Raw genomic sequence first — 72,089 nt, 5'->3', positions numbered from 1 at the left:
CTTATGCTGACTGACTAGAGCCTCGCTAAAACACTTCATGGTGTATTTCTTGACAGGCCAGTGGCTGGAGGACCCAGCCGGAGTGGCCACAGCCCCTTCAGATTCAGCAGGATAGGCCAAGGTCACAGTGCTCAGGTCTCTGGTGGAGAGGGGGCAGATGAGAGTGGTGAAGGGGACCCAGAGTGGCTGCAGAGAGCCTGTGCCACAGAGGAGCAGCTGGGCCAGGTGAGGCAGGAGGGCTGCCGGGGGTCCGGGAGGGCTGTGTGAGAGGGGGAGAAGCCCCTTCACCATTGATGTAAATTCTACACGAATTTCAAGTTCACACCACTGTGTCCATTATACAGTCAGTTCAATGACTCAGTTGTGTCCGACTCTTTGTGACCCCATGGACTGCAGCACATCAGGCCTCCCTGTCCATCACCAACTCCCGGAGTTTACCCAAACTCATGTCCATTGAGTCAGTGATGCCATCCAACCATCTCATCCTCTGTCATCCCTTTCTCCTCCTGCCTTCAATCTTTCCCAACATCAGGGTCTTTTCCAATGAGGCAGCTCTTCACATCAGGTGACCTAAGTATTGGAGCTTCAGCTTCAGCATCAGTCCTTTCAATGAATATTCAGGACTGATTTCCTTTAGGATGGACTGGTTGGATATTGCTGTTCAAGGGACTCTCAAGAGTCTTCTCTAACACCACAGTTCAAAAGCATCAGTTCTTTAATGCTCAGCTTTCTTTATGGTCCAACTCTCACATTCATATGACTACTGGAAAAACCATAGCCTTGACTAGATAGACCTTTGTCAGCAAAGTGGTGTCTCTGCTTTTTAATATGCTGTCTAGGTTTGTCATAGCTTTTCTTCCAAGAAGCAAGGGTCTTTTAATATCATGGCTGCAGTCACCATCTGCAGTGATTTTGCAGCCCAAGAAAATAAAGTCTGTCACTATTTTCATTGTTTCCCCATATATTTACCATGAAGTGATGGGACTGGATGCCATGATCTTAGTTTTCTGAATGTTGAGTTTTATGCCAACTTTTCCACTCTCCTCTTTCACTTGCATCAAGAGGCTTTTTAGCTCTTCCTCACTTTCTGCCATAAGGGTGGTGTCATCTGTGTACAAGCATTAAGTAATATTATTCATAAATCTGACCTTTGAGAGGGCTGGCAATCATTTAGTCCTGCAAACAAGCTCATCAAATACTACAGGAAGAAACACAGAAGCATCTGTGCTGAAGATGGGGGCAGGCACAGCCGCATCACAAGATCAAGAACTCCTGTAACTCCCTGTTGTGCCCTGGAGACCGGCTCCATACCCTCCTACCAACACACCCCGGAAGAAAGCCTGGGAGGCTGGAGGGAGCTGGGACGATCTGAGGGTTATTTTATCCCTCCTAAATGCTTGTTTTGCAGTGAACTACAAAACTGGAACAAGAATCTGTAATTAGACCTTCAGCAATGTCAGGATTTGGATCTGGCTTTTATGTGTGTTCAAAGGTGATAGGCAAGAAGGAAGGTAAAGAAGCACACTTAATGTAAGAGTTTTAAAAGAATAGTTCTAGAATTCTTGTGTATGGAAGGCGGGAAAGACTGCCTCTTTTTTTTAGAGCTGGGAGGCGCCTTGGTGAGAGCAAGCCTCCTTCTTGCACAGGTTTGGGGACAGAGAGGCCGAGAAACTTTCTAATGTCACACAACCTGTGTCAAAGCAGGGGCCAGCAGCCAGGCCAGAATTTTCTCCATTGAACTGCACTGGTTTAGACATCTGCTTTTTAAAAATGACAGTTTGAAAGCAGCCCCCACACCCATTCCAACAAGTTCACTAATGTCCCTTCTCTGAGTGCCTCTTCTCATAAAGTGCTCGACCAGCAGCACATTTCTCCTTGGATGTCCTCGGGAACCAGGCCTAGGGACAAACTGTGTGGAGTTCATCCTCAGCCACCCGCTGGCTGGGATGTATGTGCTGCGCTCACGTCCGCTAACGGGGAGGCCACCAGGGCTCCCAGCCCTCAGGGCCGCGAGCCACGCATGACCACACCACCGATAGCAGACGGGCCACATTCGCACATAAAGACCTCAGAGCACTTGCAGAGGGTCACCTGTCCAGCCAGGGATGCTGGCATCCCCGGCCTGTTGTACAGAAAGATGATGCAAAGTGAAGGCTCCAGGGAGCTGGGCACGGGCCACTGCTCCTGTGGGTTTATGATAAATTTTCTCTCTTTAAGGGACTTCCTTACAGAGTATCTTTAAGGCACTTCCAGTCAGACCATCATCTCTGAGGGACTGGGTTCAATTCCAATTTTCTTACTAATTTCTTTCTTTAAGAGTTACGGGGATTCTGACATGCAGTGACTTGAGGGAATCCAGAGTAAAAGATTTGTGCTCCCAGGCCTTTCAATGCTCCCTGGAGTCCTGGAGGTGCCGCCGGCTACCCAGACACCATCTGATGGTCTGTGTATCTGGATGGAACAAGGACGGAGCCACACAGGCACGCACTTGCCCAGGGCCACGTCAGACAATTGCAAACACTCTTGTTTCTCCTGTATTTAATCCCCAAAGAGCCTCTGAAATTTGAATCTATACTACAAATCCTTTCATGAGAATACAGACACCAGCTAAATTCTCAAAGGGCTTGCAGTTAATCAGGGAGGATAAATAGCAAACTCAGGACCTGGGGTCTGGGGAAAGCCTTCTAGAAGAGCCAGCATTAAGCTGAGACCCAAGCGATGATAGGGACTTAGACAAGATTGTTGCAGACAGCAGCAGGACCCTGCTGCAGCCTGGAGGAGGAGGGGGCATCTGAGAGCTGGAAGCAGCCGTGATGCTGGGACGTGGCTGAGGGGGAGAAGGCAGGAGGGGCCTGGGGACAGGACCAAGAATGTGGACTCTGTGCAGGGAAATAGGGGCCCTGGGCAAGGGGAACCAGATGGGACCATGCAGCCGTCCCGGCGAGAAGACGGTGCTGTCAGGGCTGGGAAGAAACAGCCAGGTGAGAGTAGCATCCCAGGTTGCACGCAGCGGAATGGGTGACGAACTGCAATTCTGGGACCAGCGAGTGGGCTCTGTCACTGAAGTAGGGTCAGGAAAGAGGCCGGGCAGCACTGCCTGAGGCGGCGCTTCTCCGAGGGTCCTGCATTCCTGACGTCCGGAACCCTGGGGATGCTCGTGAAGATGCTGATTTTTCTGCTCTAAAGCGGGAAGAGGTGACAGTGGAGACCCAGAGTCCTGGTCAGGCAAGTGGTGAGCACACCAGCAGTGTGTGGGCTGTGGAAGCTGCCAGGAGTTCATTCACCCCGGAGACCGAGCTGTGTGCACTGGATTTGCCAGCATGAAACCGTCCTCCACGTCCCTGGCAAGGTCGGACTCAAAGGAGGGGTACAAACACAGGCCAGGCCGACCGGTCCGGGAGGTGCATTCAAGATGCCGTAATGCAGACCGAGTCTGGAGGATGTTTTCATGACCCTTGGCGGGAGTATCAGCAGCTGGAGGAGACGCGAGGCCTGAGCAACATCAGGGTCTGGGTTTCTGTTTGTTTTTAGGGTGAGAGAAACTTGAATCGTGGTGGGAAGGAGCTCGTAGAGAAACAGAGGTTGCAGCTGGTTGGCCAAGTAAGTCCTTTAGAAGGACAGGGTCCCCCCGCACAGGGCGAGAACAGTTTCATACAGCAGAGGAATCAGAATTGCTCAGTGCTCATCCAGGTTCCTCTTGAACACTTCTGTGCCAAGAAAGACCTGATGCCTTTCAACCAAAGGTGACCCTTTTGATAGTTCTGAGTGAGCCAAAATTCCTTCTTGAATTTTCTCTTACCGGTCCTAATTTAACCCTGGGGCCTCTAGAATAGACACAGTCCTCCTTCTGCATTGTGGAAATTCAAATACTGTATTTCCCCGCGCCTTCCCTTTAATGCCCTAAATCCCTTTACTGCTGGCCGTTCTGTGCCCTCACTGGGCACCCAGAGCTCAACGTCCCGCTGAGTCTCACTGGCTTCTTCACGACAAAGCTAACACTCCTGACCTCTCCCTGGAGAGCAGCGTTGTCTCTGCTTCTGCATGTGTAACTCCAAACGTCAGTTTAATATTTGATTACTATAAAACAGTGAGCAAAAGCAAGGAAAATCAGGGCCTCCGCTCCAAAATTTGAATGGTATAAAGAGAATTCAGTGACTCTGGACTCACTCAGATTAAATTTTCCAAGCTTGTTTACTTAGTTTTTCAGAATGTAAGTGAATGTAAGTGATATTAAGATTAAACTATATACTATGATTTGGCAGCAAAGCATTGTTGATAGAAAAAGCTTTATTCTAAGTATGTGTTTTAAAAGACATCAAAAGGGGCTACAAGTGAACTTTAACAGTCCACCTCTCAGTTTTTGCATATTTCCAGATGTTGATCCCAGAAGAGAAGATTAATTAATTTGGCCCCAAGAAAGTATGGTTAGTTTGGTGTAAATCTATTTTACAGATGGGCCAGGGTAGAAAAACCAGAGGCTGGAAGGGACAGGAGACTGGGGAGGCTTGTGATTTGGCTTCTCCCTCTACTTGCAGTCTACAGGAAACCATGAAGAACAAGTATCTCCCTCTTCTCTGAAATCTCCAACGCCCTCCGGACCTTAAGCACGTGGCTCTTTGTCTGATGCCTGAGCTGACACCACTGGTAACTGTATTCGCCACAGGGACCACTTTTCCTGTTGTGGGCATTCTCTTATTTTTGACTGTCCAGCATTCATCCCTTTCGAGGGTGTCAGACCCTGACTGTCTTTGGGAAAACATCTATTCTCTGCATTTTCCAGGACTGAGGGGACCCAGCCCTTGCCATTCAAGAGTTGCATCCCCCTGGCTGGGGGCACGTGGTGCTGGGGGACCCTGGAGACCTCCCTTCTGGCTCTGCACCGGCCCACAGGCCAGGGGACACTCCTAGTTTCTGGCACAGGTGTTCAGAGAGCGTCTGTGAGCCTGAGCTGAGGGCGGAGCTAAGACAGCAGAAGAGAACGGGGGACAGACAGACTGAGTCTTGATTTCGTCGTCACCCACAATCTCTCACGCTGCCAGACTTCTCAGCTCTGTGCATCTCAATCTCAGCTCTGGTCAACTGGATTTAGCTTGATCGCTATCATCTGCTGCAGAAGCGTCTGGACTGAGCATTCTGCTCTGCGTTCGTGCCGTGGGTCTGGGCTCCAAGCTCCCCCACGTACACGTCCCCCGGCCCCTGGATGTCATGGCAGGCGATGCTCTTCTGATGTCAACCTTGGCTACTCCTCAGCCTACAGCTTGTATCCCTGTTGGCCTCCGTCTAATTCTGGCTGCTCTGGGTAACAATCAACACGATCCAAGTTTAGCTGGTGTTACTGCTCTGTTGCCCGGGGAACTACAGGCAGACAGAGAAAGTTCACAGCTGCCTTGAGCAAAGTATTCTCATGTCTCTCAGAACCAACAGAAATTCCTTCTAATTTCTTAACTAAAATAATCATGGATGGAGACATGCAAACGTCAGTTAAAGGCAGCTATTCTGAACAAGTGTTTTCTACAGGCTGACCACGTTCTCGTTGTGCATTAGCCTCTCTTAGATCCGGCCTCTGTATTCGCCATCCCAGGCCCTCGGCTCCAGTCTAGTTAAGTCAGGGGTCAGTGCCGCATCGTTGAGAAATCAAGAATTATTCTATCTGCATGCCACACTCCTGCTCAAGAGCTCTGAATGTGCCCAGTAAGGGCCAAGTTGACCTGAGGTCTGCTGGGTTAGGAGGTTATGCTTGGGTTCACAGCTTCTGCCTGAGTTCAGGGGTCCTGCTGGACTTGAAGGTCCTTCACACCTGCCTCTATCCTCAGTTTCCACCTTTCCTCTATCCCCAGCTTTTGTTAGATGGTCTCCCCCACTATTTTCACCTCTCACCCCCCAACCATACCCTTGAAAACTGGATAAAATTGGTTTCTTCCCATTTCCTCAAATGCAGCTGGAACCGACATGCGCCTTGAAGAATAGACCCTAAAATCCTTGTGCTGAACATGACTGCCTAGTTTTAGGAATTAGAACTAGGGGTGCAGAAAGGAGAGGCAGTGACTCCAGATGGTGGGCCTGGAGACCCCCTGCCTCGGGAAGACTGAGGGGACTCTCCAGGAGCCAGTGGATTTACCTGTCCAGAGGGAGCCAGGTGGCAGTGACAGGACTTGGGCCACACTTCGTGGGGCCTTGAATGGACAGGGTGCAGGCAAGAAGTGGTTTCAACACAGGATTTGTATCAGTGTGTGTGAGGAAAGTGTCATCTTTTGGTGACGTAATTACTATCTGCACGGGCGTGTGCAATGTGGGGCTCAGATCCACCACGAGATAATATTTAATATACAACTTAAATTGCCATTTTTGTCCCCAGGAGTCTGTTTTCAATCTAAAGATTAGGTTGATCTTGAGATACTTTCTTGAACCAGTTAACGGAAAGCGAGAAAGATGAAGTATGGCCGTCAAGTATGGCTTTGAAGTGTGACTTTTCTTCTCTGTATTCCTTATCTTTGCTTCAAAGGAAGCTGAGTGTAACTACCAATGGTTATGACATTAACAATCTTTTTCAAACATTTAAAAGATGGGATTCTCCTTGGATTTAGTCGTCCTTAGTCAGTTAGACCTGGGTACACAACTCAGGAGCAATGATTGCATAAGAACTCAGAAGTGTTTTCTATTATTAATACTAAGTTGATGTATGTCTGAGGATAGGCTCAATTCAAAGTCAGTCTAGACTCAAAAAGCTAATAGCTGGCATCTTTGGAGGAAATTCTTACCCTTGAACTGGCCAAGGGTAGAATTATTCTCTCTGAAGAACAAAAAAGGAAAACTATCATCCCTGCATCGTGACTAATTTTAAGTGGGGAGTTGGCTTTTTGCAGAACTATTACCCACGGAGAGTTGAAGGTGCGTGGAAATGAAAGACCTAAATGTAACATCATGGGGTCTCCAGGTGTCACACTGGTCTTTTCATCTTTGAAGTGAGCAGGGATGAAATGCAGGCTGCATTTTCCAAGCCTGCAAGCCTGTACTTTCCGAGGAGCGGTTCCTGTCTGCGTGTGTCCCTGGTCCGAAACGCAAAGGTGGGAGTGGGCCCATTGTTTGCAGGAGTCTAACTGTTGCTGGAGGAAGTCTCTGTCACTCAAGGTGGTATCAGGCCCGTGTTATTCCGGAAGCCCCAAATTGGTTTGGGCTGTTGCTATTGGAATAATCCTGTTCTGGGGGGACAAGTTGGCTTCTTTAGTCATGGATAGCTGTGCATGGACCCTTGGCCTGTCCCTGATTCACCCTTCTTTGGAGAAGATGAGGACACAAAAGCCCATAGACGTCTGCATCCTATTTTCTATTTAATTATCAAGACATTCCTGGAGATCCATGGTTTTAAACCTTAGAATAAGTTCATGATCTGTGGTCCATTTGAAGTCACTCTGCCAGGCATCTGATACTGCTGGTGGCTGACAGCACTGGGAAACCTGCTGATTGTTCTGGAGGGGCCACAAGCAAGCCGTTGTCTGCACTCTCAGGAGGCTGATTGGGGGCCCGCGGGCCCTCACAGAGTGTGTACTCCACGCACCCAACCCCATCGCCTGGGGGTTGGGAAAGCCTGGGAAGTGGGGGCCCCTCTGGGGTGAACATGTGTTTCAGGGGGTTGGGGCTCTAGCTTCTATGACCAGCACAAGGGCCTCTGTCTCTGATTCCACCTCCAGGGTGAAAATAATCTCCTGGAAGTCTTCAGAGAGGTGCATTTTCCACGGTCATCTGTCAGCTGTAGGAGTTTTAAATCGGCTCTTTCTCTTCACCTCCAGTCCCAACAAAACTGACCCCTCTTTCTGCAGACACAGAGGTGCTGGCTGGGCCCAGCACTTGGGAGACTGCGGGGTGCTGTGCCCCGTGACTTCTCGATGAGAAAATCACTTTTTACATCACTTTACCCTCTTACAGCCCAGTGAAGAGGGTAATTCATGTCATATTCTCGGATGGAGGGTAAAGGAAACCGCACTAAAGTCGGAGGATGAGAGGCTGGTGACACACTAGTGCTGGTGCCACGTCACACTCTGAAGCCGCCAGACTCCTGACAGACGGTGCTTTCAGTTTTCACGTTTTCCCCACACAAATCCTGTTTTTTTAAATGCAGCTCTAGCTATGATATCTCAAACAAACAAGGCTAGTACACGTTTCTCTCAGGAGGTGCTGCTCCCCACACCTCTGGCGCCGGCTGCAGACGGGCCCTGGGCAGTGTGCCGTCCACGCCTGGCTCGCATCCCGGGACTCACTCTTACAACCTGAGTGATGAGGCTCAGCGTGGGGAGGGCTGTTCATCCAGTTGATAGCTTCTTTGTTTTCCTCCTTCTTCAGGACTCCTGTTTTTGCTACTTTTCTACAAGTTTAGTGGTCCTAACTACACACATTGTAGTAGGTAACCACTTTTCACTAGGTAAGTATGCATTATTTTAAAATTTACATGTGTGGATTAAACAATGCTCCCAGAATGGTGGAGTAAAGGCCTTGAAAATCTGTTCTTCCATAAAAACAATGAGAACACTGGCAAAATTGTCAAAATAAACTTTTTCAACAGTTTAGAAATTAACCAGAGCCTTACAACAACTCAAGGAAATTTAAAAAATTAATTAATTTATTTTAATTGGAGGCTAATTAATTTACAGTATTGTAGTGGTTTTTGCCATACGTTGGCATGAGTCAGCCATGGGTGTCCACGTGTTCCCCATCCTGAACCCCCCTCCCACCTCCCTCCCCATCCCATCCTTCAGGGTCATCCCAGTGCACCAACAGGGAATTTTTATTCAAGAAAAATGGCTGTGTCTTGGTGGGATCTTTGTGGCGCTGTAACTTTCCCCGTTCCAGCCCTTCTGCCCCAGCTTGGCCGTGACGTTGAAACCTACAGCCTCACAGTGAGGGCAGCTGTGTAGCTACCAGAGGGCCCAGAAGTCTTTGAAGCTCCCCAGACCCTGTGCCCAGATCAGCACACTATTTGGCAAGCCTGGCAGTTCTCTGGAAACCTCCACTCAAGGACTTGTCTTTATTTGACCTGACTCAGAGCTTACTCAGTGTAAACAGTCCTTCCCTGGGGTGTTTGTTGGAAAAAGTCAGTGGCAATTATTTAATATAATAGCCACATAGAGCAGCAATAGCATTTGGGCAAACAAGAGAATGACCAAAACAACAGAAGGAAAGTCTAAGGAATAATGTGTCCACAGGGGCTTTGGAAAGCTCCAACACATCCTGGGAATAGAGCATGTCACCCACACAATGCCCAGGAAAGGCCTGGGAAGGCCCAGTTCTCTCACTTCATGGCCACCTCCTCCACAGGCAGGAGGTGATGGGTGAGCCCGTGTTGTAATCTGCCTGCCAGAGCATCAGCACAGCACACACAAGGCCCACAGCAAAGGCCGGGAGACCTACTGCTCGAGGCTGTCCGGGAAACTTCAGCTCTGTCATTAGCAGCAACCAAGGCAAGTGACCAGAGACGTCAGTGCCCACCTGTAACACAGAATGCACTCACGTAATGAATTTGCAAGTGGAAGTTGCTGGGGCATGTCTGACTCTTTGCGACCCCATGGACTGTAGCCTGCCAGGCTTCTTTGTCCAGGGAATTCTCCAGGCCAGAATACTGGAAAGGGTACCTGTTCCCTTCACCAGGGGATCTTCCCAACTCAGGGATCGAACCCAGGTCTCCCACATTGCAGGCGGATTCTTTACCAGCTGAGCCACAAGGGAAGCCCACATGATGACTTTAGGAAAGTCAAAAACAACAGTAACAACAAGCAAAACAAGGACTCCCTTGGAGCAGAGGAGTGGTCTCACTTCCCGAACTGCCATATTTTATGTTAGAAAAAAACAACAGAAATAGTTTTCAACAAAAATTTTGGGATGTCCAAAAACAGGAAAGCTTGGCCCAAAACAGAAAAGAATTGCCAGTATAAATTCTCCCTGAGTAATCTGAGACATTGAATTCAACAGGCAAAGACATTAAATTAGTTGCAGTGACTATGTCTAGGAACCAATATTATCCTGGCTTGGAGTCTAAAGAACTAAAGAAGAGCGTAAGAGTGAGGTTACACCAAACAGATGATATTAATAACAGATCATAGTTATACAACAGTACCAGAGAGGACTTCTAAAGTTGAGAAATAGGACTAAAATGGAAAAATTCAATGCAGGCGCTCAACAACAGTTTGGGCTGGCAGAGGAAAGAGACAGAGAACTTGAAGATAAGTCAAGTGAGACGATCTAGTCTCACGTACTCAAGTGAGAAAAACAAGGAAACAGAAAGAAAGAAAAATAAACCCCAAAATATACATGATAGAAGCCTCAAGGAGAGGCGAGACAGGAAGGGGTAGAGAGAAAATTTAAGGAAGTAATGTCCCAAACGTCCCAAATTTGATGAAAAACATTAGTCTACACATCTATAGAGCACAAATAAATTCCAAGAAAGAAAAATTTGAGGTGATTTACACCTAAAAAGGTAAAACTACCAAAAGTCACAGAGAATATTGGAGGCAGCAGGACAGAAGGGACTCATTGTGAACCATGTATCCACAATAACAGTAAAGCTGATTTTTCATCAGAAACCATATCGGCCACAAAACAGTGGGACGACATATTCGAAGCACTGAAAGCCTCTTCAGGGGAAGAGCCAAAAGCAGGAATTCAAGCAAGGGTTTGTGTTCCTTACAGCTCTGTGTGTGCTCAGGTGCTTCCATGTCCAACTCTTCCCAACATCATGGACTGTAGCCCACCAGGCTCCTCCACCCATGGAATTTTCCAGGCAAGAGTACCAGAGTGGGTTGCCATTTCCCACTCCAGGGAATCTTCCCCACCCAGGGATTGAACCCATGTCTCTTCCATCTCCTGTGTGAGCAGGCAGGTTCTTTACCACAGGTGCCACATGGGAAGCCTCATAGCTCTGTAAGTGGAAGTGGAAGTTGCTCAGTCGCGTCCGACTCTTTGGGACCCCATGGACTGGAATTCTCCAGGCCAGAATACCGGAGTGGGCAGCCTTTCCCTTCTCCAGGGGATCTTACACAACTGCCAAAATGTAAAAACAGCTCAAACGTCCATCAAGAGATGGATGGATAGACAAAATGCCGTCTATTCATATAATGGAATTTTTATACGGCTAGACAAAAGAAGGGAGTCCTGACACACTACACAGATGAACCGTGAAAACTTTATGCTGAGAAGTCAGACACAAAGGACCACATATTCCGTGATTCCATTTTCCTCGTCCAGAAAAGGCAGATCCACAGAGACAGAAAGCACAAGAGTGGTTCCAGGAGCTGGAGGTGGGGGAGGGAGTGCGGAGTGTGTGCTGAGGCTTAGGAATTTCTCTGGGGGCGGTGATGAAAACCTGCCTAATTAGAAGTGCTAATGGTTGCAAAACCATGCAAATATACTAAAGCTGACTGAACTGTACACTTTAAAATTGTGAATTTTAGATTTTAAGAATGGAATTAAGTCTGGAAAGTATATCTGACCTGAGATTCTATAATTCAAAGGAAATACAAATATTGTCTTTCTCTACAAACTGTAGAAAACCAAGAACAATTTATCTAAGTTCTTGACCAAAACCTCAACTATACAGAACACAGCCGAGAAAAAAGACCCAACTGCAGCATTTGGTGCTCACTCAGGCTCACAGACTCGGCTCATCAGGGTGCTCTCAGTCCTCACTCTACTCTGCATCACAGTTAACAAGTCTGGGGATCTAGTCTTCCAGCAATAAGAAATTTTAGGATAATAAATAAAATAGTAGATGTTATATGATAATTACATCTCAGTAAACAAGAACGTTGCAAGTTAATCTTCCATGCTGTTGCTGTTCAGTCGCTCAGTTGTGTCTGACTCTTTGCAACCCCACAGACTGCAGCACACCAGGCCTCTCTGTCCTTAACTATCCCCTGGAGTTTGCTCAAACTCATGTCCATCGAGTTGGTGATGCCATCCAACCACCTCATCCTCTGTCGTCCCCTTCTCCTCCTACCTTCAATCTTTCCCAGCATCAGGGTCTTTTCAAATGAGTCAGTTCTTCCCATCAGGTGGCCAAAGTGTTGGAGATTCAGCTTCAACATCAGTTCCTCCAATGAATATTCAGGACTGATTTCCTTTAAGATGGACTGGTTCAATCTCTTTGCTGTCCAGGGCATTCTCAAGAGTCTTCTGCAACACCACAGTTTGGAAGTGTCAATTCTTCGGTGCTCAGTCTTCTTTATGGCCCAACTCTCACATCCATACGTGACCACTGGAAAAACCATAGCTTTGACTAGACTGAACTTTGTTGGCAAAATAATGTCTCTGCTTTTTAATACACTGTTTAGGTTTGTCATAGTTTTTCTTCCAAGGAGTAAGCGTTTTTTAATTTCATGGCTGAAATCAGTACCCACAGTGATCTTGGGTACCCAAGAAAATGAAGTCTGCCACTGTCTCCACCGTTTCCCCATCTATTTGCCATGAAGTGATGGGACCAGATGCCAGGATCTTAGTTTTTTGAATGTTGAGCTTTAAGCCAACTTTTTCACTCTCCTCTTTCACTTTCATCAAGAGGCTCTTTAGTTCCTCTTCACTTTCTGTCATTAGGGTGGTTTCATCTGCATATCTGAGGTTATTGATATCTTCCATAATGACTATCAATGTAAAATATACACCCCATTAATAGAGCACCTATTTTATCAGATCACCATCAGCTCTGGGTATTGTCTTACTCTTTAGTCTTTGCCAATCTGAAAGTTATAACATAATATATTATTAGCTCAAATGCAACTTATTTGGTTGAAATAAAGGTGGCACTTTTTTTCATGTTCACTGATCAGTGTTTCTTTTTCTAATTATTCATTCATATTTGCTGCCATTTTTTATCCTACTCATCATATTGTTTTACTCACTTGTAAAGATTCTTAAATTATTAATTTTACATCTTTGACTGTCATATAGGCTGCTGCTGCTGCTGCTAAGTTGCTTCAGTCATGTCCGACTCTGTGTGACCCCATAGATGGCAGCCCACCAGGCTCCCCTGTCCCTGGGATTCTCCAGGCAAGAACACTGGAGTGGGTTGCCGTTTCCTTCTCCAATGCATGAAAGTGAAAAGTGAAAGTGAAGTCACTCAGTCGAGTCTGACCCTCAGCGACCCCATGGACTGCAGCCCACCAGGCTCCCCCGTCCCTGGGATTCTCCAGGCAGGAGCACTGGAGTGGGTGCCATCGCCTTCTCCACATATAGGCTGCACTTTTTCTCATATTTTTCTTGTATCAAGTGCAAGTCAGTAGTTTCTTTGTCATATTTATTAGTTTTTCCATTATAACTTAATCTTGGTATAATATTTAGACTTTTCATTTTTAACGATTGTAAGACATTCTCCTCTACATTCCTCTTATAGAATTATGAATTTAAGCATTACCCATTCCCTCTGAATCTGAAAGAACTACAAAATTATGAGTCTTGCTGGAGGATGGAGAAATTATAGATATCTGGCAACGTTTCCTCCTAATTCACTTGATGCACAATATGTAATTTTAGTTTTAAGTCTGGCAACTGCATAATAGTCAACGCCTGCTGTTTTCTAATTTAAACAAAGAAATCCTGTCAAAGAGAAGTTGTCAAGGTTACAAAGAGGCTTATAAGCTTTAATAGTTTTAGCACAATACTCAAATATGTAGTGAATTACTGCTTGCACATAAGCAGGTAAGTTTATGTGCAGATAAGTAAGAACTTTGGAGATTCAAGAAGCACATTTCCTATCATTATTGTTCAGTCACTCAGTCGTGTCTGACTCTTTGCAACCCTGTGGACTGCAGCACGCCTGGCTTCCGTGTCCATTACCAACTCCTGGAGCTTGCTCAAACTCATGTCCATCGAGTCGGTGATGCCATCCAACCGTCCCATCCTCTGTTGCCCCCTTCTCCTCCTGCCTTCTATTTTCTCCAGCATTAAGGTCTTTTCCAGTGAGCTGGCTCTTGGCATCAGGTGGCCAAAGTATTAGAGTTTCAGCTCCACCATCAGTCCTTCCAAAGAATATTCAGGGTTGATTTCTTTTAAGATTGACTGGTTTTATTTCCTTGAAGTACAAGGGACTCTCAAGAGTCTTCTCCAACACCACAGTTCAAAAGCATCAATTCTTCAGTGCTCAGCTTTCTTTATAGTGCAACTCTCACATCCATACATGACTACCGGAAAAACCATAGCTTTGACTAGACTGACCTTTGTCGGCAAAGTAATGTCTCTGCTTTTGAATATGCTGTCTAGGTTGGTCATAACTTTTCTTCCAAGGAGCAAGCATCTTTTAATTTTATGGCTGCAGTCACCATCTGCAGTGATTTTGGAGCCCAAGAAAATAAAGTCTGTCACTGTTGCCATTGTTTCCCCCTCTATTTGCTATAAAGTGATGGGACTGGATGCCATGATTTTAGTTTTTTGAATATTGAGTTTTGAGCCAGCTTTTTCACTCTCCTCTTTCACTTTCATCAAGAGGCTCTTTAGTTCTTCTTAGCTTTTGAGGGTGGTGTTCTGCATATCTGAGGTTACTGATATTTCTCCTGGCAATCTTGATTTCAGCTTGTGCTTCATCCAGCCTGGCATTTCGTATGATGTATTCTGCATATAAGTTAAATAAGTAGGGTGACAATATACAGCCTTGATGTACTCCTTTCCCAATTTGGAAATGGTTTGTTGTTCCATGTCTTATTCTAACAGCTGCTTCTTGATCTGCATACAGATTTCTCAGGAGGCAGGTAAGGTGGTCTGGTATTCCCATCTCTTTAAGAATTTTCCAGTTTGTTGTGATCCACACAGTCAAAGGCTTTGGTGTAGTCAATAAAGCAGAAGTAGATGTTTTTCTGGAATACTTGTGCTTTTTTGATGATCCAATGGATGTTGGCAATTTGATCTCTGGTTCCTCTGCCTTTTCTAAAACCATCTTGAACATCTGGAAGTTCACAGTTCACAAACTGTTGAAGCCTGGCTTGGAGAATTTTGAGCATTACTTTGCTAGCATGTGAGATGAGTACAATTGTGTGGTAGTTTGAACATTCTTTGGCATTGCCGTTCTTTGGGATTGGAAAGAAAACTGACCTTTTCTAGTCCTGTGGCCACTGCTGAGTTTTCCAAATTTGCTGGCATATTGAGTGCAGCACTTTCACAGCATCATCTTTTAGGATTCCATCACCTCCACTAGCTTTGTTTGTAGTGATGCTTCCTAAGGCCCACTTGACTTCACACTCCAGGATGTCTGGCTCTAGGTGAATGATCACATCATTGTGATTATCTGGGTCATGAAGATGTTTTTTGTATAGTACTTCTGTGTATTCTTGCCAGCTCTTCTTAATATCTTCTGCTTCTATTAGGTCCATACCATTTCTGTCCTTTATTGTGCCCATCTTTGCATGAAGTGTTCCCTACTTTGCACAAAATGTTCTCTACAAGGCTCTACTTATCAGCAAAGCCCTCTGGGTCAGGGTCTTCTACAGGCTGATCTGGCTGATCCTGAATCAGTGTAGATATCAGATTCATTATGGACTCCACCTGGTCTTGAGAGACAATTTTGGTGTTATAATCCAGAACATTACTAAGCACATAACAACTCATGCTCTTTCTGGACTCATTGTCAAAGTTCTCAAAGAGTGGGTGAAAATATTTTAACTTCAAGGCTTAAAATATTGTTGTGTCAAGGGGTATCTTCAAAAGTCTGGTGAGCTTATGGTGAAACTGCACGACTGGTAGCAATATATTCATGGTTGAGTTTATTAAATATTTCCACTGTTGCTTCTAGAACTTTATCAACATAGCCACAAGGTCAGGATAACACTTCATAGTAAGGTTAATGAGAGAGACTTGTAAAGATGCAACACCCTCTGAAGGCATGTCTTGTCTAGACTGTAATACTGTAGCCACCTACTGTGAAAATACCTCAAAAGTTTAATATCTGTTGGGATTCCAGGTTCATCTTCATGGTGAGCAAATAAAGCGAATCTATCAATTAAAGAAATGATTATTTTTTTCACATTTACATATTGGTGTAACTCAGCACAAGCCCAAAGAAATGGATTCAAAGTCTGAAGGTGGAATTCTTCAGGGGAAAACCTGAATAATGTACTCCATAAGATATTCCTGATCCAAAGCATCTCTGCAGTTCACCACTTGCTCCAATATGCTGGTCAAAATAATCTGTAACATTGCACATTTACACCTTCCAGCTGACTAAGGTGCACCAAATTTCTTCCTGCTAAAATTCTCAGTTCTTGTCTTTCTTGTTCTCTTTTCTCTGTATCTCAGTTCTGTCACTGATGCTGCATTCAACCCCATAGCTTGTTCATATCTACAAAGTTGAGTAGTACAAAATCCATGGAATCACTGATATTACCAGTTGTTGCTTCATCTGTTGGCTCTCCTGCTTCAGGTAAGATATTTGTGGTACACTGAAGTAGATAATTTCAAAGAAATAGACCTCTCATGGGTATTGCACAACAGGGCACATTTCTACCAAATCTTTCAAAATATCTTTCCTGGACTGAGGAAATGACTTAACATATACAATTCTGAGAGGGTCAATTCCTAGGCAGGTTGATAAGAAGTCTGGGGTCCCCAAGGAGAGAGAGGTCTGGAATTCTCAAGGAGGAGGAAAGGAAAATGTTTTTTTCCCTCTACATTCGTTAGTCTTAGTCACATACAACGTTTTGATCTTTAAGCCTGGAACTGATGATTACACAACAAACAACTCAGTTTAAACTCTGTACTAAGGATTATATAACAACAATGTATCCTGCTTGAGGACAGTTTCTCCTTCCTGAAAACCTCTGGCTAATCCTGTTAACTTAAAAATGTAAATTATAGGAGTGGGTCTAGTAAGATTTTTACAACCTCCAGACATTCTTTTGATTCATTGTAATAACTAATTAAAAAAGTATATAACTCCACTGCTAACCCTAGCAGGGGGGCACTCTTTCTACCCCCTTCTGATGCCTATGTCAGAAGCTTTCTCTATCTCCTTTATACTTTAATAAAACTTTATTACACAAAAGCTCTGAGTGATCAAGCCTCGTCTCTGGGCCCTGGATTGAGTTCTTCTCCTCCGGAGGCCAAGAATCCCAGTGCCTTTCATGATTCAGCAACAACCTTTCAGTTCCAGCTATGATCAACAGATAAAGCGTTGGGATGATGTTTCCAGCATACTGTACAAATTCATAGAGATCTGCCACTTTTCTGCCTTTAGCAAACGCATCTGTCAGGTAAACTTCCAAGCAGTGCAGTTCATCAGAGACAGCCGTATGAAGTTCACAGTAGCTCTTTAGTGATAACATAGAATCCTGGAGTTCACCAAGCATATTAGAAGCATGCCTCAGAGCATACATAAGCTTGTTCTTGTCCAGGAATGATTGGACCTTCACAGCCTGTATGGCTTCATCCAAGAGTTTCTCTGCTCATCCTGCAGTGTCTGCTGTGTTTTAAGCGTGGTGACTCCCCTAAGCCTGCAGCAAGCAACACCCATGCGGATCCTCCCGCTGTCCCACACTTCTTAAGGGAACTAGACAGTGCGGTAAAGTCAGGGCATCAACAATTACAGTGCTTTGAACATACAATTATCTTTCAGTAGTCACTGTTAGGTAGGTAGAATAGGGAAAAGGAGTCCAAAATGGTGATGGCTAAAAAAAAGGAAGGTCAAAGGAAGGTCCGAGGACCAGAGTGAAGACTCAGGCAGAACAAACAGCACTCCTGGCTAAGCCCAATTTGCATAGGGCAGACCCAGGTGGAGGAAAAACATATAAAAGGAGAAGCCAAAGTGCTTTCTCACGGACTGTCTCTCCCGCGTGCGTGTGCTCTTTTCTTTCTCTCTCTCTCACTCTCCTGCTATCTTCTAAATAAAATAGAGCTGTAACAGCTGATTTGGTTAGCTGTTTTGCCTAAGAGCTGTAGCACGGTTTGTCCAAGACCCAAGAGCTGTGACGCGCCTAGGGCCTTAATGTCCATTGCTCCAAATCTTTGTTGTGATGAGACAAAGAAATGAGGAACATACACTCGCATGACAGTCACGCTTCAAAAAAATAATTTACTACACATGTTGAACAAAACTTTTATTTCCTAATCATATATAAATATAAGTATATATACATAATAGGCACTGACTTTCATCTCCCAAATGGAATTGTCCTGATTAATAGAGATATAATATATAATTCTTACAATTTACCAAGTTAAATATTAATGGTTACAAAAGGCCCTTTCAACATATCTGGGTCTCAAAAATGCGCGCTTTGAAGAGACTCCTGGTTCTTGACAAGATGAAATAACAGAGATTATATTTACCATTAAGTCTGAAACAACCAAAAAGCAGCCAAATATATGAAACAATAATTTTAAGACACTGGAATCAAGCACTGAAGGACAGTGAGCACTGAAAGATGAGAAACAAACATAAGTTGCCCCAGCTCACCCGCCGGAGGGCAGGGAGGGGAACCCAGGCAGAAGCAGGGTGTCCCCCGGGGTTAAGGAGATGGAGCTGCGTGCTTGCCTTAGTGACTAGATAAATTAGCCATACTGAGCAAGAGAAAAGGCTGGAGATGCAAACTACCAGCATCGGGAATGAGAGAGGCGACCTTACTGCAGACTGTACTGATGGTAAAAGGAAAACAGGGAGGCATTTTGCATTACTTTATGCCAATAAATTGTACAACTTACATAAAAGGGACAAATTTCCCCCCAAAGGGTGGATTCTTTGGATGACAAAAAAGAAGTAGATTACCTGAACAGTCCTGAATAATGTACCTACTGATGAAACTGAATTTTTAGTGAACAAGCAAACAAAACCTTCTCACAATGGAGCCACCAAGCTCAGATGGCTTTTTTGGTGATTTCTATCAACTATTTCAGGAAGAAATTTTATTTTAAACCTTTTAAACAAAATAACTCTAGAAAAAAATTAAGGAAAGACCTTGTTTGACCTAAGGTTCTTAGGTGTGATATCAAAAGCATTGTCCATTAAAGAAAAAAGTGCATAAATTTAAGCTAATTAACATAAAACATTGCTGCTGTTTGAAGGATTATTAGGAGAATAAAAATAGAAGCCAGGGAGAAATTATTTGCAAGTCATGAACTTGTATCTAGGCTATATAATGAACATTCAAAGCTTAATAATAAAAAAAACAAAACCACCAACTACAAAATGGATGAAAGATTTGAACCACAGAAGAGATAAGAGTGGCAAGTGAACACATGAAAGCACATTCAACACCATTATTTATCCGTTAAACACAAAGTTAAACCACGGAAGGTTGGCTACAGATAAAAAGATCAGCCATAGCAAGTGTCAGTGAGGCTGCGAACAACCGCAACTCTCAGCGGGGGTGGCAGGCGGAAGGGGAGGGCAAAATAGCACAGCTGCTTTGGAAGACAATTGCAGAGTTTCTAAAAGATGAGCGTACAACTCCAGTGTGTTCAGTCATTCCACTCCTAGGAGTTTACAAGGAAAAATAAAAGCATATGTCAACACAGAGTCGTGCACGAATGCTCAGGACAGCGTCATACGTCACAGCCAGAACTGGAAGCACACACCCTCTATGAGTGCATGGGTAAACTGTGATACAGTCACACAAGGGGACGCTACTCAGCAACAAAGAGGAAAGAGGGCTGATACACGCTGGTAAAATGATGTCTTGATATAATCAGGCTGATGAGACAATCCAGACAAAAAGTGCACACACTGGATGATTCAACTGATATAAAATTCTAGAAAATGGAAACTACTGAATTGTGATGAAAGTGCTTGCCTGGGTACTGGAGGAGGGGAGGCCACCGGGGAAGAGGTTAAAGCCAGCAGGAAGACACTTTTGGCACTGATGGACACATTTACTATGATAATGAGTGGTGGTTTCCTGAGTGAATACAGATGTTAAAACATTAACTTGTACATATTTAATATGTGTATTTATTTTATGTCAATTATGGGGCTTCTGTGGTGGCTCAGATGGTAAAGAGTCAGCTTGCAGTGCAGGACGCTTGGGTTGGATCCCTGGGTTGGGAAGATCCTCTGAAGAAGGGAATGGCTGCCGGCTCCAGTATCTTGCCTGGAGAATTCCATGGACAGAGGAGCCTGGTGGGCCTCAGGCTCTATAGCCCTTTCTCTTGGTATCTTGTGAAAACTAGGGTTTGGAGACTAGGACCACAGTCTGTAGCATTGTTGAATGAAACTCAAAATCATGAAATCTTATGTTGGAATAGACCCAAGGACTTTGGTAGATCAATTTCCCAGTCAAACAGAAATTCTTTGTATATCATCTTAGGTTACAGGTACCTAGTATTTCCTTAGCCTATTTAATTCCAGAGCATTCATTATTTCATTGTTATTTGTTTGAAAATCTATATATTACGAAGAAATCTGCTTCCTCCGGACTTTTCTTTACAAGATATTGTGTTTGATGCCTACTGAATATATGGTATTTAGTGGTAGGGAAATAATAACTTGATCCCTTGGACAGTTTTTTTTAATTTTTATTTTTTGCTAGAAAGGGAACTTATAAACCACTTGCTCTACCCCTTATTTTACCTGCAGAAAAACTGACACTTAAAGTGTACACGGCCTGCCGTCTACACTCAAGGGCTTGGCCCAGTCCTCCTGTCAGTGTGCCCCAACAACTCTGTGCAAAACCTGCTTGTGTGATGGAAAAAGATAACTTGACCAACGCAGTCTAAACAGACGCTCTGTCATAAAATGCAGTCCATTCCAACCCCCTATTGTGGGACTGGAGTCACCCAGAGGTAGTCTTTATTCTATCCAGGAATATCTGACACCATGGTGTCTGACTTGTTTTCTTTTAAAATAATTTGTATATATGGAATCTTAGCAGTCATTTTATTATTGCTACACAATGAATTTAATAAAATAATTTGCCTCAGTTCAGTTCAGTCGCTCAGTCGTGTCCAGCTCTTTGCCACCCCACAGACTGCAGCAGGCCAGGATTCCCTGTCCATCACCGACTCCTGGAGTTTACCCAAACTCATGTGCATTGAGTTGGTGATGCCATCCAACCATCTCATTCCCTGTTATCCCCTTCTCCTCCCACCTTCAATCTTTTCCAGAATCAGGGTCTTTTCTAATGAGTCAGTTCTTCACATCAGGTGGCCAAAGTATTGGAGTTTCAGCTTCAGCATCGGTCCTTCCAATGAATATTCAGGACTGATTTCTTTCAGGATGGACTGGTTGGATCTTCTTGTCATCCAAGGGACTCTCGAGAGTTTTCTCCAATACCACAGTTCAAAAGCATCAATTCTTCGGCACTCAGCTTTCTTTAGGGTCCAACTCTCACATCCATACATGAATACTGGAAAGACTAGATGGACCTTTGTTGGCAAAGTAATGTCTCTGCTTTTTAATATTCTGTCTAGGTTGGTCATAACTTTCCTTCCAAGAAGTAAGCATCTTTTAATTTTATGGCTGCAGTCACCATCTGTAGTGATTTTGGAGCCCCCAAAATAAAGTCTGACACTGTTTCCCCAACTATTTGCCATGAAGTGATGGGACCAGATGCCATGATCTTAGTTTTCTGAATGTTGAGCTTTAAACCAACTTTTTCACTCTACTCTTTCACTTTCCTCAAGAGGCTCTTTAGTTCTTCTTTCCTTTCTGCCATAAGGGTGACTTCATCTGCATATCTGAGGTTATTGGTATTTCTCCCGGCAATCTTGATTCCAGCTTGTGCTTATTCCAGCCCAGCATTTCTCATGATGTACTCTGCATGTAAGTTAAATAAGTAGGGTGATAATATACAGCCTTGACGTACTCCTTTTCCTATTTGGAACCAGTATGTTGTTCCATGTCCAATTCCAACTGTTCCTTCCTGACCTGCATATAGATTTCTCAACAGGCAGGTCAGGTGGTCTGGTATTCCCATCTCTTCAAAAAGTTCCACAGTTTTTTGTGATCCACACAGTCAAAAGCTTTGGCATAGTCAATAAAGCAGAAATAGATGTTTTTCTGGAACTCTTTTGCTTTTTGATGAATCAGCAGATGTTGGCAATTTGATCTCTGGTTCCTCTGTGTTTTCTAAAACCAGCTTAAACATCTGGAAGTTCACGGTTCTATAATTTGCATAGAAATAATTATAAAACTTACTATAAACAGAGCATTGTTATAAAAGTAGCTTTCCAAAGCCCCAACTACCAATCCCATCACTGAATTGCATATTTGAATGTTTTACTCATTTCAAAATATTCTGAACAAACATTGGGGCTTCCCCAGTTATTCCAAGTTAAAATTGTGATTTCCCTTAGCCAGAGACCCCTCAAGAATCTAAAGCATCACAGTGTCCTTGTGGACAGAAACACTGCCTCACATTTGCATGGTGTCTATAAAATGACCATTTTGCTTTATCCACATTGTGAATAGTTTTTGGCACCCAGACTAAAAGCATTTCTGAATGGTTTTAGAAGAATCTTTAAGCCATTGTGCCAGAAGGGCTATAAGACATTAAAGAAGAGATCTCACATAATTTCATGAAAAGTTATCTGCTACTAAATGCTCACTAATTCTATTTTAATATAAATATAATTTATAATTCTTAGGAGCTTAACTTGCAAAACAATAAGAATTGTGTAAGTCTTTGTCAGTTCTGTCCTGAATTAACTTTTCAAGTGTGTTTACTGTTTCATGAGATAGAGTAGATGAGCTCTCTTACAAATCAGATGTGCAGCATCCTATTACCATGGTGACATGCAGCCCATCCAGGACTGTCCACAGGCATCTGATGAGGTGTAAATTCACTTGCACTGATTGACTCTTCCCCAAGTATTTGGATAGAACTTGGCCTCCACAGGAGAGTTATATAGTGTTCTTTCCCATTAAAAATTCTGCTATTTTATGTTGTTTAGGCATGCCCAGCGGCCTAGGAAAAGTGAATGTAATATACTCCTTAACTAGCCAATTTAGCAGGAATGCTCTTTCAGAGAAATCACTCATGTCCAAAACTAAACTAATTTCCAAGATCTTTCATTTTGATAATCCAACCAAGCTCACTGGAGGTCTAAGCACATGGGGAAGAAGGAAAAGGCAAATACACTCACGGCAGGACTGTTTGTTCTCACTGATCCCAAAGGGGGTGACCGCTGGCACTTCCTGAAGGAAAACTCTGAGGAGCCTCAATCTGCCGTGGCAGACGTCAGCCCAGAGGAAAGGAGGTCGCCTGCCCCCGGAGGCGGAGTCTCAGTGGCCTCTCTGGGCAGAGGAGAGGGTCTTCCCCGCCCACCTTGGTCTCCACCTGTGTTTCTCTTTAATATCTCTGCAGGGATCCTTCCCAGCTTCCGACGTTTCTTTCAGATACACAGTGAGGAAGTGATACCCTGAGGGACTGCAATGCTGGCAACAGCTTTGATTCCTCTGGGGTTTCAGGTGTGAACACCACCAAACACTGTCGAGCAAATTTTTAAAAATTCTGAATGTGTGTCTCCCCTTTTCCCTACTGTTAGCACATTATGCTCAACTGTGAGCCTACCTGGTAAATTATATGACTCATGTTCTGCTTCCACTCAGGACTTTTGAAGCTTTTTGAAGATTATAAATGTGGGTAATACTCTGACATAACCAAAAATGTTTCTCAAGTTTTGTTTTTAAACAGTGATCTTTGCAGTGTTAAATTGTGTAATTCTGTTAAATTGTGAAGAGTAGTATGTCTTTCAGCCCTAAGATCTTCCAAACTCAGACCAAAAGCTTCAAACCCAAAGCGAGGTCCAGTCTGATCGACATTTCGCTGGGACCGCAAATGGTAGGCAGTCCAGGAAGCAGGTATTTTCAACCTGAAAGTCATATTCAAACCAATCAAAAGAAAAGCCTTGAAGGGCTTAGTTTTAGGGACTTTTTCTAATTTGGAAATTCCTCTCCGGTATTGAAATAAGCATTAAGGTAAATAGACAATTAGAAATTAAATTTTGAAATACATGATGGATTATGATTTGTAAATAATTAGTAACAAAAATTCTAGTAACCTAGCATTTTCATTCGGAGAAGGCAACAGTAACCCACTCCAGTACTCTTGCCTGGAAAATCCCATGGACGAAGGAGCCTGGTAGGCTGCAGTCCATGGGGTCACTAAGAGTTGGGCACGACTGAGCGATTTCACTTTCACTTTTCACTTTCATGCATTGGAGAAGGAAATGGCAACCCACTCCAGTGTTCTTGCCTGGAGAATCCCAGGGACAGAAGAGCCTAGTGGGCTGCCGTCTATGGGGTCACACAGAGTCGGACACGACTGAAGCAACTTAGCAGCAGCAGCAGCATTTTCATATTCACTAGGGAATGCATTGTTATTCTAGGAAACTCTGAACTGAAAAAATATTTTCTTTAAGTATTATTTATAAATATTTATGATGCTTTATGAATATTATCTTCCCTGGTGGCTCAGTTGGTAAAGAATCTGCCTACAATGCCTGAGACCCAGGTTCAATCCCTGGGTAGAGAAGATCCCCTGGAGAAGGACATGGCAACCCACTCCAGCATTCTTGCCTGGAGAATCCCATGGACAGAGGAGCCTGGTGGGCTACATTCCATGGGGTGGCAAAGGGTCGGACACGACTATCTGAGCATGTGGTTATTTATGTTGCGTGTGCCTGCGTTCTAAGTCGCTTCAGTTGTGTCTGACTCTTGTCAGCCCACCAGGCTCCTCTGATACATGTGTATGTGCAAATAGCAGATTCACCCACAATAGTATTATCTTTATTTCATTGATTATTTCATTATAAGCATACAAATAACAGATGAATGCTATATTTTATAAAGTCTCAAACAGTACAAGGGCGATATCTCCCTCGATGAGGAAAAACTGCTTTGTTTCTTTTTGTCAGTGCCACGTGGCTTATGGGATCTGAATTTCTTGACCAGGGATTGATCCCAGGTGACCGGGGTGAAAGTCCCAAGTCCTAACCACTGGACTGCCAGAGAATTTTCCAAAATTGCTTTTTTATGACCATAAACTTTCCACTTGCTGAACCTATCTTCCCATCAGCTCTGCTTTCTCCTGCCTTCATGCCCAGGGGCTGAGGCATCCTGGAGGGTGGATTTAGGTGCCCACCAGCAGCCAAGGGTGACTCTGGGGGAGCCAAGGTCCCCGAGTCCTCGTTTCTTGCTTGTGGGATCACTCTGCATCTGTTTCCTAGTGAGCTGGCTTCTGTCTAAGGACTTCTGACGTGCCCACTGCAGGTGAGGACATGGTGAGAGCATTGGCTATTTAGAAAACCATCCTCGGGCCCTTCTCCAAACACACACACTGCTGATGCACGTCCTGAAATTACACCTCTAATCATTTAAGTACATATGTAATTAAACTATGTAGCATATTTCACATTATAAATTCCGTAAGTCTGGGAAAGACTGAGGGCAGCAGGAGAAGAGGACAGCAGAGGATGAGATGGTTGGATGGCATCACTGATTCAGTGGACATGAGTCTGAGCAAGCTCCAGGAGATGGTGAAGGACAGGGAAGCCAGAACTGAGTGCTGCAGCTCATGGGGCCACAGAGTCAGACACGACCTAGAGACTGAACAGCAATAACACACACACATGTAAAATAATACATAGAGCTATGTGCATGTGTATATACAAATATGTGCATATGTAACTACATTCGCACAAAATGACAAAACGTGACCAGTGTCTGTGTCTCTCCTGCTGTCTAGACCGTGAGCTGCATGTGTGCAGATCACAGCTCTTCTGCTCCGTAGCGTATCTCTGTGGCCTACAACAGTGCAGACGGCGCTCAGTGGGCAGCTGTTGAATGGGTTGTTTAGTGAGTGGATGGAGAGGGGATGAGAGGTTGTCTGTGGCAGGCAGCCTTCTTACGCACAGGCTGCACCTCGGCTGTTGTGAAGTCTGATATTAGAAAGTCCTTCTTTGCCCCAGGTTCTGTGGGTGGGCTTCTTCCATGTGCTGGGCCTTCATATTTGTAATGATAGCTGTCCTCTGAGCCCCAGCTACCCCGTAGGTAAGTGCAAACAGAATGAAGGCCGTAACACATGGGGTTTCCTGCTTCTAGTCATGCTGGGGGTGGATTAAGTTGCTGATGGTATTTGGATCAAATTATTGCACTCATCTCACACACTAGTAAAGTAATGCTCCAAATTCTCCAAGCCAGGCTTCAGCAATACGTGAACTGTGAACCTCTAGATGTTCAAGCTGGTTTTAGAAAAGGCAGAGGAACCAGAAACCAAATTGCCAACATCTGCTGGATCATGGAAAAAGCAAGAGAGTTCCAGAAAAACATCTATTTCTGCTTTATTGACTATGCCAAAGCCTTTGACTGTGTGGATCACAACAAACTGTGGAAAATTCTGAAAGAGATGGAAATACCAGACCACCTGACCTGCCTCTTGAGAAATTTGTACGCAGGTCAGGAAGTAACAGTTAGAACTGGACATGGAACAAGAGACTGGTTCCAAATAGGAAAAGGAGTATGTCAAGGCTGTATATTGTCACCCTGCTTATTTAACTTATATGCAGAGTACATCATGAGAAACGCTGGACTGGAAGAAGCACAAGCTGGAATCAAGATTGCTGGGAGAAATACCAATAATCTCAGATACGCAGATGACACCACCCTTATGGCAGAAAGTGAAGAGGAACTAAAAAGCCTCTTGATAAAAGTGAAAGTAGAGAGTGAAAAAGTTGGCTTAAAACTCAACATTCAGAAAAGTAAGATCATGGCATCTGGTCCCATCACTTCATGGGAAATAGATGGGGAAACAGTGGAAACAGTGTCAGACTTTATCTTTTTGGGCCCCAAAATCACAGCAGATGGTGACTGCAGCCATGAAATTAAAAGACGCTTACTCTTTGGAAAAAAAGTTATGACCAACCTAGATAGCATATTGAAAAGCAGAGACATTACTTTGCCAACAAAGGTCCGTCTAGTCAAGGCTATAGTTTCTCCAGTGGTCATGTATGGATGTGAGAGCTGGACTGTGAAGAAGGCTGAGCTCTGAAGAATTGATCCTTTTGAACTGTAGTGTTGGAGAGTCCCTTGGACTGCAAGGAGATCTAACCAGTCCATTCTGAAGGAGATCAGCCCTGGGATTTCTTTGGAAGGAATGATGCTAAAGCTGAAACTCCAGTACTTTGGCCACCTCATGCGAAGAGTTGACTCATTGGCAAAGACTCTGATGCTGGGAGGGATTGGGGGCAGGAGGAGAAGGGGACGACAGAGGATGAGATGGCTGGATGGCATCACTGACTCAATGGAAGTGAGTCTCAGTGAACTCCAGGAGTTGGTGATGGACAGGGAGGCCTGGTGTGCTGCGATTCATGGGGTCGCAAAGAGTCGGACATGACTGAGCAACTGAACTGAACTGAACTGATTTAATGCTGACTTTTCAAGACCAGGGAATGTACACACTGAGTGTTCTCTACGGTTCTGTGTGATGCTCTTGCATGTGGTGACATTTTTAGCCTTCGGAGGCATTTGTCTTGACTACACTGGGTCTTCTGTTCCTTCATATACATTTTAGAACTGATTTACTAAAGACCACCAAAAAGAAAAAACCCTCTCAGGATTGTGATTGGTATTGAATTAAATTTATAATTTATTTTTATGGAAAAGTTAATGATTTTTCCTTCCTATCCATGAACATAATGCATTTTGGGGCCCTTTTAATGAATTTTGATTAAATTATATCATTTTTTCCATAAGAATTTTACACATAATTTGTTAGATTTATTCCTAGATAGCTCATATTTTTATTGCAATTATATCTGTAGCTCTTAGAAATTGCATTTAACTGTTGTTGGTGTTAAGAGAGGCAGTAAGTTCTATAAGATGTTGAGTGTAAGCCTGAGGTGTTTTTGAAAATCCTTATTAGGGTTCTAGTCTTTCTCTGAAAGACCGCCTCCACCTGTTCCTCTGCCTCTTAAGTGAGCACTAAAAATACCTCTTGGAATCAAAGTTAAAGAATGTGTACATGTTTTGGACTTAAAAACAGTGAAAATAATTTATGACCATGGCTATCGAATCTGAGAAAATAGTATAAATATGGAAATAGTAAAAATTTCTGGAGTTGCACACGTGTTCAAAGGCTGTTTTGGAATACAGCAGGGCCCTCGGGAGCAGCACAAGGAAAACTCTACTGTTTTTCAGTGACTGTCTCAGTTTAAAGTCACTTAAACTCACAGAACCGTCTTATTTATTGACACAATTGCAGCAAATTTAGGAAACAATATTCAGTAACTGGGCAAACTATGGAGAAAAGCAGATAACTTATATGCCTTTTGTCAGTTAGCAGCTGGTGTTTGAAACAGAAGCACTGACTTCCTGCAGCATATTATTGACTAAAAGTCAATAGATCTTGGCTGTTCAGTGGGTTCTGAGATACAGGTGGGTCCGGCTCTGCTCTAGCTGTCTCTCGATCTGCCGTGAGCTGGCTGGTGATGACCGAAGCGTGGAGGACAAGCCGCGCATCAAGCCTCTGGAACCGTCATCTCTGCTGCAGTCCTACTGGCCAGCAGGAGGCACTGGCCAAGCCCAGCGCCAATGTGGATAAAGTACACCTGCCTTTAGCATAAGGAGCTGCAAAGGCCCCGGCAGAGAGCGTGCATTTAGAGGAGGCGGCGGTTTGGAGTCACAGTTCAATCCATCAGAGTGCATTTGTGATTTCTACTCTGGCAGTAGAATGCTATCCTACTCACTGTTGGTTTGAAGGCACGTAGTCTCACCACTTCAGTGTTCTACTGATGGACAGCGGCAGGAACATGGGCACATTTTAACATCCATTTGGTTGTGTGATGTGCCTGTGCATTTGGCTGATTCCACAAGTCCTGTGGAGGCTCCATAAACAATTTTACTTGCTGTTTGCACAGTGAGAATAACCATCCACTTGATGTCTGAGCACTTTCTGCAGATGTAAGAGTTCTCACCAAGTGCACCATCTGACATGGTGTCTGAAGTTCTATCCTTTCTGGCCTCATTCTTTTGGATCTTAAACATTTGCAGATACTGCAAGTCTTTAGGTCCTAAGCTGCCGACACCCTGATGACAAGAAGCAGCTCTTGAGGAGCTGATGGCCCCGAGGGAGGCTGGGCTTCCTACTCTGTCTTGTCCTGGGTGGACCTGTCTCATTTCATCTTGAACAAGCACACCTTTCTCCAGAGAGCTGCTGTCTGTGGTGCGTACAAATCAATAGACCAATATGAAGAATTGGGGTTTAAAAAATAATTGTGGATTCTTAATTGGAACAAGTGCTAGAAGGTGGCATGGTCACTTACCTGGGAAACACACTAGCGGGTCCCACTGCGGAGAAGCTGCAGGATTCGTCCTGCGCAAGCACTGGTCTGAGCTGAATCATCATGTCACCCTTCCCATGACTTCACCACTCTCTGATGATGATAAAGGAAGCAGGATAGATTGAAATATCAGCAGCACTCATGAGGCACCACCGACATGAACGAGATAATACCATCTCAAGACACTGCGCAGGGGAATTAAGAGAAGTCAGATGATTCCGCGTGGGCTGCGTCCAAGCTCAGTGGGACTATCAAGTCCTTCCAGATGTTAAGTGATTAATAAATAAAGCAAGTTTGACGGAGTCCAGGCTGTGACTGAGGAACTGGTAATTTGGCAGAGAATCTGGTTTCACATTATCACTTATGGATGTGATTTTTAAGTAACCTTGGAAAACACTTATGAGTTAAGCAACTGTTTATGCCCTTGAAAATTTTGTGCTGTTCTCAGTTGCCAGTGAGTGTGGGTGTGAGCAGAAGGTGGAGCTTGGGCTATGCGTGGAGTGGACGGGAAGTGGCAGATCTGAACAGTAGTGGAACTGACAGCACGCTCAACGAGGAAAGAGACTCTCTCTGTTTTAACAGATCTACATCACATTCTATTTAAAATCATCTTTTCAGTAGATTGCATTTCCCTGCTAAATTGTAAACGTTGTTTGCTTTGCTCAGAATCATGTTCCCAGAGGCCAGCTCGGTTCCTGGAATACAGCAGCGTTTCTTGGGTGAGGAGCTGGGCACAAAGGCCAGGCGGAAGGCTCTGTCGTGGGCAGGCAAGGCGAAGTGGGGAGAGGGTCTTTCACATCTTCTCGGGTTCCCTTTCAACTCAGTCTTTCCTGAAGAGGCACAGGGCTGGGACGAATAACCATGGATATCCAATAAAAATAAGCGAGGAGATTGCTTCGGTCTGAGGGGACAGGAGCGGAGGTCTGGAAGCGGGGAACTGACTGCAGCAACTGCTCCTGGAGTGCTCGTCTGTTCTTAGGCTCTCGGTCACACACGTGCCCCCCCACCCCACGTGATGAGCCCTCTGACCTCGTATTTACTCACAGGGCAATCACCCTTCACTCCCCAGATCACCCAAGCACCCAGGTTACAGCACAATATGGTAAAGTTACCCCTGTAATCCAAGTCAGCAGGAGTTTGAAGGAGTTCTTGTTTTAACTCAGGGAACCCAGAAAGCTTTTGCAGTCCAACCAAAATCTTAAATAGTTTAACTGATTGCTTCTCTGCCTTAGTTTTAAAAGTATAACATATTTGAATTGTACTTTATTTTTGAGAAATAGTTTTATTCACTAAAGAGAATTTTTATGTGCTTTAGCAAAAGAACATTTACACAAAGCACAAATCCTGACTGTATTTCTCAAACTTATAAAACAATGTGCCACTTTGACAAATGCCACAATTTATGAACTTTCTTAATGATGTTTTACATTTCCAAACTAACAACATAACTAAAAACAAATCAAAGCAGGAGACAAAGCAACTCATTTTCCCCCAAACAGTCTCTCTTACTCCTTTGAGAAGTCTGCATTGTATGATTTGACCCCTAGCAAACCTGTGAAGTGGCTGAAGCTCTATTTCCACCTTTCAGCTGAGCCACAAGGGAACTCCCATTTCCATCTTTCAGAAGAAGAGCAGAAACAAATTACTAGAACCAACCAAAGACTCGCCACTGAGGCACTGCATGGGAGTAGGACCCTGGTTTTAAATTCCTGGTCTAGCCTACTGTGGTTTCTAATAATTGAAGTTGAATGTTACGGGGTTGAATGAATTCCTCTCACTAAAATACGAGGTCAATAGTGAGATGTCTCCTGGAAACATCTCTTAACTTTTAAAATAAAGAATTCCTACACTGACTTTTTTCTTACAGTCATTATTTCTAATTCAAGTTAATGAAGGAACATGAGTATCTACATTTTCTACTGTGTATATTTAAGAACATTTTTTTTTAAAGAAAGGGATCTTTTGTGTTCGTAGCCAGCAATCAAGCTAAGCCTAGAGAGTAATACAAGAGCCAGTTACCTTAAAGAAGTGACTTTTTCTTCCCTTAAACGATGATTAGGAATATAGAGAAAAACTGTAAACAAAATCATTTAAGCAGATCAAGCAGCTAAAACTCATGATGATGACCACACACGTGGAGAGCAGCCCAAAATCCCCCTGAGAGGTTGTTAGTGTCCCTTCTTAAAGGGTTATCTTGAAAGAATCTGCAGCCTCCTGCTAAATAGCAGAATCAGTCCTTTCACCACTTGTGGGGACTCTGTATTCTGCTTCTGCCAGGTGTGAACTGATTCCTCCCTGGGATGGCTGTGGCTCCACTTCTCAGTGTTGAATTAATCCCAGCACACAACGTCCTGTGTAAGTGGTTCTAGAGTTGTCTGAGACAAAGTGTAAACATGTTGAGTGAGGGGAGGGAGAAGGAAAAGGTGGGCCAAAAGATGAGGAAATACACTGATTGAAAAAAATATGGAGTTAAGAGTAGAACCAAATTTTTCAACACCTACTTGGAAGTGTCAGAGGAGAGGAAATTTCTCTTTCAGCTTTTCTGCTACCGTCTTTAATTGCATAAGCTCTCAAAGAGACCTTCTTAGAAAATCCCACTTCATAGAGAAATTAGCATTCCCATGACTTATCCCATTGTTTATATGAAGAAGAGTAATGACCATTGTTGAGTAACAATACAAAAGCTATGGTAATATTTACTGAGCCCTTACCGTGTGCCAGACACCGTGTGCCAGACACCGTGTGCAAGACACCGTGTGCAAGACACCGTGCCAGACACTTTTCTTGCACTGTCTGTCCCACTGAACTCCTACAATAACTATAAGAGGTGGACACCATCATCCCCACGTCAGGGGCAGAATAAATAGAACCCTGGGATTCAGGGTTGGCCTGACCCTGGCCTGACTCCAAAGGTTACTGTTTTCTCTCTATATGTTTGCCATTGTGTAGGGGCCAGGGGCAAGCAATGATGTACAGGGGCTGTGCATTAAGGCAGGTACACCTTCTTGAAAGGGCAATTCTCTTGAAGGATTTGGTGAAAAGGTTTTGAATTTTTGAGCTCTTAAAGTGCAAGGAGATCCAACCAGTCCATTCTAAAGGAGATCAGCCCTGGGATTTCTTGGGAGGGAATGATGCTAAAGCTGAAACTCCAGTACTTTGGCCACCTCATGCGAAGAGTTGACTCATTGGCAAAGACTCTGATGCTGGGAGGGATTGGGGGCAGGAGGAGAAGGGAAGACAGAGGATGAGATGGCTGGATGGCATCACTGACTCGATGGACGTGAGTCTGGGTGAACTCTGGGAGTTGGTGATGGACAGGGAGGCCTGGCGTGCTGCGATTCATGGGGTCGCAAAGAGTCAGACACGACTGAGTGACTGAACTGACCTGAAAGTGCAAGTGTTGCAAGTCAGTCACTCAGTTGTGCCTGACTCTTTGTGACCCTATGGACTGCAGCCCACCAGGCTCCTTTGTCCATGGGACTTTTCAGGCAAGGATACTGGAGTGGGTTGCCATTTCCTTCTTCACGGGATCTTTCTGACCCAGGAACTGAAGCCAGGTCTCCTGCACTGCAGGCAGATTCTTTACCATCTGAGCTACGAGGAAAGCCTTGAGCTTTTAAAAAAGTTGTCAGATAAGTTGAAAGCAACATCACAACAACTCTTGCCTTGACAGGTGGCTCAATCACATTTTGTCTAGTAAGACTCAGGGGATTGAAAATTTTATGTTCAGCAGTCACAAAGTTGGCTTTTTCCGTTTGTTAATTAATTTCATAGTAGCTGTCGTAAGAGCATGTTCAAGAGGTTAGAAAGACTTGTTGAATAGTCAGTCCACTGAAATACATGAGCATAAACTGAAATCCTTGGCAAGGTTGGCCAAAATTAAACGTTTATTTTCTCAAAAGTGTCGAGTTTTCCTCTTGCAAAAGAGTGGGACTTTCTTCTTTTATTAAACATTGGCTCCCACTGGAATATTATCTCCCTGAAAGCACAAACTTGTCTGTTTTCTTTCACTACTCTATCCTCAGAACATTTCCAGCATGCACCACATGTTTGATAGACATATGCAGAATGAATTAATAGAATTAAAATTACACAAAATGTTAGCAGTTCAACTTCCTGCCACAGCTGTGTTCCATCAAATAATTTGTTTGTAAACAAATATGATATCTAATTTTACTTCTGTTTGCAAGGAGTTTCCTGATACCAAAAGACTGAAAATATGGGGTAGGAACTTTAGAGTCAATTTTCACTTAGGTTGTCCAGTTGAACTTTAAACTGGAAAAATGGATCAATTTTTGAAGGCAGGAAATTTGAATGTGAGAACTTGATGAAAATATACAACATAATAAGAAACGTTCAGAAGAGTCTAACAACACAGGAAATGAAGATATAAATATAGATATGTAGATATAGCAATTTTCTTTGGATTCCCCACAGTGAACCCCCACACCCTAACTATAACTAGCTAATAAGGTCTTGAGCAGCGTTAGTTAATCTAAAACTGTGTGACATAGCAACACAGGAGGATGGGGGAAATTACTCTTTTTGAATCATGAGCTGTTCAACTAGAGTGCCAAGACCATTCAGTTGGGAATGTTCTTTCAACAAATTGTGTTGGGAAGACCTGATATACACATGCAAAAAGCAATGAAGCTTGACCCCTACAGCATACAACAGAAAAAAATTAACTCAGAATGGATCAAAATATTAAATGCAAGTGCCCAAACTATAAAACTCTCAGAGGAAAATGTAGGGAGAAAGAGTCATGACATTCGATTTGACAGTGATTCTTTGGACAGCAAAGGCACAAGAACCACAGAAACGTAGACAAGGTAGACCCCGTCAGAATTAAAACCTTACACACAGCGAAGGACACGGTCAGCGGAGCAAACAGCAACCCACGGAAAGGGAGAAAATGTTTGCAAATTATTTTTCTAAAAAGGAATTGATATCCAAAATATATAAAGAACTTGTACAATAGCAAGTTTAAAAACAGAGAAAGGATTTGAATAAAAATTTCTCCAATGAAGTATACAAATGGCCTTTAAGTACATAAAAAGACGTTCAACATCACTAGTCTCTGGGGAAGTGCAAGTCAAAGCCTCAGTGAGACAACACCTCACACCACTTGGATAGGTTTAATCAAACACCGGAAAAGGCAAGTGTCGGGAAGGATGAGGAGAAATCCAAAGTCTGGGGCATCACTGTGGGAATGTAAGATGGTGCAGCTGCTGCAGAAAATGATATGCATGCCTGTGTGCTCAGTCGTGTCTGACTCTGTGACCCCGTGGACTGCAGCCCACCAGGCTCCTCTGTCCATGGGGTTATCCAGGCAAGATTACTGGAGTGGGTTGACATTTCCTACTCTGGGGGATCTTTCCAATCCGGGGATCAAACCCACGTCTTTTGCATCTCCTACATTGGCAGATGGATTCTTTACTACCTGGGAAGCCCCCATGGAAAATGATATGGCAATTCCTCCAATAATTCAACATAGAATTATCATATGATCCAACAGTTCCACTCTTGGCATTATAGCCCAAAGAAATGAAAGCAGAGACCAGAACAGCTATTTGAACACCTATGTTCATAGCAGCATTATTCACAGTAGCCAAAATGTGCAAGCAACTCACGTGCCCATCAGTAGATGACAGAAGACAACATGTAGAACATACATACGATGGGGTATTATACTATGAATAAAGGATACGAGATTCAAACAAGTCTTGCTGTGGACATAGGTTTTGAGTTCTCTTTCTTCAATACCAGCAGGGGTGTGCCTGAATCACTGGATAAGTTATGCTTTTAATTTTATAAGAAACTGCTGCCCTTCTTCTAAAACCATCTCCAGAATCTTTCACTTCATGAGTGATGTGTGAAAGTTCTAGATGCCTCACTTCTCAGCTCAAGGCCATGCTTGATTTTTAGATTATTACCTATTGTTATGGCTGTGAAGTGACACGGCATTGTGATTTTTGATTGTCTTTGATGACTAATGGTGACAAGCAAGTTCTTACATGCTTACTGGCCATTCATATACCTTATTTTGTGAAATGTCTGCTCAAATTTTTACTCATTTTAGTCTGATTGTCTTTTTGTTACAGATTGATTACAGTTTCTTATATATTTTAGAGTACTTTGTTAGCTATACGCATTGTAAATATTTTCTTCCAGTCTGTTTTATCTTTTCATTCTCTTAAAGTGCATTTTTATGAGCAGAAGTTGTTGATTTTGATGAAGCTGAGTTTATCATATTTCATTTTGTGGTTGATAGGTATTTTTTTTATTGTTGTTTTATTTTGTTTTTGTTTCACATCTAGATAAATTTTTGCCTACCTCAAGTTCAGAAAGACATTTTTTCTATGTTTTCTTCTAGAAGATTTAGAGCTTATAGATTTATGTTTAGGTGTAAAATCTATCTTGTATGACCAGTAAGACTTTGGCAAGGAATCAGAAGACAAAAAGCACAGAACACAGGTGAGGAGTCGCAAAACTTAGTGATGGGTGATTTGCAAAGTTTTCTGGGTTACTCAGGCTCCTTCCGAAGTTCTTATAATGGGCTAGTCAGAGGAATGAAGACAGGGGTGGGGGTCAGCTTCTCAGGCGCTTGGAAGACAGTCGTTACCACTCCCCCAACACAGAGGGTCCCCATCCTTACTGCCTGGGGAAGTGGCCCCAGTTTTAAAACCAGCCATGAACACCCCAGAGGCTGGGACACAGATGACACGGCGGGTGGTGCAGGACGTCCTCCTTCTCCGTTTGGGCTCAAGGGTGTGGAGCAGGCGCTGCTAAGGAGGCACGGACGAGAATCTGAGGCCTCAGGCTGCAGACCAGAGCAGACAGAGTCACTTCGTCCTGAGGACTGTGGACGAAGACAAACCTTCCCAGGGGAGGGCTTCCTGGCTGGGGGAAGCAGGCTCTGGCCTGAGAACCGCGTGGAGGGGCAGTGAGAGGGCACCGGCTGCCACCAGGGTTTGGGGGGCTCTGTGGGGACAGCACCAGGCCTCCTGGTCCTCGGGTGGGCCCAGGACCCGGGCTGCGGCCTCGACCCCAGGGCAGCGACAGCCTGGCCCACAGTCGGTGGGGCTGCTCCGCACCACCTTCAGATCCAGCCTCTGGATTTGACTCGACCAGCTAGAATGTTTTCAAAACTTGTCTGTGCCCCCAAATAGAGGAATGTCCACCCAGACAAAGCACCAAATAAACAAACTGCAGGACGTCAGCTGGACTTTGTTTACTGCTGTGACTTCTATGGGTGGAGTGGGGAGGATGAAATGCTCTGTTTCTGCGGAGTTTGAGCCTAAGGAGGATTTCAGTCTTGAGTGTTACGTAAGAGCCTGGAAGCTGGTCCCGGAAAGAGCTGGTGCCCTGTCCCAGGCAGCACTGCGTCCAAGCATCGCTCTGTTTAGCCTCAGACCTGGACGTTCCAAAGGGGGGCCGCTTTACTCATCTTCGCGTTCCTCGTGCCTGGCACGTTCTCAAACTCGGTAGATATTTGAGCTCATTAATCAAAGGATGACTAAATAGTCAGGTGGCTGCCAGACTCGCGTGCTAATTGGGAATGTGTTTGAGACCTTTGAGAGTCTTCTTTTTTTAGAAGTTATTACGGGAGGAAGGTCTCTCCAAATCCCCTTGACCCTGGGGACCGTTAGTTGACTTTTGAGAAGAGCTGACCACCTCTCAGTGAGCACACAAGGTCATCCTGGTCGTCTTTTCTTGGACTGCAACCGCACATGCTTTACAGACTGTGATCTCATTTGGAAAGATGCTAATTTTAGAAATAAATCTGTTTCTTCAGAAACTTGAGTTTGGCTCCAGAGGGCGTTTTGGCCCAAATCTCTGTTTGCTTCGGCACTTTTTTCACTATGGCTTTTTGGCTTTGGTGATTCCGCAGTGAGACAGGAGATGCTGGGGACAGATCTGCATTCAGACTTGGCAGACACGGGAGAGCTGCTTTGTCTGAGCGATAAACAGGGACAAGGAGACTCATTCCGACTCCTGAGTTTGGACATCTCAAAGCATAAACATTCAGCACTATCCCTGGCAGGCCCTAGGCCTCGGGCATGAGAAGTCTGTAAACAAGTTTGCAATGGAGAGAGACAGCTCCCAGCTCCCGTGATGCTGACGACTGCCACACAGGCGCACAGGCCTCTGCCTCCAGATGACATGTGGCCACTCTTAGCACTTTACAGGGCACTGGACAGTGGGCTTGGGGTCTCCCAGTCAGCCTGGGATCCTGTCTGAGCCCAGAGCTGACTTGGGCAAGAGGCAAATCCACTTTCAATGTTTTCTCTCCACTTTCACTTCTCCAAAGAATTGTTAATAATTTTGCACCGCCTTATATTTTTTGCAAGCTTTATAATTCATTTAACACTGTCACATGTGTTGCACATTAATATTTTGAAAATATTACACTGATAGTCTTTTTAAAACCTCTTCTCTTCCACAAAGACTGTCCTCCAGATGTCATTCTGTTTTCATGGAACCAGGGAAGGAAGGTCCACACATGCTCTGGGGAAAAGGAGACAGGCAGAGAAATGCCTCTCGGCCTGAAGAGGAAGAAAGCAGGGCCTCTGGCTGAAATGGAGGAGGAGGAGGAGCACGAAGTCAGCAAGCATCTTGGCTTCTGTTTCCCACTCAGTTCAAGTTGAAATGCCAGAAGCTAGGGGAGGGAACCAGAGAGGTTGTGGATAAAGCCAGATGCTTCAGGACGTGTGCTCCACCCCCCTCAGGACTCTGGGAGTGTTCATTCCCCATGTGGGCAGCCTCAGCCAGTGTGCGTGACCTCCAGCAGGAAGAGCTGGGGTAGTCAGCACTTAAGCCTCCCATAGCCATTGTGTGCTGTAGAAAGAACCAGAAACAGGCACCAGCCTTGGGACACAGAAAGTGACTGAGCTAGAGTGCAGCGCCTTCCAGTGCAGAGTCAGTCATAGACCTCAGTCTACACTCTTTCTTCATGGTTGTGCGGTGGCAGAAGCTGCCCAACACGGCCACTCTGAGAACAGGATATAGTCCTTGGCTGCCCATGGTCTGGCCGTGTGAACTAGTTCTCAGAAGCAAACATGGAAGGAGTAGTCTTTACTACTCTGAACCTCCCACCTGTGGGGCTCCGTGTTCTTTTTCCTTCTAATGGCCAAATGTCAACACTGTGGTTAAAGTTGGAAGTCAAGTGTTAAAGAAGCTGAGGTGACAGAGTGCCCACTGCTCAGTCTTCGAGCTGATTATTCACATGATTAACTGCATGTTAAATGTTAGAGTACATCATGGGACATGCCGGGCAGGACTAAGCACAAGCTGGAATCAAGATTGCCAGGAGAAATATCAGTAACCTCAGACACACAGATGACACCACTCTTACGGCAAAAAGCAAAGAACATCTAAAGAGCCTCTTGATGAAAGTGAAAGAGGAGAGTGAAAAAGTTGGCTTAAAACTCAACACTCAGAAAACTAAGATCGTGGCATCTGGTCCCATCACTTCCTGGCAAATAGTTGGGGAAACAATGAGACTATTTTTGGGGGCTCAAAAATCACTGCAGATGGTGACTGCAGCCATGAAATTAAAAGACGCTTGCTCCTTGGAAGAAAAGCTATGACCAACCTAGACAGCATATTAAAAAGCAGAGGCATTACTTTGTTGACAAAAGGCCATCTAGTCCACTGGTTTTTCCAGTAGTCATGCATGGATGTGATAGTTGGACTATAAAAAAGGTTGAGTGCAGAAGAATTGATGCTTCTGAACTGTGGTGTTGGAGAAGACCCTTGAGAGTCCCTTGGACTGCAAGGAGATCCAACCAGTCCATCCTAAAGGAAATCAGCCCTGAATATTCATTGGAAGGACTGATGCTGAAGCTGAAACTCCAATACTTTGGCCACCCAGTGCGAAGAACTGACTCATTGGAAAAGACCCTGATGCTGAGAAAGATTGAAGGCAGGAGGTGAAGGAGATGGCAGAGGATGAGATGGTTGGATGGTACCACTGACTCAATGGACATGAGTTTGAGCAAGCTCCAGGAGTTGGTGATGGACAGGGAAGCCTGGCATGCTGCAGTCCATGGGATGGCAAAGAGTCAGACACAATTGAGTGAATGAGCTGCATGTTAAAGACACCCTCTTCCTGATGGCCAGAGACTCACTTAGTTATCTGTTAATTCAGTTAAAAAGAAAATTTCCTTGTTTTAAAGTGCTGGCATTGTGTGGTTTATTTGTAATAGTACCCAGCATTACCTTAACTAATACAATCAGGCACTAATCATGCCTTTTGGTTGCAAAGATGAACAAATAGCAGAGCTACACTCAAAGAACACAGCCTAATGAGGGGGACAAGCAGGTAAGTAAGCAGCTTTTTCTATAGTGCGTCAGGTATAGTGAAATTACTGTGAAGAGGGTGGTAGCAGGTTGCCCAAGAGGGAAATCTAACAGAACCGGGAGTTGCCAGCCTGGAAAGCAGCAAGGACGCTGGTGCAGGAGGCCAAAGCACGCACGGGGTTCAGCACGAGGCACCCAGGGTGCGAACAGCATGGGTGAGTTTCAGATGCTCCGCTCCAGATGAAAGAAGTCAGGTTAAGGCTCAGTCTTCTGTAATGCCTCTAATGTGACACCTGCAGGAGGCAAATCACCAAACAGAGACTGATCAGTGTGGACCAGGGGCTAGGGATACAAGGAGGTGTTGGCTACAAAGGACCATGAAGGAATTTTGGAAATGTTCCTACAAATGTTGATGGAAATGTTCTACATCTGATATTGATAGTGGTTACATGTCAGTATGTACTTGTCAAAGTTCAAAGAAATGTATACTTAAATGGGTGAATTTTATTTATTATAACTCAATTTTTAAAATGCTCTGCAAAAAGGAAAATTTCATGTCTTTTTTTAAAATAAAAAAGTAAAAAGTATACCATACAAACACTAATCAAAAGCAATCTGAATCAACTATTTGAATATCAAAGTAGACTTCAGAAAAGAGAATACTATCAGGTATAAAGTGAGATATTTCATAATGACAAATCATTTCATACAGAACATCCATCCTAGATATGTGTTCACCAAACAATGAAGCTTCAGAATATGTGCAGCAAAATCTAAAATAACTTAAATGACAAATAAATGTGGTACAAAAAAATTCTCCAACCATGAGAAACTTAAAAAATAAGAGAAATTAAACACACACTAAGCAGAGAAAGAAAAAATTAAAATAGCAGAAACCAGTGAAGTAGAAATAAAAGAGAAAGTTAACAAAATTCGACTCTTTGAAATGAGCAATAAAAGTAACAAACCGCTGGGGAACAGACAGGACAACACTGCAGATGCTGTATATAGAAGATTAACAAAGGACACTGTGGATGCTAAGACATTTGACTGCAAGTGGACAAACTGAAAAACATAAATTTCTAAAATTTGCTCAATGTATGACTTTGATATCCCACTGTCTATTAAAATTAGAAAAAATTGAATTCATGGTACAATGTTATAAAAAAGAAAAACCCCATTCCAGTCCCTAGTAAACTCTACCAACCATTGAAAAAAAAACCCATAAAAACCCTTCTACACAAACCCTTCCAGAAAAAGGAAGAGGAAAGAACACTTAACTACTGCTTTGTGAGAATAGCGTTGTCCTAACACCAGAAGCACATTGAAGCATCACTAGAAACTATAGAAAACAATATCTCTCATGGACATAAATAGAAAAGTCCTCACCAAAATGTAAGCAAAAGGAATAAGCAGTACATAAAAGGGAGAATTTGCTAGGACTGACCGGAGCCTTCCCGAGTTACGCAAGTTTGTTTCAACAGCCAAAGCTCAGGGAATGTAGTTCACCATATTGAGATACTAAAAGGAAAAACACAAAACACACAATAGAATGAAAAGGCACAGATAACATTGTTTTTCATAAAATTCAACATCAGTGCAATGTAGCTAATCATACATAGAAGGAAAATTTTGAAACACCTACAGCTAACACTCTACTGAGCAGTGATAGATAATTATTTTCCCTTTAATGTCAGGACTAAGGAAATGGCGACCCACTCCAGTGTTCTTGCCTGGAGAATCCCAGGGACAGGGGAGCCTGGTGGGCTGCCTGTCTATGGGGTCGCACAGAGTCCGACACGACTGAAGTGACTCAGCAGCAAGGCAATTTAATCACCATTGTTACCACTTCTATTCAGTATTGCATGGCGGCCCTTTCCAGAGCATTAAGGGGGAAAAAATTAACCCATACAGATTCAAAAGAAATGAGCAGAACTGACTTTTTTCACAAACAACCTAACCGTCTATCCATTGTTATTCAGTCACCAAGTTGTGTCTGACTCCCTGCTACCCCATGGACTGTAGCATGCCAGGCTTCCCGGTCCCTCACCATCTCCCAGAGTTTGCCCAAGTTCATGTCCATTGAATCAGTGATTCCATCCAACTATCTCATCCTCTGTCATCCCCTTCTCCTTCTGCCTTCAATCTTTCCCAGCATCAGGGTCTTTTCCAATGAGCCGGCTCTTTGCATCAGGTGGCCAGAGTATTTGAGCTTCAGCTTCAGCATCAGTCCTTCCAAAGGGTATTCAGGGTTGATTTCCTTTAAGATGGACTGGTTTGATGTCCTTGCTTTCCGGGGGACTCTTAAGAGTCTTCTCTAGCACCACAGTTCGAAAGCATCAATTCTTCAGCACTCTGCCTTCTCTATTGTCCAGCTCTCACACCTGTATGTGACTACTGGGAAGACGATAGCCTTAATTATATGGACCTTTGTCAGCAAAGTGATGTCTTTACTTTTTAACACTCTGTCTGGGTTTGTCACAGCTTTTCTTCCCAGGAGCAGTTGTCTTCTAATCTCATGGCTGCAGTCACCATCAGCAGTGATCATAGAGACAAGATAAGGAAGTCTATCACTACTCACTCCTTTCCCCTTCTATTTGCCATGAAGTCATGGCACTGGATACCATGATCTTAGTTTCTTCAATATTGAATTTTAAGCTGTTTTTTCCCACTCTCCTCCTTTACTCTCTTCAAGAGGCTCTTTAGTTCTTCTTCACTTTCTGCCATTAGAGTGGTATCATCTGCATTATCTGAGGTTGTTGATATTTCTCCCAGCAATCTTGATTTCAGCTTGTAGTTCATCCAGCCCAACATTTCACATGATGTGCCCTGCATTGTGGTGAAGGGGCTCGCGTAACTCAGTGAAGCTATGAACCATGCCATGTAAGAGTTCTGACAAAACGTGATCCACGGGAATGGCAAATCGCTTCAGTGTGCTAGCCGTGAGGACCCCACGAGCTGTATATAAAAAATAAAAACTCTGTATCTAGTATATCTTAAAAAATCAATTTTAAAAGTTAATATAATTAAAAAGTAAGTTCAGGAATGTCTTAGGGTACAAGGTCAATATTCAAAAATTAATTGTGTATTTACATATTGCTGCTAAGTCACTTCAGTCGTGTCCGACTCTGTGCGACCCCATAGACGCAGCCCACCAGGCTCCCCTGTCCCTGGGATTCTCCAGGCAAGAACACTGGAGTGGGTTGCCATGGCCTTCTCCAATGCATGAAAGTGAAAAGTGAAAGTGAAGTTGCTCAGTCGTGTCCGACTCTTAGTGACCCCATGGACTGCAGCCCACCAGGCTCCTCCGTCCATGGGATTTTGCAGGCAAGAGTACTGGAGTGGGGTGCCATCGCCTTCTCCAGTATTTACATACCAGCAATAAACAATTGGAAATTAAAATAGAAATGATAACATCAAATGTAATAGCATAGTAAAACATAAACTACACAAGGACAGGTTTAACGAAGTATAACAACATCCATGCACTGAAAACAGCAGACATTACTGAAAGAATTTAAAGAAGACTTAAATAAATAGAGATACCATGTCAATTCTTTGAAAGTCTTATTGTGAAAAAATGTCAGTTATCTTCAAAGTGATTTTAAGATTCAACAAGACTCCAATTAAAATTCTAAGAGACTGAGTATTTTGTATAATTTTATAAGTTGATTATAAAATTTCACATTAGTTTAAAAGATGTAGACAGCCAAAACAATTTTGACAATTTCAAATTTTGAGAACTTAAAATACATGACTTAAAAGTGCATAATAAAATTATACTAATCAAGACAATGAGATTTTAGTATAAGGATAGCTATACAGACCAAAATGGAGTCCAGAAGTAAATCCACACAGTTTATTTTTGACAAAGGAGCTAAGGTAATTTTACAGAGAAAAGATTATCTTTTTGACATATATTACTGAAAATATTGAATGTTTATATGGATAAAAACAATATTTACCTTTATTTCACACCATATAGTAAAAAAAAAAAAAAATTGGAAATGCATCATAGATGTAAACTTTAACATAAAGCTGTACAACTTCTGCATGAAAAAGTAGGAGTAAATCTTTGTGACCTTTTTGGGGAAGATAAACTAGATATGATACCAAAAGAACAAATCATAACAGAGATAATTGATAATTGGGCTTTCTTCAAAATTAAAATACTTTACCCTTTCAAAGATACTCTTTAAAAATACTGAAAAGGCAAGGTTCAGACTGGGAGAAAAATATATCTGATAAAGCACTTGTATCCAGACTATATAAAGAACTCTCAAAAGTCATTAATAAGACATACAATCTGAGTCAAAATATTTGTGGAAGATTTGAACGGGCACTTTAACATAAAAAGATATTTGCATTAGAAAAATGAAGATGAAAATGAAAAACAGAAACAATTCCCTAAATAATAGAAAAGCTAAAGTGGAAAAGACCCCAAGCTGAGTATTGAAGAACCTGAACAAATGGGAACTCGCATATTTCGCTGTTGGGAATGCACAATGGTGCGCTTTAAAAAACAGTTTAACAATTTCTTACAAAATTGAAAGCACACTTACCATTTAACCCAGCAGTTCTACTCCAGGTTTTTACAAAGTCTCCTGTAAAAGTTCCACAGTAGCTTTTTTCACAGTTGCCAAAGCTGTAAACAGTTACATGTCTTTCACTTGGTAAATGGATAAGCAAAATATGGTGTATCTGTACAATGTTATATGATTAAGCAGTAAAAGGGAGTGAACTCAAAATAGATTAAGGATCTAAATGTAAGACCAGAAACTATAGAACTTTTAGAGGAAAACATAGGCAGAACATTCTCTGACATAAATCACAGCAAGATCCTCTATGACCCACCTCCCAGAGTAATGGAAATAAAAACAAAAATAAAGAAATGGGACCTAATTAAACTTAAAAGCTTTTGCACAATGAAGGAAGCTATAAGTAAGGTGAAAAGATAGCCTTCAGAATGGGAGAAAATAATAGCAAATGAAGCAACTGACAAATAATTAATCTCCAAAATATGCAAGCAGCTCATGCAGCTCAATACCAGAAAAATAAATGACCCAATCAAAAAACGGGCCAAAGTACTAAACAGACGTTTCTCCCAAGAAGACATACAGATGGCTAAGAAACACACGAAAAGATGCTCAACATCACTCATTATCAGAGAAATGCAGATCAAAACCATAAAGAGATGCCCTCTCACACTGGTCAGAATGCCTGCCATCAAAAGTCTACAAACAATAAATGCTGGAGAGGATGTGGAGAAAAGGGAACCTCCTACACTGGATATCTGTTTGGAAAGAAACTTTTTTTAAATATACCAAAGTTAACGCCAGATGAAAGATACAAATGCAAAGAATGAAACCATATAAATATCAGATGAAAACATGGGTCCATTTTCTGAGTCTGGAACTGAGGAAAGCCTTTGTAACTCTGTCTCTGAATCCAGAAACAAAGGCTGACACGCGTGACTATAGACAAAAACAGTAACGTTCACATGGCAAACAAAGCAAAGCACCATAGACAATGTTAAAAGACAAACGACAAACTGGAAGAATGTACTTACAACTCACATCACAGATAAAGGGCTCACCTTTGGAAAATATAAAGAACTCTTTATATAGACCCACTAATCACACTTGTAGGATAAACCCTAAAGATGTTGCTGGTGTTTAGTCGCTGAGTTGTGTCTGACTCTTTGTGACCCCATGGACTGTGACTTGTCAGGCTCCTTTGTCCATGGGCTTCCCAAACAAGAATACTTGAGTGGGTTGCCATTCTGTTTCCAAAAATAAAAGGAAGAATAAGCAAAAAAGAAAAGAAAAACATAAAGAGATACAATTACCTAAATAATAGAATACCTACAGTGGAAAAGACTGGCAAAACTGAGTATTGAAGAGGATATGAACAAATGGGAGCTTGCATATTTTGCTGTTGGGAATGAACAATGGTGCAGTCACTTGGAAAAAAAGTTTAGGAACTTCTTACAAAATTGAAAGCACACTTACCATTTAACCCAGCAATTCTACTCCAGGTTTTTACAAAGTCTCATGTAAAAATTTCATAGTAGCTTTTTTCACAATTTCCAAACCCAGAAACAGCTAAAAGTCTTTCACTTGGTAAATGAATAAGCAGAATATAGTATATCTGTATAATGTTATATGGTTAAGCAATAAAAGGGAGTGAACTCATAAACACAGCAGTGTGAATGAATGAGTCTCAAAAGTACTGTTACATGAAAAAGAAAAAACAAAGACTACATAATGTATGATTCTAGTAATACGAAATTCTAGAAAAGGCAAAATTAGATCAGGAAGCAGATCCGTGGATGCCTGAAGAAGGTGTGACGGTGAAAAGCAAGGACAGTTATGAGAGGTGGTGGGAACGGGCTCTATCTTGATGGTGCAGTGTTTACACGACTGTATACAGTTTGCAAAACTCATTGAATTTCATACTTCGTACAAGTGATTTTTTATGGCATTCACATGAAACAGCAATGCAACAGGTTATAAAAGAAAGAACATACACTCCTTGTAGGAAACAAGAGTATATATTTGATTCTCTTAAATGAAAATAATCTGAAAATTTTCTAATAATTTGATGCATAATCTTCTGGATGGCCAACAAAGGTCCGTCTAGTCAAAGCCATGGTCTTTGCAGTAGTCATGTATGGATGTGAAAGTTGGACCATGAAGAAGGCTGAGCACTGTAGAATTGATGCTTTTGAACTCTGGTGTTGAAGAAGACTCTTGAGAGTCCCTTGGACTGCATGGAGATCAAACCAGTCCATCCTAAAGGAAATCAATCCTGAATTGGAAGTACTGATGAGCTGAAGCTCCAATACTTTGGCTACCTAATGTGAAGAACTGACTCACTGGGAAAGACCCTGATGCCAGGAAAGATTGAAGGCAGGAGGAGAAGGGAACAACAAAAGTTGAGATGGTTGGATGGTATCACCGACTTGATGTGAGTTTGAGCAAGCTCTGGGAGTTGGCGATGGACAAGGAGGCCTGGCGTGCTGCAGTCCATGGGGTCACAAAGAGCCGGACATGACTGAGTGACTGAACAACAACAGAAATCTTCTGGATTGCTTTTCATCGACATATACTAAGTATATTGTTTCATGAACTTTTTCATGACTGCACGTTGTGAACATTTTTATGTGTCAATAAATGCTTCGTGTACTGACTTTTAAAAGTTCAGTTTGTAAACAAGTATTTAACAAATCACCCATGTTTGAGTATTTGAGTAATTTTTCATTTCTCAGTGTTGAAGACTGTGTTATAGTTTCAAATACTCTGAGTTTAGTGCAGTAATTTTGGTCAGATTTAGCTTACAGTTTTATGAGCTTGATAATGGCTATGAACAGTTTGTCAGAGGAATGGAGAAAGTCCTGTTTGGGTCATGTGACTGACTCATGGATTTTGAAGTGTGAGTACAGACAACCATGGCTGTCAATGGAAGACACGTTTTTGGTTAATGAAGATTTTTATCTTCTTCTGTAGACCACTGTGTAGAAGTGACCACTTCAGCCCTGGCTTGTGAAGGCACCTCTAACAGAGAGAGGCCTTACTAACAGCTGACTCTTGAATACAAGCCAGTCTTGCTGGGGGATGAAGGTCCATAGAGTTACAAGTCCTCATCTTCAGCCCCACCCTTTACAGCTAGAAGATCACATTGTGATAAAAGGAACCAGGTTCTGCAGTGATGTTCAGGAGATTCTGAGTTTTATTCCTTGGTCTCTGGTCGCTACATGGTAACAACACCTGACATTTTTATGTCCGAGCTCACTAAGGACTTTCACATCCATCAGTTCATCTACTACTAGTTACAACCAACCCGTGAACAAATGAGGAGCCCAAAGCAGTAGTGAATGAGACTCATGCTCAGGTAACTAGTTCGTGGATGAAGGAACCAGGGTGAGCGCTGCAGATTTCTTATGTCAGATTCGGTAGTCCTCATTGTAAGCGTTCCCTGTGGGAACGGTTGCCCGTGGGGAGAATTCACCACCTTTCACCCTGAGGTGATGGTTACACGAATCTACGCTCTGGATAAAATGGCTTTGGGTGGTGTACACATGTGCCAATGGCAATTTTCCTCATTTTGAAGATGTCTGTTACGATACATAGGACCTCTCTGTATCCTCTTTTCAACTTCTTACGAATCTAAAGTTATTTCAAAATTTTTTTGAAGTCAGTAACAAGTTGAATTACTGTGAAATGAAGAATAAATAAGAAACAATTCTTTAAAAATATCCAGCCATTCTATATCCAATTCAGGTTTCCCTCGTGGCTCAGTGGTAGAGAATCTGCCTTTCAATGCAGGAGTCCCAGGAGAGGTAGGTTTGATCGTTCACTTGAAAGATCTCCTGGAGAAGGAAATGGCAAGCCACTCCAGTGTTTTTGCCTGGATAATCCCATGGATGGAGGAGCCTGGTGGGCTACAGTCCATGGAGTCACAAAGACTCAGACATGGCTAAAGCCACTGAGCATGAACACACAGACATACACCCAAGTCAGGTGTCCAGAAACTCTAATCATTGTTCTTAGTTTCACTGAAAACTGTAAATCCTAAAGCAGTTCTATTCAAGGGAAAACATTTATTGATCACTATTTTGTTTCAAGATGGTTAATTTATTCAAATGATACTTTTAGGTACATTTATCTGCCTTTTATTCTAATTTAAGTTCAAGGAGTTTGTTTGGCATGAGGAGAGTACATCGTCCCATCTACCCTCGTGATAACCCCAAGATGTAGGTAGCAGCCTTACCACCAGATTACAGGTGGATAGACTACTCATTTAAGGAAAAATTTCCACACCATTCCAGTTTTTACACAAATCTGGGGTGGTATCAGCGATTTCAATCTGATTTTATTCAAAGCCCATAATGTCTTTCAGGGAACCCACTCAGGCAATTTCAGTACTGGTGGCTCAGAGGAGCAAAGCGGTTGTTTTGAACTTGCGTTATCCGGAAGCCCTGACAAGCCAGGTCACATGCACAGCAGTGCAGCCATCAGCGGGGAGCTGCTCCTCCTCCCAGGGAAGGGGCAGCGTCGAGCTTGCCCTCGAGTAGAAGAGTAGACAGCAGTGAAGGTGAGCTTAGATCATTTTGTTCAACAAATTTGAGGAATCATGGCCTTTCTGGCTGCCAGGCAGGGACAAATAGGAAATTTGCACATAATCCTACCATCCAGTCAACTTCTCAGAGGACAGAAGAGGAAACTTTTGGGCAGGCAACCCAAGATTCTGAGGCGTTAGCTGCGGGACCCCAAATCCTTGGCTGTTCTTTGTTCTTGTCACAGGAGAGAAAGCAGTTGGCCCACACAGACGAGGTTCCTTCCCACAGAGCTGTAGCCTGCTTTGCCTGGGAGAACTTCAGACAAGACCCCATTTTCCCTGAGAGATTCAGTGTCTGCTTTGTCCCATGGTTGCCCTGTAAAATAAATCACAACACATAATTGTTCCACAGGATTCTCACATCTTGCATATTTTCGGATCATCTAGACAGCAAATCTGAAGGGAACCTGGAGTGGGTAGCCAGATACAGGCTCTACATTTACTTATTGAAAATAAAAAGGAAAAAGCCAGCTAATGTTTTACAACAGAGAAGAACCATGAAAAAACTTTTTTACTTGTTGAGTTTGCAAATGTCTTTATTGTAGTCTTTTCCTTTGACAAGAGGAATTAGCACTCAAATGTTAGCTGAGCCTCACTTCTGATAAAAGAAAAAAGCAAAACCCGTAAACTAGGCAAGTCAAAGTATGTTTTAATCTATTAAAACCTGAACTTTACTGAACAAGTGATTGCATTTGGCAATAAGAGGTAAAATCAAAAATGATTGATTTTTATCCTTAACTTACTGCTATAGACATTGATTTTCAACTGCAAGTTATGATTCTCATCATATAAACAATGAAAAATAAGTATTCCAGAAAAGCTGTGAAAAAAAATACAGCTAGATGTGCACTCAACTGCAAGTGCACATTCAAACACAACAGACCAACACAACATTGCCTGCAGGGGTTTGAAGTTCATGATTAGAGATATCCATTGTAACTCAGACTGGAAATGAGACAGAATCTACTCTGGAAAAACAATGGTTCTCCTGAGATAATCATTAGCTCTGCAGAGAGTACAAAGTCAGATCAAAGACTCCCTTCCTGGAAAGGCTATGGTGAGTTCAGTGAAACTCTGGCAGCCTGATTTGAGAAAGAATGCTCTGTTTGCATTCTGGGGGACAACTAGAGCACCATTGCCTGTGAGCTATAGATCACAGCAGTTCCATTTCTGCTTAAATGGCCTGAACAAAACTCCCAGTGTACCTCAAGGTATCTTTTGGGCTCCAAGTATGTGTGACTGGCACAAAGAAGACTGGGTGATGACTGATCTTAAAAATATTGTAAGACATGGTAGGGCTACAAGAAACTTTTCCAAGTAAATCAACTTGAGCTTCATTGACCACATTTAATTTATTTTCTCTCTGTGTATTCGTGGCTAGAAAATTGAATACTCATGGAATATTTGTTTCTATTTCATTTTTCCACGCCATCCTATTGTTTGCACCATTGTTTTCCCATACAGCCATAATGACTCTAATTTATGTCGGTGCTACCCGGTGAATAATTGGTCATGCGTTAGGAATAATGCACAAACTCTGTTTAGACTTGGATGATGAAAGAATCAGTGTGTAATATTTGATCCATGCATATGTGTTTTGTCTAGACTAATCCAGTGTTATTACCAGTATGTTTTGGTAAATTATACTTCCTTTTAAAAAATTAAATAGTAAAAACAAAAGTGAATTGATGTGTTCTAAAGTTCAAATAGTATATCCTTCTTATCACGAAACATGCTCAGCCCTACCCAGCTAAACTTTTCTCTAACCCTCGTGGTGGCCTCAGGGCATTATCTTGGCTTCAGCTCCATCTCTGTATTATTCCTGGATGCCCATATGATTTGCCAACCAGTTTTTTCCCTCCAGATTTATGGCTGGCTTGTTTTCTTAATCCTTACCACATTTCTGAAATTCCACTCTCAAAATAGAGACACACAATGCTCTCAATCTGCTAATTTCTCGTGACTCATCTGGAGCCTCTTTCTCCTAGGAAATTGAGCCTCCATTTTATTTCTTTGGCTCTTTAAGAAGCTAGACCATTTTCTCCTAAGTATTCTAAGCTATCCAACATAACACAACAGTTTATAAATAGGATTAGTGGCCTCTTTGTAACATGGACATCACCAGATGGTCAACACCGAAATCAGATTGATTGTATTCTTTGCAGCCAAAGATGGAGAAGCTCTATACAGTCAGCAAAAACAAGACCAGGAGCTGACTGTGACTCAGATCATGAACTCCTCATTGCCAAATTCAGACTTAAATTGAAGAAAGTAGGGAAACCACTAGACCATTCAGGTATGACCTAAATCAAATCCCTTATGATTATACAGTGGAAGTGAGAAATAGATTTAAGGGCCTAGATCTGATAGATAGAGTGCCTGATGAACTATGGAATGAGGTTTGTGACATTGTACAGGAGACAGGGATCAGGACCATCCCCTTGGAAAAGAAATGCAAAAAAGCAAAATGGCTGTCTGGGGAGGCCTTACAAATAGCTGTGAAAAGAAGAGAAGCCAAAAGCAAAGGAGAAAAGGAAAGATATAAGCATCTGAATGCAGAGCTCCAAAGAATAACAAGAAGAGATAAGAAAGCCTTCCTCAGTGATCAATGCAAAGAAATAGAGGAAAACAACAGAATGGGAAAGACTAGAGATCTCTTCAAGAAAATTAGAAATACCAAGGGAACATTTCATGCAAAGATGGGCTCTATAAAGGACAGATGGTATGGACCTAACAGAAGCAGAAGATATTAAGAGGTGGCAAGAATACACAGAAGAACTGTACAAAAAAGATCTTCATGACCCAGATAATCACGATGGTGTGATCACTGACCTAGAGCCAGACATCTTGGAATGTGAAGTGAAGTGCACCTTAGAAAGCATCACTACAAACAAAGCTACTGGAGGTGATGGAATTCCAGTTGAACTCTTTCAAATCCTGAAAGATGATGCTATGAAAGTGCTGCACTCAATATGCCAGCAAATTTGGAAAAGTCAGCAGTGGCCACAGGACTGGAAAAGGTCAGTTTTCATTCCAATCCCAAAGAAAGGCAATGCCAAAGAATGCTCAAACTACTGCACAATTGCACTCATTTCACACACTAGTAAAGTAATGCTCAAAATTCTCCAAGCCAGGCTTCAGCAATACGTGAACTGTGAACTTCCTGATGTTCAAGCTGGTTTTAGAAAAGGCAGAGAAACCAGAGATCAAATTGCCAACATCAGCTGGATCATCAAAAAAGCAAGAGAGTTCCAGAAAAACATCTATTTCTGCTTTATTGACTATGCCAAAGCCTTTGACTGTGTGGATCACAATAAACTGGAAAATTCTTCAAGAGATGGGAATACCAGACCACCTGACCTGCCTCTTGAGAAATTTGTATGCAGGTCAGGAAGCAACAGTTAGAACTGGACATGGAACAAGAGACTGGTTCCAAATAGGAAAAGGAGTATGTCAAGGCTGTATATTGTCACCCTGCTTATTTAACTTATATGCAGAGTACATCATGAGAAATGCTGGGCTGGAGGAAGCACAAGCTGGAATCAAGATTGCCAGGAGAAATATCAATAAACTCAGATATGCAGATGACACCACCCTTATGGCAGAAAGTGAAGAGGAACTAAAAAGCCTCTTGATGAAAGTGAAAGGGGGGAGTGAAAAAGTTGGCTTAAAGCTCAACACTCAGAAAACTAAGATCATGGCATCTGGTCCCATCACTTCATTGCAAATAGATGGGGAAACAGTCTCAGACTTTATTTTTTGGGGCTCCAAAATCACTGCAGATGGTGATTGCAGCCATAAAATTAAAAGATGCTTACTTCTTGGAAGGAAAGCTATGACCAACCCAGATAGCATATTCAAAAGCAGAGACATTACTTTGCCAACGAAGGTCCATCTAGTCAAGGTTATGGTTTTTCCTGTGATCATGTATGGATGTGAGAGTTGGACTGTGAAGAAAGCTGAGCACTGAAGAATTGAAGCTTTTGAACTGTGGTGTTGGAGAAGACTCTTGAGAGTCCCTTGGACTGCAAGGAGATACAACCAGTTCATTCTAAAGGAGATCAGTCCTGGGTGTTCTTTGGAAGGAATGATGCTAAAGCTGAAACTCCAGTACTTTGGCCACCTCATGCGAAGAGTTGACTCATTGGCAAAGACTCTGATGCTGGGAGGGATTGGGGGCAGGAGGAAAAGGGGACGACAAAGGATGAGCTGGCTGGATCGCATCACTGACTCGATGGATGTGAATTTGAGTGAACTCTGGGAGTTGGTGATGGACAGGGAGGCCTGGCGTGCTGCAATTCATGAGGTCGCAGAGTTGGAGACCACTAAGCGACTGAACTGAACTGAACTGTAATGAATGTGATATTATTTGCAGACTTTATGCCCCAAGTTTTTGTCCCACTCTATTAGCAATGGTGGTAACCCCACCTCACTCCCGGCAGTTTATGTCCAGTCATTGAACTGACTCTTGCTAATGTTATCATTTTGCTAAATGATGCTAACAATGACCTCCCTTTTGGTAAATCCACTAGGCACCCTGTTGTCCCCAGCTGTTACTCAGCCTGTCAGCAAGGTTCATTACAGTTGGCCACTCTGTCCTTTTATATTTTCTCTCCACTTAAAGCACTTTCTTCTCAACAACATGATCTTTGGGGATTTCCTCTGGCCTCACTGGCTATGCCATCTCAGTATCCTTGCCTAGATTCTTGTCCTCCACAGTGGTTAGAGAGCACCAGAGTGTGTCACGTCTTCCCTGCCTGCAGGGTGTCTCCAGGAATTCTCATCCAAGGGCGTGGTATCAAGTGACATGCAAGTATTTACTAACTCTGTGACTCCACCTCGTCTGACAGCCTACATGGCTTGACCACTGGACGTGTATCAGATTCCCAGTGTGGCCCATCCTAGGGAGAGTGCTCACTCCCTCCACAGGCTGCTCTTCTTCCTGGTCCCCTGGCAATTCTTGGTGCCACCATCCTCTAAGTTCCTTGACCTAGAAATATGGAAATTATCCTTGGTTCCTATTCTCATCCTACCTGGCATTCAATCTTGCAGCAAATTCTATCATCTCTACTTGCAGACACACCGCTGGTCCTTCCACCCAACTCACCTCCCCTACTGGCCTGGGCCACGACCCCCAGCTCACCTTGATCATTCAAAGTCTTCAAGGCGTCTTCCTGTACCTACGATTGCTACTTAATCTTGTTTTCTACAATACAAAGTGACCTTCTGAAAACACAAGATAGAAGTCAAACAACTAGATTCTTTGTTCCCGAACCCAAACAACAGCCTAAGTGAGCCGTTTGCCTGTTTCTGCAGTGGAAACACAAGTGCCTCCCACCGCCTGACACAGACCTCTGTGCTCTGCTTGTTCTTTTCAGCCATTTTGGCCACTTTGCATAAAGTTGGGTGCCACCACCTGGCCCCTGCCATTCTGGAGCCCTGTAATCCTAAATGATACAAGAAAACCCAGTTCAGCTTCATCTCATACTGTCAATCCCAGACTTCAGTATTCACACCACATTACCATATGATGCCAACATCTCTTTATCAATAGACTTGTTAGCCTTGTTGAAGGGGACACTCTCCATGGTATCTCAAAGGAGTATATTGGTATCACTCAATAAATCTGCTTTAATATTCCCACCTCTCCAAAACCATGGTCTTTCCTCAACACTTGAGCAAGGTAGATCTGCCATCTCTGCTCTTTCCTGGAGGATATCAGTGCTCTGGGAGCCACCCTAGCAACACTCAAGAACCAGCCACAGGGGTTCTTGGCTGGGTTGCTAGTTCCTAAGCCAATCACTTTCTGTTTTTCAAGTCTTCCAAGCAGTTAACAAAAGCCAACTCTGTCCATCATCATTTCCCTTATGTTGTTCCTAAATCGTCTAACTCCCAGAGCCCAACAAGGCCTGTGTTCCAACTGCTTCCATTCCAGTTACCAAGGAAGAGTCCTAGTGGGGGTGTTCGTGCATGGCCTCTGCTAGCAGCTCAGCTGGTAAACAATCTGCCTGCAGTGCGGGAGACCCCGGTTTGATTCCTGGGTTGGGAAGATCCCCTGGAAAAGGGATAGGCTACCTAATCCAGTATTCTTGGGCTTCCCTGGTGGCTCAGCTGGTAAAGAATCCTCCTACAATGCAGGAGACCTGGGTTCTATCCCTGGAGAAAGGAAAGGCACCCACTCCAGTATTCTGGCCTGGAGAATCCCATGGACTGTATAGTCTGTGGGATCGCAAAGAGTCAGACACGACTGAGCCACTTTCACTTACTCTGCTCGCAATGGGGTCCTCATTGCTGTTAGACCTGGCTCCCAAATCTCCCATTTTAAGGGCCCATTTTAGTCTGCACTCTCTCAAAACAGAACAAAAGGCAAGATTTTATGTGCACACTATTTACCTCGGAAGTGACTTCAGAAGCAGAAATGAAAGACCAAGGAAAGTGAAGTGGGAAAACAGGGATCGTTCACACGAGAAGGCAGTGTCTGTTGGTCACCAGGACCTTCTGCAGCGCATATAAAATGCCGTCCAAAACCATCTGCTGAAGAGGTGAAGGCAAAGGGCATCCGCTCTGGGCCTTTCCCACTCGCACTGGCAGGGAGATGGCCTCCCTGCACTTACAGCTTGTGTGTGCCTGAATTCAGGGCAGGAGTCAAGAAGCCTCAAGGGGAAAAGTGTAGCTCAAGCCTGAGATGAGGCACAGGCATCACCAGGTGGGCAGCTCTAAGGTGGGGCTGGGGGGTGAGGTCTGTCTGAGGGACAGCCGGGCCTGGGCAAAGTCAGTCCACCAGCAGAGAGAGGGATATCAGATCCTTTCTGCTATGACACTTCAGACAGTCGCTAAAGTGCCCTGGCTCTCCCTCAGCTTATTCATTTGTAAATCGTGAAATGTGGGCTAAATTTGTGGCTCCAAAACCTATCTTTAGAACACAGCTACATCGGGAATTCCTAAAGTCACATGAATTTGGGCCCCAGATATCCTGTTTCAGGGAGTCCTGGCTACAGTACAAGAAATCATGTTTCATAAACCTCTGGGGTGATTCCAATGTAGTTAGTCTCTACACCCACTTCTAGAGTCCTTTTTCATTCTGTGACTTGGTGGATTATTTAGCCATTGGATAAATGATGTTGGAATTTCAAGATAAATATAGCATGGAATTATTTAATTTACAGATTTGCATTTGGATGAGTTTACACAAAAGAAGCAATAAGTTTGTAACATAAGACAATATCCAACCAGATGTTGCAGATCACACAACTTTCACCTGTGGAGGTGGTTTTTTAGCAATAATCAAATTGTTCTCTTCATTCTTTTTACCCAGTGTAATAAATACTTGCTAAACATATTCTATCTAGTAGATTGTACTATTTGTTGATAGTGATCTGGTGCTATTATAAAAAGACAAATAAGACATTGTCCTCGTATGAAAGAAGTGTGTTACAATGTGACAGATAAAGAATTAAGGCAGAATGAAATGTCATGGTCAGGGGGTGGGGGAGAGACAAAGCCTGTAGATTTTTCCAAGAAGGAAACAATTACATTTTGCCAAATGAAGAATGCAAGATTTTTTGGCTATAGTTTATTAATCTCTCCAGCTATGTTCAGCAACCAAGGACAGCATAGAAGAAAGCAGAATTTGAGGAAGATGGACATGGAAGTAAAGACAGTGAGGGGTCCTCAGGGCCCCCAAGAACATCGCTGCACTGAGCTGGAGGCCAGTGAAGCCAGAGTCAGAGGACGTGGACTGCCCTGGAGAGATGAAGAAACAGGCATCATCGCGCGGGGAAGTGAGCACAAGTTCAAGGAACACTGAGAGACAGACTTCAACAAAGTTCTGGGTGTGAATGAGGAGTTTACAGTTCGCAAGCTTGAATGGTTGGCAGCTTCAAATAGTGCGTGTGGTCCGAAGGTTGCCCTAGACCACAGTCGAGGCTGCCTGAGCGGCAGGAGCAGTCCTACTGATGTGGGCCTGACAGGTGTGACTTCAGGAGGGTGCACGCCCGGCCAACCAGACACGGGCTTCAGGACAAAGAGGCTTCTCGTCCTCAGTTTATCTCACGATACCATTAAGATGCAGGCTATGGGTTGAAAGTCAAGGACAACCTCTGACACCAGGACTGAGAGGTTTCTAATCTTCAGTGGCAGAAGCATTGAGTGCAGTTCATTTGTTTGCTCTACGTAACTGTACTGGCTTCATGACCCCACACTCCCAGTGGCCCTTAGGATGCTGCCACGCCAGTAACTCGCAGCTCAGGGACCTCCAGACGGGTGGGCTTGCTCACTCATTCAGCCCCAGGGCCCTGGACCGAGCGTGACTGCTGGTCTTTCGCACCCCGACACACACCTCCTTTCCTCCGGAGATCTGGGTTTTGGGACGGGTCAGTGCAGACTCTGCTGCAGGCATGCACACTTGGCTTCTGTTTCAGAGCGCCCAGATCAACTTGGTGACCCTGAGGGACCCAAAAAGTGTCTGTTAATCAGTTGGCAATTAGCAGACCTGACCCTGATGAACAGCAGAGGGTGGCCAGGCTGTTCCGGGAAGCCTGGCCTCTGTTTGGAACACTTAAGATCACAAATGCTCTCCATGTGCAAGCCCTCCAGCTCACTCAATCACTGGAGACTAACTGCCCTCAAACTGTCACTCCTTTTCCGGAATCATCAATTTTCTTGGAAAAAATAATTAGACCCATAAGAAGGAAAAAAGAAAAGAAAACAGTATGAAAGGCAAGATAAGCCAAAATGAGCAAAATGTTTCCAGTCAAAGAGAAGGGAAAGTAAGACTTGTCAGCAACCCCTCAAAAATAATATGATTATGTTTTATTGCCCCTTCTTTTTTTCCTGGCATTTCTGATGTAAATATTTTGTATACATTAGAGAAGTTGTAAAAAAAAATTATTTCAGAGTGCTGTAGCTTCCTACTGGGGACAATGTAAGTCTAATCTTGCCAGGAGGCAACAGACAAATCACTACACACACTCCAAGCTTTCTGTGATGCTTAAAAATAGATGCTGAGAAAAGTTTCTGAATGCTTCTTCTCAGGAACATAAGAAATGTTGAAATCATTATGTGATCATTCAAAATATAGGCTGCCATGTAATCCAAGTTAATAGAATTTGCTATGTTTATTTTGCTTTTAAGGCATAACCAGCATAAACAGATTCTGCTCTAATGGCTTGGTGTTGCTATACATAACAGGCATAAATAGGGATTTTGGAAACAGTATGTTTTCACTTGATTGAAACCAAGGAAGAGATGTAAATGTGAAAATGAACTAAATAAAAAATGAGATTGACCTCTTCATGAAAAAAAGATGTATATGTTTGTGAATTTAAAAATGAGCCCTCAAAGACAGATTATTAAAGACTTTCATATTTATCATTATCTTCTGGATAATAAACCTGGAATTAAATTTAACTCCTATAACATAGAAACTTACCATAAAGGAAAGGCATTAATAAGAAAAATAATATCACACAAAATACCTCAGATAAATGAGTTTGATGGTTGCAGATTATAGCTTGTGTTGAGGCTGTTTTGTCTTAGAAATCTGTCAAGCTTTCTCTACTCAAAACACACTGCTGAGGTGGGGAAAGCTCTAGATTCTGTGCTTTGGGAAGTATTCCATTTAAGGGGAAGGAGTGAGTCTCCTGTGTGCTCTGCACATTGAGGGCTGGGGGAAACCTGCCTGTCACATTTCCTGAGTATCAGCAATGCACACGTTAGATATTTTTGACAGACACCAGACACCACGTGAGAAACCTGGAAGGGACGTCCCCACAGAGCCTGGCATCCGCGAGTTCACCTTATGATGAAAGGCGGAAGTGTCTGCAGGTAAAGGGATCAAGGCGCTGACAAGTGGCAGATATGGAGAAGAGAGACAGAAGATTTGGGGTCAAACAGCAGGGAGGAGAAGAGCCCTGAGACAACAGAAGCTGCCGCTCCGAGTCCTGTGAGCTCCGCTGGACTCAGGGACTTGAGTCAAATGAAAGATGGGTCTGGTGAGTTTTGTTTTGAAAAGCCAGATCTAAAGTTTCAATCCCTGCTAGCACTGACGAACTAGGTTATGCATATTTTTATATTGTCAACAGTTTCAAGTAATAAAAAATTTAAAAATACTTGCAGGAACCATTGACTGAGCACTCATTCTGTGCTTTACGTCAGCTTTAAAATCTGTTCTCCCAACAATCACGTTATCACATTTTGTATGGAGAACTGAGGGCTAAGAGAGAAGGAATACCTTGTCCAGTATCGTGCAGGAATATTAATACCAAAATTGAGTTTGAACCCAGTTCTTCTCAACTCTGAAGAGCACATAATTAAATGTGACAATATGCCAAATTATTTCAGTTCAAAGATTAGAATATAATGCTATTTTTGGCCCTAAATTCAACCTGATTCAAGTCTCCAGCAATTTATTCAGAATGACTGTATTTCAGGTGTATACATTATACTCACACACACACACACACACACACACACAGCAGAAGCCTAGCTGCTCATCTTCTGATATCTGCCTACACTCTTGTAATTGAGCAAAATATATACAATCTGATTTTTAAAAATAAAGAAAATCTCACAGAAGGAAAAAAAATGATCATTTTCCATATAAAATTTGATACAGTTAGGTTTACTCCAGGGGGTGGTAAAGGAAGACGTCTTGTTCTTTCTGTAAATTGCTTTCCAGTGTTCAGGCATCCTGCCTGCAGCTTACCCTTCAGATAACACCTCTCAGATCTTTATCTGTCATAGTATTATTATGGCATTCCTTATTTATAATCAATTAGGGGAAAATGTAAAGAATGATATGCTTCAAATGTTTTTTGATATAGCGCCAAATCTTCACGTATGTTCCTGGCAGATTAGTCCTCTCTGCAGAAGGGTATCAGCACACGGGACTTCCCCTTGTGACATATGCAGTCACGCTCCACTTTCCTGCTAACTAAAAGAGACTAAACCACGACTTTTTTGCCTCACACTACCAAATCTACAATTGAGAACAGAAGCACTCTTATTTTCTGATGCTGCTTTCAAGAAATCGGGGGCCTTGAAGAGAGTTCATTCAAGGCTGAAAAGTCTTTCTCAGCTGTGAGATGGGACTGTCACTCCCTACAGAATTGCCGTGCCATCTCAAATTCTTGCAAGGAGTTGTGTCCCCTGAATCTGCCACCAAGGTCACAGAATCTCTTCATTCTTACAAAGAAAATGTAAACAGTACAGGAAAATGATAAATCTATTACTCCATGAATGTGTCCTCACCATTAAGGCACAGAGTTGCTTCCGACTCAACCGCCCTAGTGCGCCCCTCCTCCAAAACTAACAGTTCATTTTGGTAGGCCAGCTGAGCCCACGTGGCCATTCACCAGCTACCAACAGTTGTCTATGTATGTGGAAGCTACGATGTCTGATAATTATTGCCGGAATTCTTGGTAGAAAATTTAACATGCCTAGACATTTATGAGAAAAATATGTATCAATAAATTCAGATACAAAAGGCCTAAAGAGATGCTTCCCAAAAGTAGACACACAAATTGCAAATAGGTCTATGAGAAGATGCTCAACATCATTAGTCATCAAGGAAATACAAATTAAATCCATGAGATTCAACTTTTACATGCTTTAAATTGCCTAAAATAAAAAAGGCAATACAAGTCTTGTGAGAATATGGAGCACCTGGAACTCTCATGCACTGCTGATGTAAAACGGTGCCACTATTTAGCAAAACAGTTTAGCAGTTTCTTTAAAATTAACACACTCCTCAGTTCAGTTCAGTCACTCAGTCATGTCTGACTCTTTGTGATCCCATAGACTCCAGCACGCCAGGCTTCCCTGTCCATCACCAATTCCCAGAGTTTACGCACACACATGTCCATCAAGCTGGTGATGCCATCCAACCATCACATTCTCTGTCATCCCCTTCTCCTCCTGCCCTCAATCTTTCCCAGCATCAGAGTCTTTTCAAATGAGTCAGTTCTTCGCATCAGGTGGCCAAAGGATTGGAGCTTCAGCTTCAGCATCAGTCCTTCCAATGAATACTCAGGACTCATTTCCTTTAGGAGGAACTGGTTGGATCTCCTTGCAGTCCAAGGGACTCTCAAGAGTTTTCTCCAACACCACAGTTCAAAAGCATCAATTCTTCGGCGCTCAGCTTTCTTTATAGTCCAAATCTCACATCCATACATGACTACTGGAAAAACCATAACCTTGACTAGATTGACCTTTGTCAGGAAAGCAATGTCTCTGCTTTTTAATATGCTGTCTGGGTCAGTCATAGCTTTTCTTCCAAGGAGCAAGTGTCTTTTAATTCCATGGCTGCAGTTAGCATCTGCAGTGATTTTGGAGCCCCCCACCCCCATCTTCCTGCCAAATGAAGTCTCTCTCTGTTTCCATTGTTTCCTACTATACAGCAGAAACATTCCACTCCTGGATTTTTAATCATATATATATATATATATATATATATATATATATATATATATATATGTCATACATGACTGCTCATTGCAGGATTTTTATTTTTGTTTTTGGCAATAGCTCCAAACTAGAAGCAATCCAAAAGCCTGTAAACAGGTGAATGGGAAGAAAATTGCTTTAATTCATATAGTGGAATGCTACCCAGCAATAAAAAGGAGTGAATCATTGATAGATGGTACCACATGGATAAATCTCAAAAACCACTAAGCTGAATGAAAAAAGTGAAGCAAAATGAGTACATACTGCATCATTCACTTACAAAACATCTATAAAATGCAAATTATGACTCCCCTAGAGGATGTTTATGGAGGACAGTGTTCCTAAGACTTATGCAGAACCAAGAGAATGCCCAAACACTCTAACATGTAGCATGCAGAAAAGGCATTTGTTGAAATTTAAGGCCCATTCCTTATTTGTAAAGCATATTTTAAACAACTCTAATTTCACCATCCCAAATATTACTCATCTTTCAAGCTCCAATCAAGCCTGGAATTCTTTTCTAATCCTTTCTTTAAGACAGGGAGTGAGCAATTGCTGACCAGTTGCATGACTACTTCCATTTGGCTGTCTCCCCAGAACTGATGCTCACACCTAGGAGTGGTCCTAACTCCCAAGCCATGGCCGGTCAATCCAACCTGACTGGGACCAAATTCCAGTGTCCTCAGCATCTCTGAACACTGGAGTCTGCTCTGTGCTGGCCTCCCATGGCTGTTCTCTCAGGGCCCCGTGCGTCTGCTGCTCTGAGTAAGCCAAGGGCACATGAAAACCACACAGACTTTTGGACTCCCTTCCCTGCAGCTCTGTGCTCTCCCTTCCCTAAATCACAGCCACTTAGCACTGAGTTCTGGCCTCCATTTTTCTGTCCAGAGAGCCTGTGGTCTCCACGTGGGCTCCAACCCCTGTGCTAGAGTCTGGAAGATGCTCTCAGGGAGAAGCAAGGATGAATGTGAGGCTCACATGTGTGCTTCTTTTGTCTCAGGGATCACAGCCTGTGTTTGTTGTCAAAAGCCTGCAAAGAGCAGCTTTGAATATTTTATTCAGCTTTTTCACTTGTCAGTGGCAGGATAATAAGCCCAATAGCATCCATTCCATCATGGGCAGAGCATAGTGAGATCTTTTATGTTGAGAATATTACACTTGAAAACTAGCTGTAGAAATAATTTGTGTCTTAGGAGGACACTGTCTTCTCTCTCAGGGGTATTTTCTGGTTTGTTCAGCCATATGTCAGGTTTCCAGGGCTGAGATGGGTCACAGCTGGGTGGTGGTAACCACTGCAGTCAGCTAGTTACTTCCAGTCCCCCTTGTTTCTGCAGGACTGATGCTGTAACCCTCTGGGCCCTGGACATCAGCGCCCACTCCTGTTGGGGGCCAGCGTGAGGCACTCCACCCGTGGCAAAGGTCATGAGGAAGGAGGCTCGACATACGCAAAGGTGGGATCGAGCCTCAGGAGTCCCCCTGGAAATCCTCGAGCATCTACCCCATAACCGGAGCCTGCCTACTTTACTACTTTGTGCTCTCACCTACACTGACTTTATGGGGGGCTGTCCCCCACCACCTCTTTCGGAGAAGGAGTTAACTTAGAGCTCCAGTTAATAATAATTCCTGGGTGTGACAGGAGCGTTTCAACCTACAAACTCCTCTGAAGGTTCTCTGGCCTGCCTGACAGGCTTGTTCGGCCACATGTGATTGCTCACAGCCTCCCAACCATGAGAGGCACGAGATGCTTTAAACCTTCTAAAAACAGGTTCCTTAGAAAAGTTAGAAAACTATTAGTATAAGTATAATGGGCTGATTAGAAATTGTATTGGTGAAGGGTTTTTCATTTGTTGAGCCAACGTTTGTTGCTAAGTCTCCACATCCCCTGCCCTTACACACATTAATGAATATATAGAAGAAATAAGTATTAACCTTTGGTATTAATCACGTTGGGCCTTAGGCTAAGTAAATTCTTTCCTTAACTAAAACCCACTACACCTTCACCCTATAGGAATGTAACTTCATTTGGGTGGCGTCTGTTTTAAGAATAATCACCCCTGGAGAAATAAGTGTTGACTGACCACTATCACAGGGAGAGGGTCATAAATTGTCAGCAGGCCCCCTGGCCAGAAGATGATGTAACACCCCTAAGACCTCTGTATGCATTTGTATGAAGCACCTGACTTTGATAAAAGTCAGGACTGCTGACCCCACGTGACTTTTGTATAACATCTCAGTGTATAAAAACAGACTCTGGAAAATAAAGAATTGGGATCAGTTCCTCGAAATACTGGTCTCCCCATGTCTCTCTCTCTCTCAAACTCTGGCTGAGTCTCCATCTGGAGTGTGGAGCCCGCCAAGCTTACTAACTTTGCCTGGGCTTCTAAGATCCGACCAGGGAGGCCTCAGTGTCGTCTCTCCTTCGGGAGAACGGAAGGACGCCTGCGGCCTATATAAGTGGTGCAAGCTTCTTGTCTTGAAGTTTTATTGACTTCCTGCGTAAACCAAGCTACTCAGCCTCTTTTCTTCACCGAATTTTCCTACTGAGCTATCCTTATTCTATTACTCTTTATATCTCTAATTAATATTTAATTAAAGCCAGTGTATCCAGTGAACTCGCTGAAGCTGTCTCCCCTTCGAATACCCTGGATCAGCCGGGGCTGGACCTTGGCAGCCTCCAGCCCAGGGGCTCAGCCCACAGGCTGTCCCAGGGGAAGAAAGGCCCCAGAGCCTGGGCACTTCTCATGATTCCACCCTCTCAGGGAAGTTGTGTATACCAACCTACATGTACATCAAATGTGTACATTGATTCAGCTTTTCTACTCATCTTCAGCAGGGGGTTGTCACGTGATCTAGACCAGGGGTTGGCAACCTTCCTGTGAATGGCCAGATGGTGCACATCTGAGCCAGTGGGGCACACTCTCCACCATGCCCCTTGACTGTACCACGCAGCACCAACGCGGCACAGAAATGCATGAGTGCAGCTGTGCTCCAACAGGCCTTCGCGTGCACTCAGGCACGGGCTGGAGGCCAGTTTTCCCTTACGAAGGTGGTTGTTACCGAGGTCCCACTTTTTTGCCTTGTTTGTTGGTATGGTCTCCTCGTCTATGATTAGTTGAGAAATGAACCATGTTTCCTATTTCTCTGGCATCTTCTTTAAGCTGAAGGGGGACACATGCCATCTGTCTTATGAACACTGTTAACTGTTCGGGAAGATGGGAGGGTACAGGTGTCCAGTTGTGGCTAGAATCTGAACTGAGAAAAGTGCTGTGTGATGGGAAATCAAGTTTTAAATGGTCAAGCCAAAATCTTTTTCAAGGTTTTGAAAACTCAGGGATTAAAGCTCTCAAGGAGTAATCCTGTTCTTTAGATTTGAACTGATTAAATTCAAGAAGGAAGAGTGGGCATTAAAATGTACTATAAAGGTTTCTTATCAGAAGGTTTGAAACACATGTAGTCATACATTTACCTTCAGTTGTTTGTAGTTTACTGGTTTAGGAGTTATCAGCTCTAATCAGATATCAATTGCATATCTAAAGACTGAAATGCTTTCAGAACTACTTTATAAGTGTGAATAATGTCCTTACTTCCTTCCTTGGATAAATTCAGTGGTTAAAATACATTCAGACTACAAAATTGGATAGAAAAGATACTGTTAGTGCTGCTTATAAAGTGAAAGAGCGCTAATGTGCAATGTTTTGAAATGGGACCTGATAAAATGGGTAAAATTGATATCTCTTTGAATCCAAAAAACATTTACAAGATTTAAAAGCATTGAGCTAGCTTGGTATTGAAATATTTATCTAAATAAAAAGAGCTACAATACAGTGAAAGTTCTTGAATTAATATGAATCATTTTTTCTTGTCATCATAGTGATGAGGCAGAACATGGCTTGAAACCTAAATGCAGTTTCAAACTTTAAATCCTTGCCATTTACCTTAATTTGTTTTTACTTAGTTTTGCTACTTCTACTTTGTAGCTTAAAATAAGGCTGTTAAAAATGTTAGAAATGTTGGTTTTAATGTTCCTTTTTTTTGGCTATGAAAATGGAAAATATTGGAATAAAGTAATATCCAGCATTAGAGTTTGAGTGAACACTCTGACACATGGATGTAATCTTTCTGCAGAACAGTTTGTTGGGGCATAGCAAAAGTCTTGGAAAAATAATCATAGGCTCTTTAATCCAAATTTATTATTTCTAGGCATATATCCTAAGGAAACATCAAGAAAATTTAGTTTAAATAATAATAATATTATACAACCACAACATTATACCATGGAAGTGTGCTTATTAACCTGAACAGGCCTTGTGTGCGTTAGTTCACTCTACATCACCCTGTGTTTTTATTATTAGAAACAGAAATGAGAAATCAGTTAGATGTCCACTTGCAGCTGGGGTGATCCCTTGCAGCTAGGGATCCACATATAACCTAAGGTCTGCCAAGAAACTCCACCCATCTCCAACTGGATGTGGGAGGGAGTGATGGGAAGGGACACAATGAAATGTCAGCAGTGTTGACACTTGCTTGTCCCTGAATCCACGTGGCTGGCTGGCTTCACAGGCAGCTTACAGAGTAAGGGCAAGATCATCTCCATTCCAACTGCAGGATGCTCAGTGTCCAGGAAACACGTGGTAATCCACATAGCCTGCAATTCTTTTGATTGAAGTCAATGCCAGATTCCATCAGCACAGCGGATAACAGAATTACAGCATTGCACCTCCAGGGAGGCTGCACCAGTGACTCAGTCAGGACGTAGAAAGTGGAGAACTGATCAGCTGTGCCCCACAGGCCTCAGTCATATGAACAGTTCCGAGTCATCAGCTGGTGACAGCTTTCTCTTCAAGTTTGCAAAGTGGAGTCAAAGTTTAAACCAGAGCAGGAGGAGGGTGGGGCAGTGCTCAGGAGAGGAAGACTCTTCATGACAGACTCTAGTCACCAGCAAGCAACCTGACAGCTCCCCACCTGCCGCAGCACACGATGCAAACCCTCTGCCTAGGCACCCAGCCCACATGTGCCCGAGTGTACATGTGCATGCACTCATGTGTGCGTGTGTGGGTTTGTGCACATGCACCCAGACTCAATTTGAGAAATGGTTTTCAACATTAAACTGTTATAAATCTGGCCAGAGTTTCAGTTAATGATTTTTCTCTAGACGGACTTTCTGATATCTGACCATTTCTCAGAATATCACCCTCTTTACTGGGAAATAATGCAGTATGGAGGTATTTCCTCTTCATTACAAAAACTGGATTTTTAAAAATAATAATACTATATATAAAACAGATAACTAGTAAGGACCTACTGTAGAGCACAGGGAACTCTACTTAATATTCTGTAATGGCTTATATGGGGAAAGAATCTAAAAATTAGTGGATATATGTATGTTGTTGTTGTTCAGTTGCTAAACTGTGTCTGACTCTTTGTGACCTCATGGACTGCAGCATGCCAGGCCTCCTTGTCCATCACCATCTCCTGGAGCTTGCTCAAACTCATGTCCATTGAGTCGGTGATTCCATCCTACCATCTCATTCTCTGTCATCCCCTTCTCCTCCGGCCTTCAATCTTTCCCAGCATCAAGGTCTTTTCTAGAGTCAGCTCTTTGTATCAGGTGGCCAAAGTATTGGAGCTTCAGCATCATTGCTTCCAATGAATATTCAGGATTGATTTCCTTTAGGATTGATTGGTTTAATCTCCTTGCAATCCAAGGGACTCACAAGAGTCTTCTCTAACACCACAGTTCAAAGGCATTGATTTTTCAGCACTCAGCCTTCTTTATAGTCCAACTCTTACATCCATACATGACTACTGGAAAGATCATAGCTTTGACTATACAGACCTTTGTTGGCAAAGTGATATGTGTGCTTTTTAATACACTAAGTTGGTCATAGCTTTTCTTCCAAGGAGCAAGCATCTTTTAATTTCATGGCTGCAGTCACTGACTGCAGTGATTTTTGAGCCCAAGAAAATAAAATATGTTATATCTTCCACTTTTCTCCTTTCTATTTGCCATGAAGTGATGGGACTGGCTGCCATGATCATCCTTTTTTTTAATGTTGAGTTTCAAGCAAACTTTTTCACTCTCCTCTTCCATGCTCATTAAGATGTTCTTCAGTTCCTCTTCACTTTCTGGCATTAGAGTGATATCATTTGCATATCTGAAGTTGTTGACATTTCTCATGGCAATCTTAATTCCAGCTTATGGTTCATCCAGTCCAACATTTTGCATGATGTACTCTGCATATAAGTTACACAAGCAGGTGTATGTACATATATAACTGATTCACTGTGCTGTACAGCAGAAAGTAACCCAGTAGTGTGAACCTACTACACTACAATAAAAAGTTAAAATAATAATAATACTTAACAGTTGTCCAGTGGATCCTTTGTGTCTGAAGATGTTCCAAGTGCATACCTAGTAATTTCTTCAAAATTAATAACAGCCTTGAAGTAAGTAGCATTATTACTACCTTTCCAGATGAGAAGTGCCTTGCCTGAGGCCCCAGACTTACTAAAAGGCAGGGCTAGTTTCCTCCCATAGCTGGAAGGTGCACTCCTCACTGTGACTGTGCCCAAGCGGGACATAAAGGAAGCCTCCTACACCCCACATTTCCTTGTAGAGCTGTTTCCACCCCCAAGGCCCAGACAGCCTTTCTCACAAGTGCTTCTGACACATCCTGAGAACAGCTCCAATTGGAGCCAGTTCCCCTCTTCCTTTCTAGATGGGACAAGGGAACGCCCCCCCCCACCTCCCAGGCCTTCCTATCCCCAGGTCATTGGACTCCACTCCTCTGACTCCAGGTAACCCTGACCTGGTAGATGTCAGGCCGCAGCATGCCGAGTGGTCTTGCTCCACTTCTGACGACAAACCCTATGTGTTCTCCATCCCCAAGGCCACCGTCACCCCCCTACCTTCCCTGTGCTGGACTCAAGCAACGTCTTACTTTTATTTCACAAACAAAACAAGAGAAATCAGACTGGAAGCTTATCTTCCAACCAAGAATCTGCCATCTGGTTGTACCCAAGGCCACGTGGCCAGCCTGTGGCCAGTCTTGGTGGATGAACCTTGTGTCCCTTCAAGCCAGCACGCTCCACACATGTGCTCGAGGACATTGCCACACCCTCCCACACCTTCCATCATCAACCACCGGCTGTTTCCTTTAGGTAATTCTGTACCCAGGTGCTCAGGCCAAAGCATTTCCCCAAATAGGGAAACGCGTCTCCCCTCCTGGCTCACGGTCAGGTCCTGGGGTGGTGTCTCCAGAGCCTGGGTTGGCCAGGTCGTGTCTCAGCAGCTGCTTCTCTGCCCAGACTGTGGAGAAGCCTCCTGACCATGTGTCCTGTCTCCCCCATGGTGCCCAGAACCACAGTCCTGAAGCTGGCATCACAGCCCGGCTCTGCCCTGAAGGCCTCTGAATGCTCCCTCTGGAACACTGAGGATAAAAATGCAGTCTTCACTGAAGCCTGTCCTGACGTGCCGGCTTCCTCCCACCCCAGCCCCTGAGGCTGTGTTCCCGGCCTTAGAACTCTCCCCAAGATCCCCTTCTCGCATTCAGTGTCTCCTCGGCAGTCTCAGTGACCCGCCTCCACCTGCTGTTGTTTCTCCATGGCACTTGTTCCCAAGAGCAACGCTGTTACTTATTTCCCTCTTGGCTAGTTTGTCTCCTTCACTAGAGCAAAACCTGCACAGCAGGGGCCCCAGTCTGTCTGTTCACCACGTGTCTTCAGTGAGCACACAGTGAGAGCTCAATAAATGCTGGTTTGAATGAGTTAATTAATCTGCCCCAGAGCCATGTTCACCACCACACTGCAGGCTTGACATGGGGAACCCTGGGAGGGAAAGTGCATTTCCCGGGAGAAGTCCACGTGCCTAGGGAGTTACTATGTGCTGGACTTCTCTGTCATATGTATTTTTGCATCAAGAGACAAGGCCAAATTATTTTTTTTTTAGGTATTTACAACCAGTTTATCCTGAAAATTATTAAGCTTGAAACAACGTACTTCCTCTAAATGGCAATCCACTCCAGCATTCCTGCCTGGAGAATCCCATGGATGGAGGAGCCTGGCAGGCTATTGTCCATAGGGTTGCAAAGAGTTGGACATGACTGAGTGACTTGGCACTTTGAGACACATATAGCTAATTCTGCAGCTGATGCAGACTATGGAGGGATTTTTTTTTTTTTTAATGGAGGGATTTTGAAAGCAAATTATTATCCTGGAACTAGTTCTTTGTTTTTGGTTAATAAAAATTTATATTTTACATTTCCAACAAGCTTTAGATTGGAACTCCCCCAAAAGACATAAACAAATTAAATGTCACACATAACCTGGGTTCTTGAGAACCAGCCCATTGTCACAGCCTGACATGCCCACCCCCAGACCATGGTTCTAGGGGTGATGCCTCAAGGCAACAGGCTCCCTGGGCCTTTATTCACAATGCCCAGCACCGTTACTGGCCCTACTGAAATAAATCTTAGGTATTCACGGTCCATTTTTCATGGGTGTTAAATTAGCAGTGAGTTGTTTGGGGGGAAATAGACAGCTGTAGTATTGTAATTATTTATGGTAAGAATTTTTTGTTTAACACCGATAGCATATTCCTCTTCTATGTTAGAGAATTTTCCAAAAAACCAAAGCATATTTTCACTCATGTACATGCAAGTCTTCTCCATCAGAAAATACCGATCACACTTTGGACTTTCCTTATAACTCACAGTCATTATAATTTAAATTTTTTATAAAACTACAGTTTTATTTTTTATAATTTTTAATTAGGCATTGAATATAATAAAATGAAAACTTAATTCATTCTTTAGTTTAGTTGGATGGTGAGACCCTTTCCATTGATATAGTTGCTGCAGCAAGTCTCAACTGAGAGAGAAAAGCTAGGAACAGGCAGGAGGAACTTAGACTCTGGAGATGGAGAATAAAGAGGATGTGGTGCAATCCAGGAAAATGTCACCAGCTTAAAATTTGCTTCAGGTGGATGGGGTGAGAGGGGTTCATAAAAGAACCCAGAGAGGGGACAGGTTGTGGATCAAACAGCCTCACTCTGTCAAATTCTTCACGGATCTAAAAGAGTTTCTGTTTCCAAGACGGGCACATTTTCGCTGAACTACAGCCTTCATTCGCTCGACGGTGCTGTTAGTCGCTTCCACGTTAGTTGTTCCCTGACCTCCCCACTGTTAGATATGTACAAAAAGTTATAAAAAATGAAAAACAGGAGCTTGGGCACCAATAATGGCATCCTATATGTAAATGGCATTTACATACTTTAAATGCAGTTTAGTAAACTCACGAGCTTCCTATCTCCTAAACTCTAATAAGCATGAAAACCTACAACATGATAGAAAATCTTTGTAACTGAGAAGCTAAGCACACTATCTCTTCTGCATAAAATGCTGTACTGTTCTAGAGTGTATGAAAATTAATGATGCAAAAAACTGTAGCTCTTCCTTCAAATAGCTTGTGACTTCATTGATGAGATAACACAGAGAGAAGAAAGCAAAAAGCCATAATTAATAGATGAGTTCATGGTTAAGTTCTGTGGGGACTGTCTTGGGATGAGCTTCCTCCGGGAGGAGACCCAGAGACAAACGCGTGTGTGAGCAACGTGTTTGGAGCCTGTTCTCAGGAACTGCCCCCAGGGGGAGGGGCAATGTGAACAGTGGGCGGGAAGAAGAGCTTAACGGGGCTCAAGCCTCCGGGGGACTTTGGGAGCTGCTACAGAGCAGGCTGCCCGCTCCAGGACAAGCTGCCACAGCTGGGGCGTTCACCGCCAGCTCATGCCATTGCTGGGTGGAGCTGCTCCCAGGAATGTCAGGGGGAGTCCAGAAGTCAAAGGCTCTGGAGACGTGGCGAGGACCCACAGGGTCTGCCTGCAGGGTGCTCCCTAACAAAGAAAAAGTATCTCAGAGCTTGGATCCTTGAGGAAGTCTTCTTGGGGACTTACATCTTAAAAAATAGTTCAGATTCTGAGCAGAAAGAAGAGCGAGGGCAACAGTTTGGACCGTTGGCTGGTGAGAGCCAGGGTCGGCAGCAGCAGGCAGCATCTTGCCAAGGTTCTGGTGGAGACCAGAAGGAACTGAGGGTACACTCTGGAGGAACCTGAGTTCACACGGGTCTGTGGGCAACTTAAAGACTGAAAGTAGACTGCCAGCCCCTACATAGGAACATTGGCAAAACTGCTGGTATGTTTCATACCCGGGATGAGACTACCTCAGGGGTTACTTCAAGGTTGAGCTGCTTTCAAAATTCTCAGCCCACAGGGGCTGGCAGTGGGCCTTGCAGTGCTGGGTACTGCCTTTTAGAGGTCCTAGGCCATAAGTCTGAGAGGTCTATATGTTTTTACAGTGCCTTTTAGCAATAGATGTATGTCTGAAGGTCTTCCCAGGTGGCACCAGTGGTAAAGAACCTGCCTGCCAGTGCAGGAGGCATGAGACATGGGTTCCATCCCTGGGTCGGGAAGATCCCTTGGAGGAGGGCATGGCAACCCACTCCAGTATTCTTGCCTGGAGAATCCCACAGACAGTGGAGCCTGGCGGGCTACAGTCCATAGGGTCACAATGAGCCAGACACGACTGAAGCAACTGAGTACGCACACACATATGTCTGAGAATTCAGAAGCACTAGGAATCTTGGTTGGAAATCTGCTTAAATACACTAGCAGAGGGCTGTCTTTAGCCTCTGGGCTGTCCTCTCTGGGATGAAAAGAGAAGCAGAGGCTGAGGGTGGGGAACTTTCCCAGGTTCAGCTCAACATCTCCGTCCACATTGTACCCCAGAAACAAGCAGTGACCATGACTTCAGCCTCCAGATCTCCCCTATTTTCTTTTAATTTTTGTTTTTGTAGTGTTTGTTTTTTCCTCTTGTAGTAACTGGATTGACTGTGGGAAGCAGTTATTTTTAGAGCATCACAAGGTTTTATTTGGAGCCAATTCAATGACTTGAAGTTCCCCAGTATCCAAACCAGGAGGAAAAAATCTGCTT

General features: G+C 43.3%; 1 long non-coding RNA gene and 1 pseudogene across 1 annotated transcript; one reads left to right on the top strand and one right to left on the bottom strand.

Annotated features, from left to right (window-relative positions):
* Positions 1-3,355: 3,355 nt before the first annotated feature.
* On the top strand, positions 3,356-6,561 carry LOC113891807. Its single transcript, XR_003510884.1, has 2 exons — positions 3,356-3,600; positions 4,536-6,561. It is a non-coding gene; the product is annotated as an uncharacterized LOC113891807 (long non-coding RNA).
* An 8,856-nt stretch (positions 6,562-15,417) lies between these two features.
* On the bottom strand, positions 15,418-54,248 carry LOC113891782 (annotated as a pseudogene).
* Between the last annotated feature and the right edge of the window lie 17,841 nt (positions 54,249-72,089).

This window comes from Bos indicus x Bos taurus, chromosome 4 (genome assembly GCF_003369695.1).
Source record: "Bos indicus x Bos taurus breed Angus x Brahman F1 hybrid chromosome 4, Bos_hybrid_MaternalHap_v2.0, whole genome shotgun sequence".
NCBI lineage: Eukaryota > Metazoa > Chordata > Mammalia > Artiodactyla > Bovidae > Bos > Bos indicus x Bos taurus.
The sequence above is the reverse complement of the archived record's forward strand: the minus strand, read 5'-3'. Positions and strand labels throughout refer to the sequence as shown.